We start from the raw sequence: 68354 nt of genomic DNA, 5'->3' as shown, positions 1-68354 counted from the left end.
TTCAACTCCTCCCAGGTCAGAATATTCATCCTCTTAGGTACAGAATGCAGTTATCTATACTCCAAATACTCCATCTTCTACACTGTGGTGGAGGTTCATCTTCTTTAACAACATCTCCATTTCCTCTTACCAGGGCTTCTTTGTTGCATTTATCTACTGTTTCTGCAACGGGGAGGTAATGTACTAAAGCTAATATTTAGTTGGAGTGAAAAACACTCAGATTTTCTTACTGTGGTAAAACGTAACCTTCTGTTTGTCTCCTTCCTCTTGTTCTCAGGTGCAGGCGGAGGTAAAGAAGGCGTGGCTGAGACGCAGCCTCGCTCAGGACCTCAAACAGAAAACGCGGATGACCAGCAGCGGCGGTGGAGGCAGCTGTTACTACGGCGGCATGATGTCACACACCACCACGCACAGTGTCAGCTTGTCTGCCGCCAATCCCAGAGCGCTTCCCTTCACAGGAGGTGCGGTGGGACCAGGTGGAGCTGCTGGTGGCGGGTCAGGGGTCAGGCCGCCACGCCACACCTCGCTGCAAACACAAACCACCCAACTTGGATTTGTTCCAGGTGACATCGAGACCTCGGGTGTCTTTGCCAGGCACGTCAGAACCAGCAAAGGGAACAATGACTCCAAAAGTCACACGGTACCCTCGATCCAATCATCTGGAGCTGAAGATCCAGAAAACTCTTTAACTCTGAAAGAGCTGGAGACGATCTTGTGATGTCTTCATATGAGTCAGATGAGCATAAAGGAAACGCTTGGACTCACGTATACCAATGGATTGCCTGGCTTCGTCTGAATTGAAAGGTCATCTGCAAAAAATCCTCCGTGTTGGTTTTCCTTTGCGAACACTTTAAGTGACTGCGTTTTTCAACATTTCACTGATTTCTCAGAAAAGTATTCATGGTTCCTCATAAACAATAATCTGGCATATTTAGGGAAGTGATATCTATGAGTGTGTGAAATTTGGTGCAGCTTGATTGAACGTAAGGCGACTGTAATGCTTTTAAACGATGTGGAAAAAACAAATGAATCTAAATAATGTGTGGGAATGTGATGCTGGGTGAGTTAAAGGACAGACCTGACAGACCTGGATGTTTAGACAATGAGATCTTTTTATTTCTCCGCCTCGACTTTCCTGTGTTGGATTTTCCATGCGAGACTGGCTGACCCTAATTCAAACTGCACTTGTGTGTGTGTGTGTGACAATCCTCCCTTTTTCCAAATATTGACCTCTAGGTTCCCGCCACACATTTATGAGCTTTCTAAATATCTGTCAAGTAGCGGTGACCCCAACAAGCCAACTGTGCCAGATTGATTATTTTGAACGTCTAGACAGACCGGGACCCTTTGCACCTTTTGTTGTTGTCCAATGTTGTCGACTCAGCTCCATGCATCAGTCTGTCAGGACCCTCAGGGCTGATGCACCAACCTTTTGCCCCTCACCAGCCAAACTCCCCCCACCGTGTAACCTCTGCCCCAAACGCCTTCACAACACCGTACAGAATTTCACACACTCCCCTCGGGCCCTCGGCTCGGAGCAGGAGGCACCTGAGCTGTTTGTGACGGACAAACTTGCAGCAGAGGAATTCACAAGATGAGCAGACCGGAAAGTGGGCCTGTCAATATTTTAGGAGAGTTTAGGTATCCACATTACTGTTCTGTGTTTGTATGGTATGTACAGTGTAAGATAATAATTTAATATTTAATCGGAGTTTGAATAAAGTGAATTGAATGACTGAGCAGAATGGACTTGATTTCCATTCGACTTCTCAACTCTGTGTTTAAAAAAAGCTTTGTTTGTTGTTTCTTATTTTCTAATATCAGATATTTTAAATAATATAACATACACTCAATCTCCCTGAAAGTCACTAATTCAAACTGCAAAACATGCATGAAACCATTAGGGCAGCTGCAACTTATTTTGATCTACTGCAGACTGACGCTGATAATAGATGATAATAGATGGAATAGATCACCAACATAAAGGAAAAGGCAAGAACAAGAAGTGCAAAGGGTTGACAATGACATAGAGTAGAAAGATATATCAGCTACAGTCCGGCTGCTGAAATATACATGATGTGAGTGCAGGTTTAGAGTAAAGCACACAAAGTGGTGAAGTAAATCAATGTTGACTGACACTGACTGTGATAATGGGACTTTCTGACTTTCTTGAGTTACTCGTGTTTCTGTGTCATATATTCAATCTGAGACTGAGAAACAATATTCTTTCAAGCGAGAACAGTGTAGAGCCGTGGACAAATGGTTATTGGTTAAATTATTTTCTGTTTAAATATATAATATGTAACAATTCTTCATTAAAATGTCGAAAAGCAACTACTACTATGTTGTATATGAAAAGAGCGTGGCCTCTCTTGACCTTCAGCGAACATGTAGTCACCTGTAAGGAATAAAAATGAGTGCACAGTTATTTTTATTTATTTTAGGGGGAATTTACATTCACAAAGCAAACCATCGTGATGCTGAAGAAGAGGTTAGTGGGAATCATCTGCTCATTTTCATTTCAGAGACAATGGTTGACAATTTCACAGGAAACATGAATATGAAGCACTGAAGCACTGACAGATATGCATGAGTGATTCCTCCTGCACAAGGACAAAAAGACCACGACCCCCAACCCCCCAAACACATGGTGGCCGACCAGCTGTCACCTCATTAGAGAGGAAAAGACCAGGGCGTCTCCACGAGCTTTGTAATGACACTTCAAAACTGATTGAGTTCAACTTCAATACACAACAACAACAACGTCTTCAGGCGGCGAGAGGAAGAGAAAGAAGAGAGGGAGGAGGAGGCTGGGAAATTACAGAAGGAGGAAATGATTTAATATGATGATGGTGTCGATGATATCATCCTTATTGTACTGAAAATACATTTACCCAGAAATGAAGGAAATTACAGGTACAAAACCTTCTTTCATGGACAGATACACCTGAAATATTTTTTGTATACAACATATAATTATACACCACATTACTGTAACTTATATTTGTATATACACTCAATAAATATAGATTAAAAAGGGTTGATGTGGACATTTGTGTATTTGTGTGTCTCATTGGCACAATAACTCAAGTCCTTGTACATCAGACACATATTAAAGCTGTGAAAGTTGCATGTCAGTAAAGCTGCTGAGATGATTTGTCATGATCACATTGCATGATGGGAGAGCATCCAGTGACGTCACGATGATGTAAGAGGAAAGAGGTGGAGAGAGGCTGGAAGAGAGAGAGGGAGGGAGAGAGAGGGAGGGAGAGAGAGAGAGAGAGAGAGAGAGAGAGAGAGAGAGAGAGAGAGAGAGAGAGAGAGAGAGAGAGAGAGAGAACAGATGTAAGTGGCTCGTCTGTGTATTTTAGAGGAATAATAATAAAAAAGCAGAACAACACTGTGCGGACGTGTGATGCATGAAGCTGTGTCCGCCTGTCTGCAGCTCTGATGCCGGCACATCGCATCCTCCTCTCCGGCTTCCAGAAGCAGTGAGTGTGGGGGGGGGGGGCGCCAACAGGGAGGGGTCCTTCCATACCCTTCCTCTTCCTCCTCCTCCTCCTCCTCCTCCTCCTCCAACTCCTCCTGCCACCCGGCGGTGTGCGGGCAGCGATGGCCACGGGAGATGTGTCGAAGAAAGCGTCGGTGAGGAACGTGGCGGTGGAGAGAAAGAACCTCATCACCGTGTGCAGGTCAGTTCCCCGTCAGAGAGGAGGATGCTGCTGCTGCTGCTGCTGCTGCTGCTGCTGAGCTTTGATTGGTCCAGATGTTTATTCTAAGTGGTCATGTGTGATGTGACTGGGATTAATAAGAAAAAAAACGTTGGATTTGGTGTTTAATTCTCACCACAGACAACATATATAAAGTCTATGTGACATATTCTGACATCCATGCCTATGTCATCCCTATAATAAGTCATTAGAATGAGCCCATGAAGCCACTATGTGCACCAAGGACCTTATTTGACAGCTGCTGGGTTTTCTTTACGTAAAATATGACGTTACGCAGACAGTGTTGGAGTTTAGCGTTGTCATCCTTGTCAGGGGTTGATGTGTTTCCTACCAGCTGATGGCGTGGTTGCTATGACGACAACCTTCCTGGGGCAAGGACTGGCTGGCACCCCAGGGACTCAGTGCAGGGAGGCAAGTGTGAGGCTTGTCAGGTCATTGGCTCAAACTAGGCTATTTACTTTAGCCTACATGAGTATATATACGCCTGTGAACTTCTCAGTGCACACGTAAAGATATTTTTCACTAAAGAGCAGCATGTGTTCATGTAGGGATCCAGCACACGTGCATTTATTCAGGCAGAGATGGAGGAGACCTTGAGAAAAGACAGCAGATGTTATTCTGTGGCTGAGGATGACCTCTGTTTCCAAATATAAACACCCACAGTCAGTTAGTAACAGTCCTACACATTATTGTCTAGTTTGGCGGAAATCAGTGTAGTAGTTTTTGTGTAATCCTGTTAACAAATAAACCAACAAACAGAAATAACTACCTAAAATTTCCCATCCACTAACATGGAGGAGGCAGGTTTTATGACTTATGCTGCTGCCAGCCAGCCAGCAGGGGGCGATCAAGGTGATTTGGCTTCACTTTCAGGGAGCTGTCACGTCGTCCATCAGATGGTTTATTGTGAAAAAATAACCTCACCTGACTCGGCAGTGCTCGGCATTATCTTCCTTCAGCTCATTGTTTTGGTTTTATTTTGATCTCACTGCTCTCATGGCCTTGTTTTCCACTTCCTGTTTCCTCTGAATGTTCAGCCATGACTCAAGCCATTGATTTAAAAAAAATACTAATAATAACTCAAGTTTGTTCCATGAGTCTGTTTTAAACACAGTTTGAAGCCCAAGTCGTATGAGTGCAAGGTCCAGTCACACCGTATGTTCCGATCCACTGTGTGTGTGTGTGTGTGTGTGTGTGTGTGTGTGTGTGTGTGTGTGTGTGTGTGTGTGTGTGTGTGTGTGTGTGTGTGTGTGTGTGTGTGTGTGTGTGTCACGTCTCAGTGCTGATACACTGAATACACAGGGGATTGTCTCTTGCTTTGAGGTCAGTCAGCCAATTATTGTCTTGTATCTGGCCTCAGTCGGAGCAGCTGAATGAGACATTGTGGCCTTTGGAACAATGGGCGTGACATCACTTGCCTCAGTGGCTTGTGTTAGGATAAGCATTGTCTTATTCACACACACACACACACACACCTCAAACTGACTGTGTGTACTGTGAAGTTCTCATATGTTTCACATGGAAATTGTCAAGAGCCAATTTTCTAAACATTTTCCAGAGTTATTGTCTGAAAAAGGCTATAAACAGACAATCTCTGACTAAAACATAACATCCTTGGCAGAGATAATGAATTGTCAGCATATCTGACATTATTCTTGTGCCGGCTTCAGGGTTGTGTCCGACTACTTGGAGTTATTTGCTCCATATGGCTCTTTTCAACTACACAGGATATCCAACAAATAACATTTGGCAGGTGTTCTTGCAGCAAACAGACTCGATGAATTATTCAGTCTCCAGGAAAATATTTAGGAGTGGTCATTTCAGGAGAAGGACGAGCTTTAGCCCGGAATAAACATAGAACTATCACAGAACATAAGGTTATGGTACGTGATGCATATATTACAGCATGAGGCCACTTCCTGTAAAGCTCATCTTCCTCACAGATGGATGACGTCTGGCTTGGCTGTAAAAATGGGACTGAGCAGGAAATGGATGGCTCAGTGTGAGGGCTCACATTAGAGTTACACAAAGGAATGACATTGATAAATACAATTAAGATTCACACTCAATAGATTTAATTATTGTTTTTTAATTAAATTAGACTTTAATTTATTCACCAAATGAGTTTATATAACAAAAAGTGTGATTATAGTTTTAAATCTTGTGAAGAAAGAAAAGCAATAATCTTTTAATCTGTTCCCTGACTAATGAATTCCCATCATGACTTTATTACAGGGAACCACACTCTTTGTTTAAAGCCTCTGTTTCTCTCTCTCTCTCCACCACACACAGATTCTCAGTAAAGACGCTGTTGGAGAAATACACAGCCGAGCCCATCGATGATTCATCCGAGGAGTTCATCAATTTCGCCGCCATCCTCGAGCACATCCTCAGCCACCGATTCAAAGGTGCTTATCCCGTAATGAAGAATAATAGACTGACATGTTAAGACAACTCGATATCAAAATCATTCTCAGAGAAAGTTTGTCAGTATCAAATCTGTTATAGCAAGAGATGATTCTTGATTCTCGTTATTTCTTAGTGGAATCAAATAAAATGGTTAATTGAAAATAAATTGGAACAATATTGCTGTTATGTCTGTTTGCTTGACATTTAAAATACTGTGCTCATGTTACATATTTTCTTCAGGCTCTGGCAACTGGTTCGATGGACAGAGGAGTTACTGGGACTACGTTCGCCTGGCATGTGCCAAAGTCCCCCACAGCTGCATCAGCAGCATCGAGAGCATGGAAAACATCAGCACCTCACGAGCCAAGGCAAGTCTCACATAGCGACATAACGGTAGTGACGATAGTATAAATGGTGACATTAATAAAGAAAAGCAAAGAGAGGGAGGAAGGAGGAAGAGTTTCAACACATATAGTAAAGCAATGATGCTCGAATCTCTTCATCAGACAATGATCATAAACTGTTCTAGCTAAATTAGTCTCTCTCTCTTTTCTAGACTCTACTTCAATGAGTTGTTTCAGTGCTACAGCAATTTAGTTTAATGTAGCAAATTTCATATTTTAATATTCGGTTCTGTACCTGCGTTCTGGCGACACCTAGTGGCTGGAGGCATTATGTTTTCAGGTTGTCCATTCTTCCGTCCCTTTCTTGTGAACACGATATCTCAATAGCGCCTTGATATATTTTTTTCAAATTTGGTACAGACATTAAGTTGGACTCAAGGAGGAACCGATTCAATTTTAGTGGTCAAAGGTCAAAGGTCAAGGTCATTGTGACCTACGATGTCCATTTTTTGCCACGTGAACGCATCATTTTAACCATACTTTGAGAGAATCCTTTCAAATTTTGCACAGATATTTACTTGTGGATTAAGATTAGATTAGGAAATCAAAGCTCATGTTGTCCTCACAAAACATAAGTATTTGGCCTCTTAAATATGATATCTGAATTCTGCCTTCAGACAATTTCCTCACATTTAGACCAATTGTCCCTTGGACTCAATATATTAAAAATAAATTATTATTTCTAGATATTTCGGTTTGTTTGTGAAGATGTTTTTCTTACACGTTGGTGACCTCTGCAGGGCCGAGCCTGGGTGAGAGTCGCCCTGATGGAGAAGAGACTGTCTGAATACATCGTTACTGCTCTGAGGGACAGCAGAACAACCAGGTAGGAGACACCTAACAACTACACAGCTGCATCACCACATCGTCACTAGAACCATGTTCCCACCAGCTCGTACCTGTTTCTTTTAGGAGGTTATACGCAGAAGGAGCCATCATGTTGAGGGAGGAAGCCACAGTTCTTACGGGGATGCTCATAGGTCTCGGAGCCATAGACTTCAGGTGACCTTGAAGTTGACCTTTAAACATTTACATTTGATTGTGTTGTTTGTCTTTAATTGTTATTCCCTCTGTTTGATTTCTCTTCCACAGTTTCTGTCTGAAGGGGGAGGCCTTGGACGGAAAATCTGCAGCAGTGATCGATTACACACCGTACTTGAAATTCACACAAAGGTATTTTCATTGACACTGTAGATAAATACTCATCTAGTAGTGTATATATTTAAAATAACACATTTTCAATTGCCAACAAATGTTTACACTCTATGTCACAATAACCACTCACAGGAATAACTCTCATAACAACCTCTACATACTAAGTCAACTAGATACTGGATGTTTTTGAAATAATTGTCCTCGTCTGTTGAAGCTACGACTACCAGAGTGATGATGACGATCAGCACAGTGTCGACAGCAGCACGAGCGATGACAGCGTCCCCGATCACCCCTACGTCCCCCTGGTCACTGACCAGGAGAGCTGGAGCACAAAGTGTCGCAAGATGGAGCAGAGGTTCAAGATTGTCAACGCTCAGAAGGTAGGCGGCCATCTTTTGATGTTTGAACTATAGAATCGATGTTTAAAGATGGACGACAGGGCTCCACTTCGTACTGGAATCTCGGATACAGATGTTGTCCATCTTTATATACAGTCTATGGTTTGAATATACTAATGAAAATATCTCTTAAAGGAACATTTCAATCATTTTAAAGTGATTAACAAGTTCTATCTTGTTTCATTTGTAAAACACAATCAAGTGTAAATGCATCAGCTGAGGGTGGATATTTCTTTTCACTCAGCGTGGATGTGTGTTGTCAGGGTTACCTGGAGGAGCTTGTGCGCCTGCGTGAGTCCCAGCTGAAGAACACGGAGTTGGAGAACAAGAGGCTGAAGATCCGGCTGGAGGAGATACAGAGCCAGAGCCATCTGGAAAAGAAGGAGCTGGAGGCCATCGTCCTGGAGCTTCAGGAGCAGCTGTGAGTGCAACGGACACTAACGGTCCCAATGAGATTTTGGAGAGCTGATTAGTTACAGTAAAACGTTTGAGGCATGGCTGATCCAGAAGTCTGGATATGATAAATTCTTTATAATATCTTCAACATGGCTGAGCTCTTCCTTCACGATCCCCAGGACAAGCTTGATTCCATGTGATTCCAATCATCTGGCCAAAAACCTCTCGATACCCCTGATCAACCAGTGGCCGGCACTCCAGCCGTACAACAACCAAGAGAACGTCAAGCTGTTCCGCAGGTTTGACTCCTGGTGTAACTTATCTCACATGCAACACATGGAGATCAGTTGTTTAGGGTTATGGAGGATTTCTGCTCCTTCGTGACAATAACAATAAATAAATTCATACACTACACACTAAGACAAAGATGTTGCATCAAGTATTGTTCATTTCTGCTTCTCCTGCAGGAGGAGCTTCCCCAGCACGGAGCTGCTGTCAGTGGAGCTCAGCCTGGATTCAGACTCTCAGAGGATGGGGAAACAGAACGGAGATTGGTGCACAGGTAACATTATACAAAGTGATATAGTGACTGTGCCACACTGTGTTTTTGTGAGTTAACCTGTGAGTAACTGACTTTATGTCCGTCCCACCCCTTCCAGAAAAGGACTACACCCCCTCCATGATGGGCCTGTGTGGGTCCTTGGCCTCGATCCCGAGCTGCAAGTCTCTAACAAGCCTCAAGTCCACTGAGTGCCTGGTTAACATCAGCACAGAAAACAGTCCTGCGCTCTCTCCCAGCTAGGGGGCGCCAAAGAAACACTGCCAACCACTCAACAAACAGACAATTCAAAAAACAAAAAGAGGACTTTTGGTAGGCGGACAAACGCGTTGTCTTTTCGCGACCCTCGAGTGCGTCCAGTTACCTTTTACGCTCCGAGCTCAGCACTCTCTCTAGCTTCACCTTTCAAGCGTTTGAGGAAGAGTGGCCTCCCCCGTCTGGGACTGTCCCAACAAAGACGCAGGGATCAGCTGCTGTGCTGCCCGACGGCCTCCCTCACTTTCACTGTCTCTCATTGTCTTGACATGATTAAGCCTCCTGGAATGCAAACAACTGGTTCATGTTTGACCTCTCTTGCATCACCACACTTGATTTTGTGCAATGGCGGTAATGCATCTGTACTGGTCGCGCTCATCCAAACTCACTGTAGGGGCTGTTCTGTATGTACCTGTCTGTTTGTCAGTGTCTTATCAGTCTGTCAGTGTGTCTGCTGCAAAATACAGGCAGGTCTGTTGAGCTGTTTTAGGAAACAGAAAGAATGTTTTGCCATATTACAAGAGATAAAAAAAAAAGGAGGTTGTTGATGTGCCGAACCAAACATGTGGCTACAGGTTGTATGAATTTGTATAAAAATTAACAGACGTAGCTTTATGATGTTAGGATGAATGCCAGTATAGACCTTATTCAATCATACAGTAGGTTAGATACAGGTTTTGGGGATGTGACACAAATGATCTGTGAGGTTACCAAGGTTTGCAGGGGCACTACAATTTGAACATAAAAAAAATAAAGATGTAATATCTATTGCATACAAATGCAAAATGCATTGTGACTATGCAGCGTGAATGTTTTCATTGTCTTTTTCTACAAACCTGGCTCGATAGAATAGTTTGAGAGAAATGGTGAATGTGTAACGTGCGTGTGTGTCATCAGGTTTTTGTTTTAATTTGTGTCTCCTTGTGATCGTTTCTTTTTTGTGTTGTAATTCATTTTATGTCACGGAGTACTTACCAATATACTTTAGCATCATGTAAATTGCAATCTCATGCGGTTTTGGTGAGAGTTGGGTTATGTTGTGTTATTTAAATCTGCAATAAAACTGCCTTTTTTTGAAACATTAAATACTGGCAGGAATTGGATGTGTATTCTTGTTAGCATTGATGCTACTGATGCTTCACTGATGCTACTAACACCTCTTTTACACCAATAGTAGTGAGTCTATGTGGGAATTTTAAAACCGCTGAAAAGGAGCAATGCTCGAAATCACAAACGCCCCGAGAACTGAGGCGCTCTTTCACCTCTACATATATTATTTGTAGATGATATACAATGTAGAGCACAGGTCAACAACATATTTATAGACATGTAGGAAGCTGGTTAAGTATAAGATAATTATGAATCAATGACTTATGGAGAAGGGGTAAGTTTGTAATTCTCGCTCCTTTTCAAATATGTAGATTAAATCATTAGGTGTTTTTTTTCTTATCACTGTTTGTAAATAATACTTTTTTCTGTTTATTTATTATACAATTTCTCTTATTTTTCTTGACACAAGTTTAAAAAATGAATAAATTAACTGTAGGTCCAAGAGCACATGACCTTTGCCCCTGTGCCTCGGTCACTTTTTGTCCTCATGCCTCCTCTTTGTTGCTACACTTTGAGAAGAACGACGTTGTGTCTCTTCAAATGGGTTTAAAATGGCCTACGTGGGGTCATAGGTCAGGATCATTCATTCATTAAAACAGACAAATGCACAGAGCTGAACAAACAGCGGCTGAAGCTCCTTTGGAAAAGCTTTATGCAGGAGACACATTCCACATCGACATACTGTCCAATTAACTGCCCGGCTGTAAATGAATGGACACTGAGGGGTTGAAAAAGGTTTGGTTTCGTTACTGGGTTTTATCTTTGGCTGCTGTGTGACGGTGACATCAGTTGCCGGGTGCAGTTGCACGAGATAGATGAGCAGGCCACTGGACACATGGTTCAGCACTTCACCCTTTCGTGATAAAGCACTTTCACTCCCATTCAGCTGCGCCAGACACACAAGCATGTCATCTGAGCGTGGGCTGCATGGGGTAACTCTGGGCCAGTTCAGCTTGTGAGTGGACACTGGGAGCCCACAGATCTGTTTGTAAAAGGACGTGTCATGTTATCTTTGGCCCCATCTCCTGTCCCACCATTGGCACTCCCTTTTTACGCAGAATCTGGACATTTATCTCTTTAAATGCACACTGTCTCGCACACCACCCATAACCACTTCACAGTCCACCCAGACGCTGCATACACACCCAGCTGGGGTCATTTAATAGGCCTCAGGATATCATGATGAAGTTATTAAGAGGACCATACCGGTGGTTTTTGTGTGTTTCAATTATATATTTAAAAATATTACAAGTTAATAAATGATGACATGTTTTTGTAAACAAAAATTGTATATCGTTAAACTAGCCCTAACTTTAGTGATGCTCACACATTAAAACAAAATAACAATAATACAGTTGGACATTCATACATTAGCACTTTTACTTGTATATAATGGTAATAGATTTGCATTGTTTTGAATACATGTGTTTCTATACTGTGGTATTGTTAGTTATATTTGAATATGTTTGTGTTCCACCACATATAATATGTAGTTTTAATACATGTGCAGGATCAAGATCACTTAAAATTACCTTAAATCTGAATCAGGTTTAATTGCCAGGCAGGTTTACACATACAAGGAATTTGCTGTGGTGTATTTGTGAAAGTGTAAATATAAAAAAATATAAACACAGTAAAGTACAATGAATGGTAAATTCGGTAGCTTCATCAGCTTTCAGTAGTGTTAAATGAATTTGAGAAACTTTTAATTGTGTTGTTTAACAGTTAGTTTGAAGAATCTGAAGTTTGAAGTTTAAGTTTTAGAGAGTAAAAGATGTGACCTGTGGGCGGTGACAGCAAAGTTTCTCTAACCAGAGGCCTGACGGATTGACGGCGGACTGTCCAATAGGATCAAAGCTGGGGTCTCCGCCAACCAATGGGAAGTGAGATCGGCCGCTGGGGGACCCCGCCTCCCCCCTGATTAAACCCGCAGCAGCGTGGAAGTGGAGGAGAAGAGTTTGTGGACACGAGCGCACGGAGAGTCACCGTGGGCCCAGAGACACGCGAACCTGCGGGGGCCACACCAGACGAACACCACGTCCGTACAATGAAAAGACACGCGGGGGCTTGCGTGGAAGACGTGGGAGTTGACGTGAAAGTGAGTTTTTGAGAGCGGCGCCGCTTCCTCGTTCGAGAAACCGAGTGGAAACGTCCGAACATCCTCACAAAGAAAGTTCGCCTGCTAGGCTGCTAACCGAGCTCCGGTGTGTGGGGGGGCCGGGGGGGGGGTAGAACCGTGAGCACCCCGGGGGGAGACCGCACCACCAGCGGCCTGGGAACGTGTCATCTGTCGAGCGGAGTCTTCCTGGTGCTTTTAACTCGGCAGGAAATGGAGTTTTAAATTAGTTAAAGCCTGAGTTTTAAAACGGTTTTTTTTTTTTGAGTCGTCATCATCATCATCAGGAGAAGAGGAGGAGGAGGAGGAGGAGGAGGAAGAGTTGCAGCTGGTAACTCGACCACCAAAGTTTCCACAGAGCGCCCCCCACCCCACCCCCCCACTCTTCACCCTCAGGGCCGGACCACGACCCCCACCCCCCCACACACACACACACACACCGCCGCAGAGACTCCCAGCTCCGACCCGGTCCGACCTGAGACATGTCCGGCCGAAGCGGGGCTCCACAGCCCCCGGGGGCAGCTGTGCGCCCGCAGCCCCTCAAGGCCACCGTCCCCTACCAGCTGACCGGCAAACCCCGGTCCCACCACCGGGACGGCAAGTCCGGTAAGAGCCCGACACCTGTCACACAAGTCCGGTCCCCTGGATTCATGCGTATTGGTTTTAAATAACAATGATGATCAACTTTATTTAAGTTGCACCCTTTAAAAAAATAAAAAAAACTCACTGACAAGTTGGTTTAAAAGTTAAGAAGTGAAGGCAAACAAGCATAAATAGTTAAAAAGCAAATAATAAATGTGCTGCCACTATAATAAAAAAGGTATTTCAGAATAAATGCAGCCTCACATGCTCGGACAGCAGCTACATCCTTATCAGTTTGCTTGTTAAATACTTGTAAAGTCATTGGTGAGTAGAAAAAGTTAAAATAAAAAAGTAAAATTAACATTATTGAGCCAAATCTTGCTCCAAACTTACAATAACAATCATATAATTGGCGTTAAAAGATAAGAATAAAACCTCACTCGGCCACCAGTCTGGTTCTTGAGGTTTCTCTGTCATTTTGTAACTTCTTAACCACAAGTTTTTCAACTGAACATCACTAATCGAATATTCATTGTTTAGTGATTTTATCATTTATTTATTGATCAACTTATCATTGTTAAATGTGTTGTATTGTTTTCTGTGAATATCTTTATCTCTATATATTAAAGTGTTTTGTTTTCCTGTCGTACTGTCATTGGATTTCGAGTAAGGAAATGTTCAAGACACTTTATACAACAATGCTTTAGAAATAAAGTAATACAGATAATACAAACTAGCAGTTATTACTCTATTCATATGATTATAGATGAAACAAATCGATTTTTATAAAGGTCACACATTGTCAATATATCAGAATCATTTGGTTGATTAAACATCAGACAATACTGCAAAATGGCTGTGAAAAGTTTCCAGAGGTGACGGCTGCAGATTCTTTGCTATAAAAAAAATAAATAGGAAAAGTACCCAAACCCAAACTGAGGATTTCTTAACTATTAATCTATTTTCAAAATGGCTGCAAAATATTATATTTTAAACAATTAACATATCATTTTAGCGGTGAATGTTGTTCATGGATGTAAAGTAGGTCAAAACTTTTGTAATGTAACTACTTTAAACCCTTGTGTTTAGTTAATAACTTTTATTATATTATTCATGTGTTTTCTGATATCTGAAATAAGTTAAAGCTACGCTAGGCTCAAAATTTGAAAACGAAGAAATTACAGCTGATATGAATCTGTTGTGACGTGTATAATGTAAAGTTGTTTCTGACACTGACAGCTGGAAACACCAAACTGCACCAGCTGAGCTCTGGCATGAGGCGGACCATGTCCCTGGACGCCATCATCGGGCCGTACCTGCAGGGACACTGGCCCAAAGAACCAGAGGGACAGAGCAGCCTCTCGGTCAAAGACAAATCCACTCAGGTCAGCCCCCAGATGAAAAAGTGTGAATTTAATAATGATGCTGGCAAGCTTGACTTAAAGCATGCATACGTTTGTTTTGACCTTTTCAAGTGAGTAATGTCAGGATATGGTGGAAGATTAGTTTGCATGTTTTGCAGAGAACAGAGTTGCAATGAGAAACTGTGAGGGAGGGAGGTGTCCGGTGCTTGCACAGCTATTGCAGACTTGAGAACCACAGCCATGAGAACAGTCCCTGAAGTCAGCTGACGAGGCCGTTTTGGCTGCACCCATCCTCTCTGCTCTGCGTACGCACTCGCCACTGCTCTTCGGTTGCCCACATCCTCCCCCCACTTTGTTTTTCAGTTTCTCCTGCTGTTTCTTACGTATAAGTGTGAACAGAGAGTCTGTGGGTGTGGATGATGTGATGTGGCTGCAGATCAGCTTGTGAGCATGAAAAGCTGATCTGTACTTGGTGTGAAACGTCCGTACAATATGTTTGAAGTCTTGTTTTAATGTGACAACAGTGTCACAGTTTCAGCCTCACACAAAGCATTAATATACATGCTCATGTGTCAGTGACATTCCGCAGAACTTTGAGGGTATTTGTTTTCATAGCAGCTGACCATGTTGTGCTTTCTTTCACCTCCAGACACCAGACTCATGGTCGGATGGCTCTCAGAGCCGGAGAGGCAGCAGCAGCGGCAGCAGCCACAAGCGATCAGCATCATGGAGCAGTGATGAACATCTGCGGGAGGTCAGCATCAGCCGTCTCTGGTCAACATGTGTTTTTTGTAACACTCAGGACAATGTTGTATTTTTGAATCAAAGAGGACAAGCTGCCGAACGAAGCCCTGACTCGGTTACTGTGGCAGCATTGAGCAAGAGGAGATCAAATGACCTCATCTCAAAGAAACTTCCCTTTTTTCCACTAGAGCTCAACTCCTTGTGACATCTTTTTTTATCCCAACACCACGATCAGATTATCACAACAAGCCACTGAAGTGATCTTGCAGAGAGTGTGTGTGTGTGTGACATGTTTAAAGGACTTATTGACTGACTGTTGCGCTCTGTTCCTTGCAGATTGCTAAACTAAAACAACAGCTGCAGCAGCGCAACAGACCTGCGCTCTCAGGGGGACATGACAAAAACTCACAGCGAGGGTATCCTCAGAGGAGCTGTAGCCTAGGAACTACCCAGGTAACTCAACACACACAAACACACCGTCCTACTTACTTCATGTATGTGTTTTTCTTTAAGTTTAGTTATAAAAAAAAAAATCTTTTACCAGTGTGACCTGTCTCCAACTTATCACTGCTGACATTCATCAAAGTGAATAAGGAAATGGTGCAGCTCATTGCAGGAAGTGAATGAAAAAAAGAAAAAACATTGAAGCAACAGGAAGACGACATCATGCTGCATCTGTTCAGAGTGAAATTTCTTCTTTTCAGCACATCTGCTCTGTTTCGTTGCTTGTTACCACTCATGCCTGGTCTCAGGTGGTTTGAGACCAACGTGTGAAGACTTAGCAAACTGATATACAAAGGTTAAAGCATTTATAAGGACGTGCACGCCTGCCAGTTGTAATTATCATTGTGGAATTCTGTGAATTCAGCCGTTATCTCCAGCACACATAGCTTTGATACCGGGCTCATGAAGTCTGAGCTTTGGACACTGCACAGGAAGGCTTCAGGATGTGATTTAGTAATAACAGTAACAACCTATTTATTGCACTTTTCAAATGATGTAACACACGATGCTTTAGAATAAGAGGAAATAAGAAAAGCTGACAAGACAGCTGTGAAAAACGGCGTCCGATGTGTTGAAAGTTGCTCCTCAACCGTGATGCAGCCTAAACTCTATTCAACTCATGTGTCCTCAGACTCAGTCAATTCCCATCCCCCTCGCTCCCTTGTCTACGCTGGTCCCTCGACTGCGCTGCAGCGTGGAGGGCCTCAACCAGGAGCTGGAGGGCATGTTCATCTGCCAGCCTCTGCATCCCCAGCACAGGGTAACTACCACTCCCCATCCGCACATGGAAACCCCCAGGAACTGTTTTACACTCAAAGAAAGGAACAATATGTAAAAACACTTCAAATATAATATAGATAATGTTAATAACTCTGGTTGTTTCCTGTTTTTCAGCTCCTTGAGGTTCCTGATGGTCACCGGGCTCCGGTCCCTCCCCTGAGCTGCAGCAGTGGTTCCCAGAGTGACCCCACCACCACAACCCTATCCTCATCCTCCCCCTCCCCCTGCTCCTCTCCCAGCTACATCTCCTCCTCCCCACCCAACTCTGAAGAGGCCCCGGTGGACCTGCACCAAGGTCAGTCTTTTAGCACAGGGGGCCATCTTAAGGTCAGTACTGATGGGACAGTACACTGTGTGGGTTAGGGGAGGAGCTGAATAAAGCATAATAGGGTTTGAACTTTCAAGTGGTATTAAATATGTCTTAAGTTTTTTAATTCAGCTGTAGACACCCTGCTACAATGAAAACATGAAATTGAGAGACATAAAAACCAGAGAACTCCTACAAGTTTGAATAATGTGTCTGATTAATTTTTATATTTGAAATAAACTTGGCCCCTAATGGAAGAAATATTAGATACTTAAATAAACAAACTTCATGATCTTCATGCTCTTGAACTCTTGAAATATTATTACTTATATTTCGATGACATGAACATTAGAAAATGTCTTTAATAAGATGCCTCCGATCTTGTTGTTAACGTGTACTTCCCTCTTGGTTTCAGGTTCCACAGACAGCGCAGAGATGTGCCTCCTGTCTCCGTTCTCCTCCCAGAACGAGGCGGACCTCTCCCTGCCGCTGCTGATCTCCTCGTCTCCAGGACCCAACAAAAGTTTCTGCTTCCAGCGAGAACCTCCTGAAGGCTGCGAAAAGGTCCTAGTCTGGGAGGAGACCAGGTACGTTTTTTATTTATTCTTGTTTGAATACTCGTTACATTAGTTGAGAAAGGTCTCTACTGTATCGTCTCTCTGTCAGTGCGATGATGACCTCTGGTGGTGACTATAGTTTGTTCCGTGTCCTATTCACCTTTTGATTTATACCACTCTCTCAGTACATACTTGATTCTTATTAAAAGTAGAATAAATTAGAATTTGATTTGATGTGAGTTTATACACTAATAGTCCCATTCTTCAGTACGGTTTAAGTAAATCTTTTTATGTCCTCCTTTTGGACAGGTTTTGATTTCTGTCATGTGATAATATCCTCATTGTTATGATATTTAGTTTTTCTTGTTATTTTTATATCCTGGTGAGTTTGTAGCTTGTTTCGATCTTGAGTAGAATAAAGTTTGGCACACTTGTGAATAATTGGTGATAAAGATATGGGGCAACTCCTCTTTATTTTCTAGTATATGTATCTGAAGTATAGTTATTGTGACGTTGAACATGTGCACATATATAATCACAAATTTCCACCACTTACACTTTGATGGATATAAGTTCGGTCTCATGTCGACTCTCCTCTCATTCTGTAGCACTCGGAGCCAATCAAAGCACACCCTCATCTCCTCCTGCCCGGACCCCAACAAGGTCAACTTCACCCCCCACGGGGGCTCGGCCTTCTGCCCCGTCAGCCTCCTGAAGCCCCTGCTCCCCTCCATGGACCTGTTGTTCCGCAGCCTGGCCATCTCCCCGGCAGGCATCTGCTCAAACCAGGGTACGATTTCCTGTCAGGCGGGGTCCTCTGACAACCCTTCTGCTGCTTTAGATCCTCCTGCTGCTGCCACTGCCACCGTGGGAGAGAGCTCTGGTCAGGGCCTCGCTTTCTGATCAATGCTGCAGATTGTTTTCTGAAGAGTTTGTATAATGCAAATCTTTGAGTCTTCTGGGACAGATTTATCCCAGTTGCTTTATTTTAGCAAGGTCCCATTGCTTTTCTACACAGGTATAAAAAAAAAAAGAACTTATGTTAAAAAAAATAATATAGAAAGAAATTGAATATGATACTCGTGCATGATCCAAAGCTTTGCTTTATAAGTTACTTGTGTTGGGTTTCCAGGCATCCTGACATCTCTAAATTAAGAGCTTTTTAGTTGAGACATTTCATTATCCAAAGATTTAGTTTTGGCCAAAGTCCAGTGAAAGGACGGCTCATTTGTTCTTCTCTTACAGGATCTGAGATGTGATTCGTTGACTGATTTGCTTCACAGATTGTTCCGTTTCCCCAAAGAAGCCATGATGTAAACTTTTTATTTGATGCTGGTTTTAAAACCCTTGACTGTGGTGTACCTCTCGGTCCAAAATGTTGGGAGTCTGGGTCCAGTAAGAAAAACACATTGGGAATACGTTTGTTTTTAAGCATTTAAAGATATTTATCTGCGATTCTCCTTAGATTTGTTTTCACCTAACTCGACCCTTCAGCTGTTGCTGGTGTACAAAGCATGACAAATCAGTTTGGTACTTTTTTTTTTTTTTACCTGATTTAAAAATGAACTTTTTGATAGCTGTAGACTGAAGGGAGTATTCCAGTTGTCTGACTTGGGTACCATCAGTACCTAAAGGCTTCATGCATTCCTGCTTTAAAGGTTGCTCCGATGTTATTTTTGTTGTTGTATCTCGTTTACTTGCAAAAAAAAGTAACTTGTACACATGTTAAAGGATGAAAACCTGCTATTCCTCGATGTTCTAGATGTGTGCTTGACTGTATGTTTATAGTTTGGAGGTTTCACAGCCTAGTTGACTACCTAACCAGTTTTAGTGGTGTAGATTTGTCATCAAGTGTTTTTCTTTGACGATGTTCTTTTTTTCATCTGCCATGCTGACAAGCTGATGTTCAGATAGAGGTTTATTTCTGGTAGACATGTTTGCACAAATTGAACTGCTACGTTTGAGTCGCAATTCTTAGTTTTATATCCACTTTTTGTACTTCATTGTAAATTTAAGAGTAGTAATGTGTATTTTCTACACCTTTTTTTCCAATTACCTGCAACATAAGCTATAAAACAGTTACTTTTAGTTTCATTCTGTCAGTATAAGTGAGGCAGGTGTTACATGAGATGTTGTATCAGGTGGATTTTTATGCACTTCCAGGAGAGGCTTTTTTATTTGGAGGAAACGCTTGTGAATCCTGGGTTTATTGTGTCTGACAGGAGTTTTGTTAATGGGGGTGTGTGTGTGTGTATATATGTGTGTGTGTGTGTGTGTGTGCACGTTGATGGGAAGTTAACTAGTCTGATTGTTCGACTAACTTCTGCTAGTTTTAGTGTCCTGGTGAAACGTTGATGCATTTAAACATTGTCTTTTTCCAAATAGGCCTCAATGTCAATGTTTATTGAGTCTGCAAAGAAGCCGGGGACGTGCTGTTATCTCAGGTTCTGTGTTCTGTCCACATAAATATATGATTGATAATTTGCTGTCTCCGTGTGAATTTCTACTCTTTGGTCATGACTGTTGATGCAATGGTTTTGAATTTCCAGCGTCTGAATTGATCTAATATGCAAGTTGTGCAGGTTTTTTTGTAACATTTCCTGGTCACAGTGCCACAGGAACAGAGCTCGGGAGGTTACACCACGACATGTGAGACAACACAGTTTGTCTTTAAGAACTTAACCTTTTGTCATCTCAGTTTTAAAAAACACCTCAGATCTGTTATTTCTCAGTAGGAATTCAAGGGTTGAATTAGATTTTGAATGTCATGTTTAAAACCAAAGTGCTGAACAATCTGTTTCCAGTTTGCTGAACATGAGCATTTGCTGCTCGTGCTGTTTATGAATAGATAAAATAACACAACCTGGGGCTATGTGAAATTGGGATTTTTCACGGTTGTCTAGCACAGAGTTATTAATTAAGCATAAGACCCAATCTGCAGACTAATAACAATAATGGAAGTTTCCTCCTCCAGCCTTGTTCCTCTAATTCAATTTGCCTGTTTTTTGAATCTTCTAACATTCCCAATGAATCATTTCTGGAGTGTAAATGAATGTCAAGGAGGAGGATTTATCCTCCATCACCTGCTGACTCATGTGTATATGTCCATGTCACATGACGCAGCCCAGTACAGATGTGCAGCTGTCGTGTCGTCTCGTGGTGTGATTGGCTGAGGCTGTAAGGAGGTGGTGTTCACTTCACTGTACGTGCCGGCCTGTAGGAAACCGTGGAGCGGTCCTCCTTCTCTCCTCCAGCCGCAAATCCTCAGCTCTTCTACGGACTCGGCCGGAGAGAGGTCCCGCTGCCATGTCTGTGTTCAGCCTCGTCGCCAAACAGCTCCGGAGCCACCCGGCTGTAAGTGTGTTTTTATTCTAACGCGTGAACGACCCGGTGACATTGAAGGGAGCCGGGGAGGACGCGCGCAGTGTGGGTGCGTGCCTGGAGCGCGCTCCCGTTTTTTCCATTCTCTTCTTAATTATAATTGGTAATAATTAAAATGCACCGCAATGACATTTGCACCAAATACACCCAATGCGTAAAGGCACAGATTTACACATTTGGTGATTAGGACGAGAGAGAAAAATGCGACTATTACAATATGTTCATCTGATGATTCCTCTACAGCCACAGATTTGTGATTAAATTAACGATAATATTTCAGTCATATAATTTAAACGCATCTTTCATTCTAAACCCACTCTTTATTCTCTCATCCATTTATTTGTGGTGTTTCCCCTCCTCACGCATGTAGATTGTGCTGTGCCACCCTCTCAGTGACATTTTGGCAGCTTTAAAAAACGAATCACCTGCAGTGAAGAGGCAGAAAACATCCTCACGATATTCACTTGTGATAATGATGATCTGAAGGGAAAGATCAGGTGAAACCAGGCGCCTCCATGCCAGCACTGTGCGTTCCAGCCATGTATGAAGGTCGCTGCAGCACGTACTGTACTGTACTGTACTGTATGGATTCCATGCTGGAATGACTCAAGGCCATAAGAGCATGCGGAGACTTTACTGTTTATCAGAGGGCGACAGAGTCAAGCTGTTATTAATAGATCACTGAATAGAGACTGAGTGTGTCTGTCTCCTGGTACAAACCGTGAACTGTGCTCCAGGTGAGACATTGTGTCTCTAAACATTTATTATAATCATAATCTGTTTTATATGTGATTATAATCACATTTTAATCAGTTAACTTGGTAGAGATTGGCTCAATATGGAAATCCTGTGTATTTTATGGTATGGATCTTATAATATTAATATATAATATAACAGACTCAAACACAGTTACAAGTCGCTTTACAAATTAGAACTGAATCGAGGGCAACTATAGAAAACAATATAAAACAATGACAGCATCAGACAACAGAAGAGCACAAAGATAAGAAGGTGAAACATATTAGCCTTATAATACTACCACTACTACTGCTACTATTACCACTACTACTTATAATAATACTAATATAGTATCGGATAAATACGGTAAGTTTTAGTTTGATTCAAATTAAATAAATAGAAGTAAAATAAGAAGGTGAATTCAGACCTCAACTCATGACAGGTGCCAACAGTAAACTTGCACCTCTGACATCTTGATGCTTGAATGGAATAGACACAAAGATTTTGTTCTGTTCCCACCAGCTGATCCCCCTCTTCATCTTCATCGGCGGTGGCGTAGCCATGAGTGCCACCTACCTGGCTCGGCTGGCTCTGAAAAACCCAGATGTCACGTATGTACTCGTTATATCACAGACAGCAAAGAGACATTCCTGTTGTGGATCTATTGTTTTGTATCCAGCACATATTGTAAATGATTATGAAACCTTAGTGTATTTTTAAGTATTACATGTATACATAATCAAGAAGTCAAATTCCAAAATGGTCCTCTGTTCTTGTCCACAGATGGGATCATAAGAACAACCCTGAGCCCTGGAACAATCTGGGGCCCAACCACCAGTACAAAGTAACAGCTTTCTGATAATAATAATCATGATAATAAAAATCTATATGGCTTATTTAGATTTTACACTTATGTGTGTGACAGCTTGGTTTGATTCAAAGTATGAACCTCCATCTGTAAAGGACATCCCATATCTTATCTCACCTCAAAGTCCATATTCCTTTATACTGATTGTGTATGTTTGTTTCTGTGTGTGTGTGTGTGTTTCCAGCTTTTCGCAGTTAACATGGACTACTCCAAGCTGAAGAAGGACAGGCCTGATTTCTAAGTCGCACGTCCGCCTCTGACGTCGTCTTCAGTGTGAAGAGCCTTTGCACTTTCATTTGTTTTGCCAAATATGAAATAAACCCGTGACGCTGAATAAAGGTTGCCGCACTCATTCAGCTCATTCTGGAGGACGGGATCAATCACTTTATCAGTGACTGTCTGAATTTATAAAGCAGGCAACCACCTGTTTTACTAATGTATGAATTTATTTTTGTTGTAAATCATTAAATCTATTTAAACCCCACCTCTCGTTCGTGTGTATCTCTTGTGGCTTGAGACTAAAACACCTGAGAAATTCCAGCTTCAGGGTTTCAGGAGCTGAAGTTCATGTCTGTACTTTTTGTTGAATGAACAAAGTTAGAGTGTGATAAATAAATCAGCTTTGATGTGATCAATCATAAAATGTTATTATTTATAATTTGACCGGAATGTTCAGCTTTTTAGGGAAATGGATCAAACCTCTTCTTCTTCACACATTAACATAAAGCAAAGATCATAAAAATATGTTTTGTATAATAATAATTAAGGAGATAAAAAAACACAAACAAAATAACATTAAACTAAATATATTTTCCCCACCATGTAAACTCCATGTTTTCCCTCGCTTCTCCACTTGATGGCGGTAACGAGCAGAATGTGCTGTGAACGAGAAGATGCAGTTATCGCGAGGTTTCACTTGAAAATAACGCGGGACGCAGTGCGACGGGAGCAGGACGAGTTGAACGTAAACAAACTCAAACATCGTTTAACGCGTTAGAATCTACGATAAATGACACGTGCTCGGGTTCAGCTGCGACCCGCGGACTCTGTGCTCTTGGATTAAATCGCCTGGTTTGTAAAAAAAAAAGTCGCGATTTAACGCGGTTAACGCTGCTTGTTGTACCGTTTGTTAGCTTGACAGCAGCTAGCAGCAGCTAGCAGCAGCTAGCAGCAGCTAACAGCAGCTAACAGCAGCTCCATGGATCTGACGGAGGATTTGTCTGCTCGGGTCCTGCTGAAGAACATCCTCAGCACCGAGACCCCCAGGACCCCCATCACCCGCAGGTCCTCATCCCTCCATCACTCACTCATTCACTCATTCATTCATTCATTCATTCATTCATCTATTCATCTATACCTTTATTTGTGTTCTTTGTTGTGGTCGAGAGTCAAATGATTCAAATCTGGACCCGTTTGAGTTGTTTGTGTATCTGCCAAGATTAAACTGACCTGACAAACATTATAGGAATTAAATAACAAGTCTGTATTAAGTTTGTCTTCTGTGACTGAGCACGAGCCATAAATCCTGATGATGTAAAACAACAAAAATCAAGCTAATGACTGTAGCAGATGATTGTTTTCCCTTATTCACTTAAACTGTTTTTAGTTAATTGATTAATTGATTTCTTGACTTTGAGACCCAGACCCTCTCTGGTGTTTTCCGACTTTAAAATGTAAAATTCCAAAGGAGCCTGAGCAATAAAACAATATCAATAGTTATTGCAGTACATTTTCATCATTAGCAATATAACACAATTCAAGATATATCAATATCTGACTGCTTATGCATTGTGCAGTACAATGAGCATATAACACATAACTGATCAATCTCAGATTTATAAAGTGTTTAGCTGTTTCTCAAGTGTTTGTAATATAGATTAAAACCACAGCCTTCATTGAGGAGCAAGAATCAGCCTTTAAACCCCAAAAAGAAATAATAATGTGACAATTATCATAAACATTATCGATACTGACTGAGCAGATGGGAGGAAACAAAGGTAACTGAGCAAATTCTGTATAAAAATAACAACTTTATGCCAATGAATAAGGCGGGGAGTTGTGGCCAAAAATGTATTCAAGATAAAACGTTTGTCTCAGCGACTTTGTATTGAACACATTTTAAACTGTCTTCTCTTAGTGCCTCCAAAGAATTGAGCCCCAGCAGGACCCGAAGCAGCAGTAGACTGAGCAGGAGAGATGCTGGAGCCCACACCCCACAGGACATCCTGAGGCGCAGCTTGAAACATAAAATGCGTGAGGTGAGGTGGAAGAGCAACTACTATGCTGATGATTGACATGTTGTCGAGTCTAATGAAACCAATTTATCCTGCTTCTTTTCAGAGTATAACCAGGAAGTCCTTGCCCACCACTACAAGGAGGACCGCCTCGGCCGGGCCCCGGAAGATGCAGACCCCCGCCCCAACCTCAATGCTGTTTGATGAGGGAGACACACCGAGACACATGCTCAGGAACATCCTGCTGACAGGTGCGTGGGCCGGACTTTCTTTCTGCACGCGTCATGATGCAGCTGTTTGTTTTTATTTTTAAAAGAGTCCTTTATCGTGTGATTCAGAGCCGGTGAGGTCCCCGGTGGTTCATGAAAAAGCTGCGTCAGAAGAGCCACAGCTGCCTTCAGCCGACTCCAGCATTAGCAGCAAGCGTCCCAGGTGAGCAGTGTGTGTAACAGGATGTCTCTCCATTATCGGGTGTTTGTATGCCACTGGCTGAATTAGGTTCTGTGTATATATATATATTATAACTTGATGTTTTCTTGTCTTTTCAGTATTGAGCTCTCAGGGCTGGATCTGCCTGATTTAACTTTTGGCAACGCGGCAAGCATCGCAAAGGGGCTGAGCAGAAAGAGGCCCCACCGAAGCCTTAACGTAACGGCTTTTGAAAAACGACTTAAAGGCGCAAGTGGTAAGGTTAAAGCAACTACTGATGGGATCCAATGATTGATTGTATAAGATCCTGTGAACATACATTTACTGGGATGTTTGTGTTTTGAATCATTTGAGCTGAATCAGAAAACTGTTTTATTGATTAGCTCAAAGATCCTTATGTTTACAGATGTTGGAGAAGAAAGTGACGTTTCGATAAGTGATCATTCATCACTTTCCTTAACGAGGTAAATTTTTACATGTAGAAAGTTCACTTCTGGTAATTAGGTATTCCTGTTCACCTTGAGTATCTAATTGACTGTATTGTCTCTTTACTCTGTTTGAAAAGCTCCACTTCTTTGGGTTTGAAAACCCCCTTCGTAGACATGCGGACTGAGAGAAGGGGTCTGCAGAGGAGAGTGGCCAACCGTAGAAAAATCACAGAAGAAGAATTCGGTGCTGGTGTAAATAAATGGCATATGGGAGACGATCATGGTGATTAAATAGCTTTTCTTGACCTAGAAAATTCTTCATTTTTGTTCCATTTCATATCGTATGTATAACAAGTTGAAGAGAGCACTGATTATTCATTTATTAGTGAATGTTTTGTATTTGCCATTTAGGTTAAATTGCTATTGATGAAAATGATGTGGCAACAGTTATTGATTTTGTTTTATCGCCTAGACCAACCACAGGATCTGAATATGACCACCTACTCTGAGGGCTTCCACCTGGGCCTTAGTGTTCTCAGTGAACCTGATATCTCAACAGATATCGTCAACTGTAACACAGCCCTCTACACAGAACCTAATTCCATGATGTCCAGCTCGTCCATCGGACAGGACAAAGGGGAGTCGAGAGACATGGAGCAGAATGAGCTAGAAAAAGAGAAGTCAGTGGATGTACTTCCAACCGAGGGAGGGGTTGCAGCAGAACCTCAGAGTGAAGAATGTGTTTCTGAGGATCAGTCAGAGAAAGTTGTGGATACAGCTGAAGAGGTGGAGATGAAGAGTACATCTGAAAGTCAACACTCTGAGGAAGAGGAGAACAGAGTTGAAGCTCAAACAGAGGAGGAAGGTGCAACTGATTCTCAGACTGAAGGGAATGCTGCAAGCAGGTCTCATTCTGAGGAAGAGGAGGTTGCACCTGACTCTCAAACTGAAGGAGAAGAAGATGTAGTGGATTCTCAGCCTGAAGAGGATGTTGCAGCCAGGTCTGAGGAAGAGGAAGAGGAGGTTGCACCTGACTCTCAAACTGAGGAAGAAAAAGATGTAGTGGATTCTCAGCCTGAAGAGGATGTTGCAGCCAGGTCTGAGGAAGAGGAAGAGGAGGTTGCACCTGACTCTCAAACTGAGGAAGAAAAAGATGTAGTGGATTCTCAGCCTGAAGAGGATGTTGCAGCCAGGTCTGAGGAAGAGGAGGTTGCACCCGACTCTCAAACTGAGGAAGAAGAAGATGTAGTGGATTCTCAGCCTGAAGAGGATGTTGCAGCCAGGTCTGAGTCTGAGGAAGAGGAGGTTGCACCTGAGTCTCAAACTGAGGAAGAAGAAGGGGCCGTTGATTCTCCGTCTGAGGAGGATGTTGAAGCCGGGTCTCAGTCGGAGGCAGCGGCTGATGAAGAGGAATATCAAAGTGACCAAGAAGATCCTGCAGCCAATTCTCAATCTGAGGAAGACAAGTCTGTGGTTGAAGATGAGCAAGAGGAGGAGGAGGAAGAAGAAGAAGAAGGTGAGCAGGCCTCAGAACTGCTGGAGCACATCAGTCGAAGGGTTCAGCGCTCGCAGGGCGGCCTCATTATGCCGGTTGCAGGAGCAGGGGGAGATTTGCCAGATGCAACAGAAGAAGGTAAAGTCAAAACTGTAGATAATAAGGATTTTACCAAGAACGTCATGTCTAGTTTATATTAAATATGTTTCAATGCAATCAATCAATGCAAGTTATAGGTGTTTCCCAGTTTTCTTATTTAAGTGTTGTTGCTTGCATGTAGGATGGAGTGAGGGCAAAGCGCACGCTGCTATAGAGCCGAGCGAGAGCAGCCACCCTCATTCTGAGATGCCTGACGTGGGTGAGTCTTCAACCCGAGGACAGAATGACGATTCTGAGTCAGAGACGGAGTCTGATGCTGGTAAAGAAAACCCTCCTCTTCCTCTGGAGCTGACGAATGATATTGTAGATGGCGACCACCTGAGTGATGCTGCATCTGAAGAAGAGGCCGCTGCTATGGACCCTGCTGAACCGGAAGAAGAGTGGGAGGATGAAGATGGAGAAGAGAACGAGGGTCAGTGTCTGTGTCTCTGTCATTGTGTCCACACTTGAAGCTGATTTATGGGTCTGTGGTTAAAGTTGGTGCCAGCTTGATGTTGAGTTAGTCTCCAGGAAATGAATGCAAGTCTATGGAGTCTCTCTTCTACACTAACGTGTGTGTGTGAGTTTTTATTTTAAACAAATGAGTAACATGTTGTTTTACCATCTTCTAACCTCTCAGACTTCAGGTGCGAGACCCCAGCCTTTGTGAAAGAGAAAAGGAACTTTTTCCACCTGGACCCTCAGGCCTCGCCTTCTGTTCTGAAGAATATTCAAACCAGGTAAGTTGCATTTCCATTATAATAACACATGTTAAAATTAGCTTGTGTGTTTCTCTGGAAGTTCACAGTACAGTCAGTTTAAATGTGCTGATTATATTCCTCATGTTTTATGTTAATGACCTGTTCTTCTCTCTGCAGTTCCACCAGTGGTACAAGTGAAGCTTTACCAGCAGCTAAACCAAAGCAGGTGCAGCGGAGGAAGAGAGCCCCAGCCAAGAAAAACACAACCCTTCCTAAGAGCTACCTGATGAACGCGTTCAGACACTTTGCTAAAGCAAAGGTCTCTGCAGATGTGTACCCTGTCCTCGATGAAGTGTAAGTAACTGTGACTACAGGACCAGTGTTGGAACAAATTAAGCAACAAGTGAATGTAAATGTTCTGAAATCATTTGTAAGTCAGTTGGAATCTTTTGTTTTTTAATTTGGTGAATATGTCGCTGGTGAGATAACTGAGAAAACTTGTCTTTTTGACAGAATGGATAAATTCTTTGAGCGGCTGGCGGACGACCTGGAGACGTATGCAGGTCATGCAAAGAGAAAAACCATAGAGGTCGAGGATGTTGTGCTGCTGCTGAAAAGGTCAGTGTGTTGTGGGATTAAACGAATCAGCTCTTTCTAAAGGTTTTTTTGATCGAGAACTTTTGAAAAAATGCCAGAGTTCATCCCTTAAAAGTAGTTTAACACATTTACATACAAAAACTAAGATAAAAGGTGTTTAAAAAAACATTGTAACATCATTATTTCATATTTTATTATTAGTTTGACTTCCAGCTCCAACTTTCCATTTAGGCTTAGATGCAATTAATGAACAAATTACACCCAACTACACACAGGGCAACATTGGCCTTAATTCATACTACAATGTGATAAATGTAAATTCAATATTTCATGTTCTTTTGGCTCCTAACAAAAATATGTGGTTCTTTAGTGGCTAAATGCTTCCTGATCTGGGACAACACTGCCCCCTGCTGGAATTCACAGTTTACTACAAATGAGTTCTGAGTTCCACAGTTTTAAGACATTAAGCAAATATCACATGAATTGACAGTGAAGAAAAGCAATAGTCATCGAGATGGTTGCAATGCTGCTAGACATAAAGTATGAAGAATTAAAGTTTGTAGCAGAACAGGACAAAAGAGAATTAACAACTCTGCCACACAAAGATTATAGTAACCACTAGATGGTAACCTTGAGGGACATGAATTGTGAAGAAGGAAACCTTTACTCTGAAATCTCCCTCTGATACACAACACTAATCTATGGGAGCATTATTTTTTTTTTACCATTTAACTTGACTGGTGTGTGTTTTGTGTCGCTCTGCAGGCAGGGTCATGTGAATGACAAGGTGCCGGTGGAAGTGCTCATTGAGAAATATCTTCGGATGGAGCAGCGCAAGCTCTTGATCCCCATCGCGACGAGTGGAAATGTTGTCATCCCTAAAAAACAGATTTGAATGTGTCATGTACAGCCTCCTGCTTTTTATTTGGTTTCATCTCTGGCATCTTCACATTTTACACTGCATTTATTTGCAATGCTGTTATTTTAAATGTTAAGTTTTGTATAAATTTGTAAATATTTGTTAATATATTCAACACCGACAATTACATTTTGTTTGTGATGTTTATGAATCTTTCTGTCTGGTCTTTCTCTGTGATTACATAATGTGAGTGTTGATTATTTTGGTGGAATCAGTGATAAGCACATCACTTTAAGCAATCACTTAAGCAATCACTTTTCTTCATGTATCTCTTTATGCACATGATTTCTTGTCTGACAGCATAAAAGGAAAAGAGGTAACAATGTCTTTGAAAATGAATAAATATTGAAATAAAGTTCCCTGTTCTCTGTGCTTAATTTGTAGCCATTAAGAACTAACACCTCTTTGACATTAGAAGTTTACTATCACAATTCATCAGCAGAGAACCCAGTGACTGCAAAGACGTTAGTATGTGAACATGAGGACAGAGATGTATTAGAGACACATTCAAGCTGAGCTGATGAATCCAGAGATTAATGCCGTTCACATCTTAATTAAATTCAACCTTCAACAGTCAATATCCCTTAATCTTGGTGTTAATCTTGGCGTACGGCAATAGCTCATCTACCCTGCTGATTAAATTAAGATAAATTAGCCGTCAGTGATGGTGAAAATTAAACCGAGGCAGTGCATCCATGGGAATGACCGGTAGAGACTTTTTGACTAATGTGCAAAAATATATAAATAAAGACCAAACCCAATTAGATAGCAAGAAATATTTGTAAATACACTGTGGTTTAATTTGGGAAAGTAGCAGCTCGTGGGTTAAATCATGTGACATGAATATTCAACCTCAAGAAAAGCATCAAAACACTAAAATAATTGTTCCCAAGTTTCCTGTAGGTAACATCAGACTCTATGTACAGGTTTTGATTAAACTTAATATAACCAATATAATTTGCATCCCAAATGCAAATAGCTTGCAAGTAAAACGGTATTTTCTAATACATTAATCTAAATTTACAACACTTTCATTCAGTCAGTGTTGAAGCGTCTTTTATTTATTAGTATTAAATAACCTGTTGTGGCTCTGTAAGATAATTTCTGACCCTTGATTCAGAATATAAATCATAAAACTCCATAACATTATTATTTCCCATTCATCTCTTTTTATTTCCCACTATTCCCTGGAAATGAAACCCCTCCCGTGCAGCAGGGGGCGCTGGTCGTGAGATGACCCTGCCCATGTCTGCCCCTCATGAAGACAGCTAGCCTGCTAGCTAACAACAACACAAGATCCCGGACGACCACCGTTATAATTAAACCCAACACAAAGGTGAGTGTGGCGCTAAATACACAACCAGGTGGCGACGTGGCGACACAACACGTGAACACGCGGCACGTGTGTTACCGCGTTGCTCACTGACGCGCGGTGTCTGTGGTTCTTTCCACGACCTTTTTTTTTTGTTTGGCTCAGATTAGCTGCTACAGGAACCGGGCTAACTGGACAGCTAGCTCGGGGGTGGGGTGGGGGGGAGTTAGCCATCGAGCTAACATCGGTTCGTGTGGTTTATTTGACTGAAGAACCAGGCGCTGGTGTCCACGTGTGTTTCCGCTCTGGACGCACGGTTTGTGTTGACGTGCAGCTGAAGCAAGGAGCCAAGTTAAAAGTAAAAGAAAACACTTCTTTATCTGTGTTGCTAGCAGGTTGACTACCTGCTACTGTCACCGCCTCCACCCACTGTCTGACTCTGTGTCCCCAACAACAGCCTCCTCCAAGTAAACACGTATCTTAACAGAAGGGTTCACGCGTTTCAGACTTTGGGTTAAAAGCATGATGTACGTGTTGTGTTTCCTCAGTAGGGTTCAGGAGTGAGAGGACACACGTCCTGGGCCTTCATCACATGTTTTCTTAAAGTTAAACTTTATGGCTAATTCGAGGCTGCAGGTTGGTTGGTTCAGTGATTATGATGTAATGATTTATGTTATTTATTCTTGTTTTTATTGCCCATGCATCCGTGCAGGAGGTGAGAGTATAATCTAATGTAATCCAGCACGATATCTTTAGAAAATGTCCATTATGAAGATTGTAATATTCATCTGTGCAACCAAGAACTTTAAAACAAATGGCTTCACCACAGTTTGTGCTTTGGTGGAAACTATTAGACAATCAGTGTTTTTTGTAAAGTCTGTGACTAAGTTGTCTGTTGTCGGAGTCAGGATGGTGTGAATGAATGAATGAATACATGTATAATTTAATATGATGTATAATAAGTGCAAGGTCGTGAGTTAATTTAAACATGAGGCACACGGTGAGGTTTATGGTGATGTAATTGTGTGGCTGGAAAAGCAAACTGGTTCCTAAAAGGTTCGCAAAACCAGTTTCAAACCAGCACTGTCACTTGGTTCGGTTTGATGGAAGAGGGGTGTTTGTCTAAGGGAACGTTTACGTGCTTTCATCCAAGACTTCTTACTTACTTACTGTTCATGCATTTCAAATGATCAATATACGATAAAAGACGTACAAGCAAATGTCACATTCTTTTAGTTGTTACCCATTTTAAAAGGCTACATCGTTTTGAAATGGCTTTTTAATTGAAGTTTTTCCAGAGTTCATCTGTTTTCATACTCTGAGTAAACATTACTCAATTTAGCTGAAAAAAATCCAATTAATTTGTGTTTACTATTTTCAGGTAAAAAAATAAATGTAATGGGGAAGATTACAGGTCAGTGTCATGTAATAGCATTTTGTGTATTTTAACAGAAATATATTTTTCCATCCCTAATTATTAAAACATTGGTAGCTCAATATATCAGTATCACAGTATTATATATCACACCTAAGTAAATTAATGTCAAGTCATATAATTACAGGCCTTCGTAACAATGATCTGTGCTAATTACTATCAGTTAAAATGCGTGGCTCTGTTTTTCAGCCCTCACAATGGCATGAACAGTATCAAGGGGAACTCTGGTGATCACGTGCGAAAACGTTCCTTTGTTTGCATCATTAAAATACTGTCGTTGATTTATGGAAACTTTTTTTTAAATGAACGTTGAGGTCGAGCCTCATTTCAGCCTGAAACATCTGTTACCGTCTTGGCAAATGTGGATTTTAGGTCATTGTTGTTTCAGAGGGAGATGCATTCAATCCAATTGCATTCCTGCTGAACAACATACGCATGTCAGTGGCAAAGACTAATCCACCTTTTGATTGGAACATCGCTCAAGTGAAATGTTTCAGTGAAGTAAAAGTAAGTTTGCCAAGAGCCTGTCAGTGTTACACATCAGGACATTGTTGTGAACTAGTGCAGTGCACATTCTAAACATGCCTGGTGTTTGCTTGGCCTGTGCTCATGACTGTTCCTGTTTTCCCTCTTGAGACGGTAACAGTGATTGAGCCGAGGCAAGTAAAGACTCAGTCCCTCAGAACCCTGAAGCTGCACAAAGAGCTGTTCACCTGTTTATTCACAGTTCAGTGAAGCTCCACTCAGTATGTAGAGCCCCGAACTGAAGAAACAAATGTTGTCGTGAGCGACAACGTCACTTAAGCTTCGACACAAATTCCACACTGCACTTAACAACACAAGTAACAAGTGTGAAGCCGATAAGATGAACTGTTCTCGAGATATGACTAGGACACACAGACAGAGGTTCCTGGAATTAGAAGAGAGATAGACACCTGGGGACTTCAGGCAAACCAGATTACTCTCTAAAATTGTAAACTATGAACTTTCCAGGGGAAATCACATTCTAATTTTGTGAGAGTATAGTTCCTCTGCTCTGGTGTGAAGCTAAATCCCCTTTTGAAGTTTTAATATCACTTTGAGTGTTACTTACAGCCTGCAGGGGTGTCTGGTCTTGCAGGCCAACATGTCAAGTGTTAGTGTTGTAATGGTATGACGCAGGTGACTGGAGACATTAGATATGCATTGAGTTCCCTCCTCCCTTTAACCTCCCATGCCTCGTGAAGTGAGGGGGGGGGGTTAGTGAAGCAGTGCAGGCAGCACGGTGAAGCCTGGGTGCTAATGCTTTTCTTGCCCCGTCAAATCCCCTTCAGTGTAATTGTGAGTCTGCACAAAGTCAAGGATGCGAGCGAGGCAAGCTGATCGCTGCAGCAAAATCAATAGTTCATACCTTTCTGAGATTGAGTTTTTAGGAAAGGAAGAGCACCATGACCAAGGGCAGAATATGAAATCACTCCCATAGAGGCCCAGCACGCGCTGTGCAATTGATCCCCAGTCCCTGTACCAATTATAGTTTTAAGGTTTGTCTGTGGCTTACTGCAGTCCTCCAAGACCAAAGCTTTGGAAATAGACATTGTGTTCACTGACACTTCGACAAGGGGTTGCAATTTTTTCATCCCCCTTGGAAATTGCCGTCTGAAATGGCTCCACACCTCCTGTCTTTAATTTGGAGCAGAGATTGATTTCTCCTCCTTTTTTTTGATCTGCGGAGTGAAATGTCAGGAGAAAAAAGGCATTGTGGTCATAACTGCCACCTTATGTATTATATTCTCACAGATAAACATTCGGGAATTTCAGATGGAGTTTCAGAGATATGGAGGAATTCCTTTTTATTTTTATCTTCCTGAAAATGTAGCTCACAACAGTTGAATTAGTGCTGATTTCCGAGGCATATCAATGAAGTCTGCACATACAATGTGACGTCTCAGTGGATTAGAGGAGATTTGCATCATGTGGTTGTGCTTTTAGTAACTGGGTTAGTGCAGCTACAACCGTGAGATCTAGTCTGTCTGGTTTCCCAGGGTCAATGTAGAAAAGAAAAAACAAAAGTATCAGATTGAAGGATTCATAGAATAGAGTTCTTGTTTGTTGAATATTTTTGCCATCTACTGTGAATGGATTTTACTTGTAGCCCTTGTAATTTTACAAACCTTGCCAGGTATAACTTTTTTATTATTATTGGACACACAGATAATCAATGTACTGTGTATTGGTGATAAGTGTGTAGATCGTCTGGTTAAAGTTCAGCTGGCAACTATAAAAACGTATTCGCCTTTAGCCTTTGACCTCTTCTAGTGGTAGCTTGTGTTCTTGGAGACTGATGGGTTCTTGTGACGTTGGTGTAGGTTGATACTGATTTTATTCACGATCATCGTGTTGGAGGGCGTCAATGGAAACTGCTCATTCACTGTGAATGTGGTTACGTGAAAATACTGCAGAAAATGACCACGTTTTGCTTTTGAGGTGCATTTTTGGTGAGTGATCACAGTGGAAAATGTTCAGTTAGCAGTTCCTCAATTCTGCTCTGACACAAAGTGAAGAGAGCGATCAGGTAACAGTGACGCTGACATCAGCGTGCGGTGATCTCGTGTGTGTGGGTAGCGTGGGAACGGTGGACTTTGCCTCTACTAATAAAACTAAACTATAGATTATGTAATACACTGAATGGCTATTTGTAAAAAAAAAAAAAAAACTGTATGAAAAATGAGGTTTATTTACTGAATGCTGCTACAACTTTAAGTTATTGTGATATTTCACTGTTAATGAACTCGCTGTCTTTAATGCAGTGTGCGTCTTCATCAGCCCAATACTCAGGCTTTTATTCCTTTCTCATACCCCTGTTTGATTTTTCCTTTCTCTCCATCTAACCTCTGTTTGTGGCAATTTATCTCCTCGCATTGGTCCTGCAGACGGTGGCCAATCTTTCATTCGCCACCTGTTTTTCCATTTGGCTTCTCTATCACTTTACTTTTCATTTTCTTCCCCTGTGCCACCTTCCTCTATCTTCATCGTCTCACTCCATCTTACCGGTGGCCAGTGTTGAGGAATGGAAAAGATTGGTTGGTTCTTCATTCATTGAATTTTGTAAAGACAGACTTGGAACCGGGCAGAACCAGTCATCTGTCGTGGGTCGTTTTCTGTTGTTTAGACTCAGTGGCCTTTTTTATACAGGCATGAATGTTGCATTATTATCCCCCCCCCCTCACTGTCCTGTGTGGTAGAAACATGCTGTGGGGACAAAAAGCTGGCAGCAGTTTGTCACACAAGCAAACAATTCACAGGATAAATGTGAAAGCCTTGTAAAAAGCCTTTTTAGCTCAAGAATAGTTAACTGACCCTTTGAGAGATGGACACAAAACTCAGTCTTCCAAGGATTAAATATTTTGTAGCATCAAATAGTCTTAGCTGACCAGATTTTCATTTCTTTCCTTTATGACTTGAAGGTTATTTGGGAACCTTGGATTGAACGAGTGCCTGCGACCCCCACCAAAGTCCTGTGAGACGACTTGTTTATTTACAGTTGATTTTTGAGACTTAATTGCAATTGTAGAGGTTATTGATCTTAAAAGAGACACGAGCCATCGATCTGCTGCTGTCCCCCGATGGGTCAGGGACCATTCTCCTCTCCTCATCACCACAAACCCAAGCAGCAGACCATGGGGCCACATGAATTAAAAGAAACTGGATTAATGGAAGGTGCTGTGTTTGTGTGTCGCATCACAATAAGTTGTGCTTTGTGTTAAGGCATGGTTTTCTGGGATTGCTTGCCTGTGTTCGAGGTTCAAAGGCTTTGATGTTGTTGCAGAAATAAACAAGTTAAGGAGTTTGTGTTTGAAGAATGAGTTTCAGGCTTGGCCAGACTTTCCTAGGAACTTCAAGGAGGTGGGATTAATTCCTCGTCTCATCAGTTAATCACAGCCGCATTGTCTGTTTCTAGGGGGCAAACTGCTTCCATCTGGCGTGTGCTGATGCAGATGGACGTCAGGACAGCACGTTGACGAGTGGAAGTGACGGATTCATCCCCCTCACCCTCTTGCCCCCACACCTTCTGTCACGCTGGCAATGTCAAGAGTCCCGAGTCCCCCTCCCCCTGCGGAAATGTCCAGCGGGCCAGTGGCCGAGAGCTGGTGCTACACACAGGTAAAAGTGACCCCACAGAGCACGCTCTTGTCACCACTTATGTTTTGCTGACTTTATGCGTGTATTTTGTGCGTCTACCCACCAGATCAAAGTGGTGAAGTTCTCTTACATGTGGACCATAAACAACTTCAGCTTCTGTCGTGAGGAGATGGGTGAGGTCATCAAGAGCTCCACCTTCTCTTCAGGGGCCAATGACAAGCTGAAATGGTAAGTGGGAAAGATGCTGCCTGGTTTCATCTTATTCAAATGTCCAGTATTTTAGTCTAAGAAACATCTAGAAAGTCCAACATGTTTTTTATTACTGGCTTTCTGTCCTTTTCTTATGTCTACACCCAATTTTAAAGTTGCAAAGCAGAACCTTGTGACTTCTCAGATCGTTTTGATCAAATGATTAATGCATTACTAACTCTATCCCCTTTACTAGAGATCTTAATTTCTGAAACTTTCACCACGATCAGGTGTTTGCGAGTGAATCCCAAGGGCCTAGATGAGGAGAGTAAAGACTACCTGTCTCTCTACCTGCTGCTGGTCAGCTGTCCGAAGGCCGAGGTGCGCGCCAAGTTCAAGTTCTCCATCCTCAACGCCAAGGGAGAGGAGACCAAAGCTATGGGTGAGTCAGCTGCTTACAACAAACGTTTAGCTGTGACAGAGGCCATTAAAGAGTCGCATGGACTTGTACTTTTTTAAGATTACTTTGACTTATGTCTTTGACTTCTGTGTCCCGGCTGTCTGCAGAAAGCCAGAGAGCATATCGCTTCGTCCAGGGGAAGGACTGGGGCTTTAAAAAGTTCATCCGGAGAGACTTCCTCCTAGATGAGGCCAACGGTCTTCTACCTGATGACAAGCTCACACTCTTCTGTGAGGTAGATGCCTCTTCTTGTTCAACTTTTGTTGTTTTAAAGCACGCAGAGAGTTCTGTCTTGCATCTCATTGAATCTCTCTCTCTCCTCCAGGTGAGTGTAGTGCAAGACTCAGTCAACATATCTGGTCAGAACACCATGAACATGGTGAAGGTGCCTGACTGCCGGCTAGCAGACGAGCTGGGGGGGCTGTGGGAGAACTCGCGTTTCACAGACTGTTCCCTTTGTGTGGCCGGTCAGGAGTTTCAGGCCCACAAAGCCATCCTGGCAGGTACAAACATGAGTCACCTCTATTGTCTTTGCTCTTACGTTGCCCTCTGACCGACGTTTAATCCCACAATTACTCCCACATTAATGTTTTATGCTGTTGTGCTAATCCTTCTCCACAACACTGCTTTCAGCCCGCTCCCCTGTATTCAGCGCCATGTTTGAGCACGAGATGGAGGAGAGCAAAAAGGTGAGCCCAATGTCCTAGAGCTTTTTTACTCTTAGAAATAAATTTGTTTTGTTCCAGCTCAGACTTCCACTGCTGTGTTGAAGGGTTAAAGTGAGTAAAGGATCGTGTGCTGTCAAATGGCCGCAGCACAAAGCTGTTTGGTGAAACTGAATGATAGCACCCACCTGAAATGAAATTGTCCTGCTGTACACGAGGGTCAGGATTCATCCTTCACTGACAAAGCCGCAGAAGCAGAGAATTGCTTTTTTTCCTATTTGTGCACGTGACTGCAAGAAATGAAATTGCAGGAGAAGCCGCTCTGATGTTTTTTGAAAACAAGGCCGTCTGAAGGAATCAAACATTTCAAAATGTGGAGTTTTTTTATTTTCCTGAGAAGCAATGGATAGAACACAAGGCAAACATGTATTTCCAATTATGTTTTGAATGTCCAGCAAATAGAACCAAATTGTCTGGTATTATTTCCAATCAATTACTCATTGAATTATCATGAAAAACAATTTAAATTAATAATAATAATGCAATAATAATTCAGATAAATGGCTTAAGTGATACAAGATGGATTTACATTTCTTTCTTTGCTGTAAGATTACTTTTTCCTGTTTGTACCTTCTCCATCACAGCAGCTGAAGCTTGTGTCACGGTGAATTGTTTTGGTCTAACTCTGCTTCGTTCTTTGTCTGTTGTCAGAACCGTGTGGAGATCAACGACGTGGAGCCTGAGGTGTTTAAAGAGATGATGTGCTTCATCTACACAGACAAGGCTCCCAACCTGGACAAGATGGCTGACGACTTGCTGGCAGCAGCTGACAAGGTAATTCATTTCTACCTTCATATATTTGTCCAAGAAGAGTTAATTTGATGGTAACTGGACTCGGTTGTAGATTGTTGAAGTGGTTTCATGTCTCATCATTCATTTATGTCAAATAGACAATCTGCTTCCTCCTACACCGGCAATAACCTGGCCAGTGTATGTGGCTGGTCATGTGATGTACTGTGATATGATTTTCAATTCTGTCAGTTTGGATCGAGATCATTTCTGATACAGAACTGAAAAGCTTGTCTGGACGAAGATTCATCTTAAAATGATTGATCGTCTTAAAATGTCGTTTTAGAGTCGATGACTCATCTGGAATTCAACATTACTCAGTGTTTCCATGTTAGAAATATGATTTAGTTTATTGACATGTTTGATGGATTTATACATCAGGTCCTGCCTCTTGAATGCTCTTCCTGTCTAAAAGCTGTAGAGAAAAACCCTGCACTGACACACACCACATGAGGAGATTTGACTTCTCAGAGGCACTCGCACCATTTGACCAATCAGATGAAGCCGCAGCTCGCCATCAGCGACCCTCAGTTATCCGGGTCAGCTGGTTGGTGACTGTAAGGTTTCCTACCACAAGGACAGAAGAATACAAAGGAGCTCTCATACACACTTTGTTTATCGTAAGTCACATCATTACAATATTGAACAAAGTTATCACACATTGCAGATTCTCCTCATATGTTGCAGGCTTACAGCGAACACTGAGATTTCCAATATTTCCTACAAGGTAATAAGATAGTAGCAGTGCACAAACCCTGTCGCAGCAAACCATCAGGATTCCAAGAGACAGTTGGATGATTTCACGCTGATCTCACTCCTCGGACTGTGAAACCAAATGGGAGAATTACTTCTAGGCTCAGTTTCCTTCAGAGGTGGAGCATTGAAATGTTTATTCTTTAGTCCTGCATCTTAAAAACGAAATACATATTTGAGGTTTCACTGTCATTTTGAACTCAAAGATCATTTCTGTGAATAACTGAATAGCAATGAAGAAGGGAAGTGTGTTAACCTTCTCTCCTCTCTCTGTTAGTATGCTCTGGAGAGACTGAAGGTCATGTGCGAGGACGCTCTGTGCACCAGTCTGTCTGTGGAAAACGCTGCTGAGATCCTCATCCTGGCCGACCTGCACAGCGCCGACCAGCTCAAAACACAGGCCGTCGACTTCATCAACTAGTGAGTTCACACGCAGGAAGGAGCTTTTCACCACTTCTAATTGAGTTTCAAGCAGCGTTTCACAAACTCTCATCCAGCGTCCGCTGCACATTTTGTCTCTGTCGATTTGTTATATCTCTCTCCTCTTTATCTCCGCATCATTACCGACTGTGGCAGGACCCAGTCTCATCCTCTCCACTCATGTCTTGGTGTCACAGTTAATCTAATTTCACATGTCCCTTCCTCAAGTAGTCTGTCGGATATTATTAAATCCTGTAGAGGCTTTCTGAGGGATCAGGGCAACCTGACTCCTCACTCGGTCGGCCGTCCCCTCCTCTGTTGACTCAGACGAACGTGTGATAGAACGTACCTTAGGAAATGTGTCAGCACGAATGTTCATCTCACACAAATCTCTTCAGATTGCTTCTCTCCCCTCGCTACACATGGTTCAGGATTTATATTCACAGAACTGAAACAACCAGTAGATTAGTGGATTGACAGAGAAAATAACCCTAACCCTTTATAAATTGATTAATCATCTAAGTAATTTGCCAATGAAAAATATTAACCAAATTTAAATCTAAATGTTTAACTTCTAGACTTCTGACACCTGCAGTTCTGTGTCACAAATAAACTTTTTCAAAGATTTTCAATTCCAATTTCTCTGAGATGCTGCTAATCCAAGGAGAAAAGAGTCCTAATAATTAAATAATACACGTAAAAGTGAAACCAGAGATATTACAATTAAAACATGATGTTGATCTGATTAGTGGGGTTTGTCAATCTACCACAGACTCTCACACTCGACTGTCAGGCTCTGGAAACTCGCTAAATGATTTTCTTCAGACTTTTGTCTTCTCTCACATCAGCTGTGACAGCGATGAATCTTGGCTGCTTGACTCATGACTTCAGTTCAGTCTGGTTGTGCAATAAAGACGACGGCAAACGCTTTCATCATTTCCTGTGCAGCAGGAAACCACATTACACGAGTCTCCAGTGTAGCTCCCAGCTAAACAACTGTGAGAGACTTAACTGGACTAGTACCTTTAAAAAAAAAAAAAAAAAAATATGATCTTGCGTTTGTATAATCAAGAAAATAATCATCAAATAAATCGATGATGAACTTAGTCTTTAGATGCAGCACTGTATTTATTTACACAAATTGATTTCCCCTGACTGTTGTCTCTCTGTCTCTCTTCCTCGTCCTCCAGCCACGCCGCCGAGGTGATGGAGACCGCCGGTTGGAAGTCCATGGTCGCGTCTCATCCTCACCTGGTGGCCGAGGCTTACCGCTCCCTGGCGTCCGCTCAGTGCCCTTTCCTCGGACCCCCACGCAAGCGCCTCAAACAATCCTAACAGCCTCACAGCAAGGCGTCAACATACTCATACGCACCTACACACATACACAGAGACCCCCCCTCTCAAACACACAGGGACAAACCTTCCCCTCGCTGTTACCTACTACACTACCTACAGCCTCCCCCAAATCTCCCCCTTCTGCCCCATGCAAACCTGCTGTATTTAGTCTCTTCTAAAGATGGAGGGAAGAAGAAGAAGAGGGAGGAGGAGGAGGAGGAGGAAGAGAGGGACAGGTGGGCTTGTGAAGTGGATGTTTGTCGTTTACAAAAGAATCACAACAACCTTCCCTTTTTCTCCTCGGCTCTGGCGTAGTGAGATCTGACGTTGTGCTCTTTTCCGCGTGTGAAAATGAAATCCTTCGACATCCTGCTAGTTCCTACTTTGGAATCCGATCAGAAGGAAGAACTGAACACGAGAACCCAGCGAAGAGACGAGTGTCTGGACATTTCAAAGGCTCAAAGGAAAAGTGCAGATAAATTAAGTCTAAACTGTCGACTTTAATCATAAGGCTTCTTTTCGCGCAGTTCTTAGAGCTTGGAGTTGAGCAGGTGGAGAAGCCCCTGATCTTAAGGACATATGGGTCCATGAGGGACAGAAAAAGAAGTCGTGGGCCTGTTGGTTACAAACTAGAAGCCCACACCCCCCGAGAAAGACAACCAAGGGCTAGTCACAAAAAAGCAGAAAATGGGACAAAATCAAAATCGTTTTCCTAAATGACGTTGGGAAAACATTGCACTAAAGTCACAGGTTACACCTTGTCAACCCTTACCAGCAGTAATGCAGAAATACTGTAGGCAAGCACACATTGAAGCAAGCTTCATGGACTAAAGACGCAGCTGGACCACCAAGAACAAGTTCCCTTTAAGAAGATTTATCAGCAAGTGACAAAAACAACACAGACACTCCCATACAGAGCTCTCCAAGCTTCATCTGCGTCCGTTTTCATTTTTTTTAAAAAGCCAGTGTTGAGAGGATACAGGAAAACAGCAACGCACAACTGGACGTCATTCTTGGGGAAACAGTATTGTGTGTGTGGATCTGTCTTTGTAGCCCTTGAGAGAAAATGCAATCCAAGGTGTCACCAGACAAACAAGTGGAGGAGAAATGAAATGTCCAGAAATAGTTCCGAAATAACAGATTCAGTCGGGCATGTTAATGTTCTTTAATGACAAATTCCTTATTTGTTCTTTTTCCCCTCAGAACTGTCATTTCTATTTTTTTCATAGGAATTTGTACAGACACTAGTGTTTTTTGAAGCTGTGTAAAACAAAAAGCATTTTTGAACATGAAATTGAGCGAGAAAGAAGTGGACAAGTGTTTTCTTTGCAGGCATGAAGACTGAGGGGGGAAGTGAAATTGAAATGAACACGTTTTAATGTTCAGAAAAGACAGAATGTGAAACAATGGAGAACCACATGAAATACATTTGAAGTTATCATTTGAAACCTGGTGGGAAATGGTAAATCGAAAGAAGGAACCATCGTTGTTTCTTTCCTGTAGATATCGCTGGTCATGAGAAGTGACACTTAGTTGTTGCCATTTTTTGTTCCCAAAAAAAATAAACCACAACTATTTTGTATTGAATGCAATGCAAACATTTGTCCGGGTATTTTTGTGTAAACTAATGTGATGAATTTTTTTACCTTTAGTTGTCATTAAAAAACCCCCCCGCAGAAGTTTCACTTGGAATTTATCATGAAGCCAAAATATCCAGAATACAAACGATGTCATCTTGTGCATTTGGGGCCAGAGTCGCCATGGAGCCGCCCATACATGCACTCGACCAATCGTGAGTCAGTCTCAGCTGTCAATCATGATGACTCGCCCTGTTTTTACAGCATCAAATAACTAATTGAAAACACCAGTTACGTGAACAAACATCAGTATGAGAGGAACTACCTAAAATGACAGAAACCATTTTTGAGAATTTCTTTTTTATTTATTTAAGTCCACTAACATGGAGGAGGTTGGGTCTATGACCAATACGACAGCCAGCCACAAGGGGACAATCAAGACGCATTGGCTTCACTTTTGGGGAGCAGTCATGTCGTCCATCTTTATTTACAGTCTATGCTCAACAGCTACCATCTAATACCTACAGTTGTGTTTTATTGTAAACATTTAACTCGTGTATGTGTGTAAACCTTCAGGTTTACGATGGTCCTGAGTTAACTGAAGCTCAGACCTTTGGCTGATTTGTAGTTTAGTTGTCGCCGTTGAAGCAAAAGCCACAACTGACATCAGCAAATCTGTAAAACACCCAATTTATTCCAGGACCCCTGCTGAACTCTGGTCCCCCTGAAACCTTCACCTCAGTCAAGCCTTGAACGCAGCATCTTACCTACGTCACAGTTTCCCAAAGGGGACGGTGACATTTTAAAATTTCTTGTTTTGTTCAATCACAAGTCAAAAACCAAAAGATATACAATTTTCAAACAGATAAGGTTCAGTTTTTCATGAGCAGCTGGACACAAGTAACGTGGTTGTTTTTCTAAAACCTTTTCATGAAAAATGACTAAAATGATCAAATGTCATAAGTTTTTAATCATTCTTTTTATCCAATCAATTAATCAACTAATCATGTTGACCAACACAGTGAGAAGAATTCTAAATTACAGCACTAGTTTTATGCATGTCTTTAAAAAAGCAGGCCAATACAACTCTTATAGTCTACAACAAGAAATATATTGTGCTCAAGCATGTAAATCACAGTATTTAGTCAAATGCAAGACATGAAAATATATCGAGAGAAATGCTACATCAAAAACATCCACCACAGTGTCAGAACAGCTGGAAACTGGATCTACTGAGACATCAACCTCCTGTGGGCAGGAGGGCTCCTGGATTGTGGTCGCTGTAGTCGGGACAGACTTTCTGAACCAGCCTGTAGTCCGTGCTGTAGAAAGACACGTAGATGCAGATGACCTGAAAGGGTTTGGAGCACATCCAGGTGACGTGGCTCTGGGTCTGCTCCTGGTCGCACGTCTTCGACGGGTCGTAGTTACACAGCATCACCTTCTTGTTGCGTTCGGTCTTCTCGTAGTCCACCCTGCAGCTGAACGTCTTGGAGTCTTTGGGGTTGACCACACTTTGGCGCTCCAAGTCGAACTCCACCTCTTTCATGGGAGGCACGAGGCTGATGGAGACGTTGCCCACACCTGTGGAGTTGTGGCGGAAGTACACTCCGAGAGAGCCGTTCCCGTGGTCCACGATCTTCCCCATTATCAGCAAGTTCAGTTTGACCGTCTTGATGTTTGAGTAAAAGTCTCCCCAACTAAACTTCCTGGAGAATTTAGAAGTTCCATGAACCTTCGTTATCGGCCGCAGCTTGATTTTTAAGGACGAGTTGGAGTGGGACTGGGAGTTTCCTCCAAGTATTTCCCAAAGTCCCTGTTTTGAAAGAGGGATGAAGGGGCTGTTGGGGAGTTTGGTGTTTTGAATCAGTCTCCGAGTTTGAGGCTCCTGGTTCTTCTGTGAAGAATCCTCCTGGTCTCTCTTGAGCTCAGCTGATGCTCTGTGGTCCAAGGTAAAGACGCCATGATGACGTTGCCCAAGGACCAACTACAGACGTAAGGGAGGAATTAGACATCAGGTACAACTGGAAGTAAATTTAAAACAAGAAAAAGAAATAGAAAGGCTAAACATGGCATTCCAATTCACAAAAAAATATAGATTTTACAAAAACTTGTCATGTGTAACTAAGAAAGAAGGAAAACTTACATCAGAAACACCAGGATGGAAAATAATTAAAGACGTACGGTCATAAATAATGTTCTTAAAAATCTAAAATCAACAGGTCTGTAAGAATATTGTAGGTGATTTTCCTATACACATGGATGAAATTATAAAAATGCAACACAATTTAAATAGTTTATCAGGAATTTTCGCATGTGAAACTGGAAAATAATAATTTAGAGTCCTATAATGAAAAAATGCAAAATATAGCTGGAAACAATTGCATAAAGAAATCAATTTAAATGTCTGTATCCAGTGAATACACACAGTGAATAATACTTTCCCTACATCTAATTTGTGTTTAGTGTCTCCGGCTTTTCTTTACTCACCAAACAAAAGACTCCTCTCTGAAGGATCCACGTGAAGCAGCGGCCGGCGAGCAGCTTCATATTGCATCAAATCTTACAAGAAGATCCATCCACTCTCACGTGAAGCTGGTTAAAGATACATCCACATGAAAGACCAGCAGGAGCCTGTGTGTGTGTGAGAGAGAGAGCTGCAGCCTCAGCATCACACACTCCAGATCTGGAGATTTTTAACACTTTTACTTTCTCTCTGCTTCACCCCTTTCTCACTCTCTCACTCTCTCTCTCTCTCTCTCTCTCACTCACACACACACACACACACACACACAATTCTTTAAGGATATGCAATGTTAACACTATCACACTGTAGCTCCTCCCCTTCCCTCTTTCCCCCCCCACTGAATGTCACCTTGCATTAATTTCTGTTTGATTGAAAAATATTCATTTTTCCCTTTCATGTTGTGTACAAGGCAAATGTAACACTGCCATCTTGTGGCCAGAAACAATAAGTGCTGCCACATTTGATGAGACTTTCCCGACATAAACTACAGTTCATGAGCCTCAGGAAAACAAAATGTCTTCTGTTAGAGACAAAATACAGGATCCAGAATAATCCTGATACTTCTTCACAGAGGAAGGTGTGGAGCTAATCATGTCGTATGCAGGACAGAAACTTTCAGCACAGGAAAGACTGGTGGCACTAGATTATACAACAGGCCCAGCCCTGAATATGAGAGTTTAGATTGCTCGCTATGAAAGGATTAGCTGAAATGTTGTTATTATATGTGATCAAGCTGTGGTGCCAAGTGGTCATGTTTCTTTTGGCCCTTACATAAAGCCACAGGCACATTTCACAGTGTGAAATGTGCCTGTGGCTTTATGTAAGGGCCAAAAGAAACATGACCGCTGCTTCAAATATCCAGCTCTAATTCTGTATTGTGTTGTTAATTATTTAATTATTTAATGATTCATTTATTAATTTTTACTTTGTAAAGTGTGCTTCAGTTTCAGTTTGTGTGTTGTTAACGTTCAAATAATAGGCCCAAAAATGTAAAGTAAAAAATACAGTTACAACCAGAACTTGGAAGGTTTAAAATCACATTTCTGAAATGACCAAATGGGCAGAAGTGAACTTTATTTGAGGCTGTGCTGCATTTTGTCCCACGTGTCAGTTGCATTTAAAAGAAAAGGCAAATTCTTGAGTGATAAAGTGATAACGAGATAAAATCCATCTGATTGTTGGAGTGATGCTTACAGATCTGGTAGTTTTCCAGTCTGAGCTTTATGAGGATAACGTCTCTCTCTGCGAGAGAAGCACGACACCTCCACCAGCTGAGAACACGTGTTCTGGATCTTTTTGTGAGATATGTTTTAAAAGAGAGTGTAAAAAATGCATGAACCCCAATAAAAGTGGGACTTATACCTTTTATTTCTTTGACCTCTTTTATTCTGCTCTATTTAACATCTTTTGTAATAATAATACAATTGATCTAAACTGTGGTTTCTGATCTTAAAGTGATTTATTTTAATTTTGTCTCTGTGTTGTTTTTAATGATCCTGTTCAGCACCTTGACTGAATGAAATGTGCTTTACAAATAAAAGTGCCTTGTCTTTGCTTCACTCAACTGACCTCCACTGACCTGCGACAGTTTCACTAGGAACCTCGTGTAATTTTGCTCTTATCATATGTTGAGGGACGACTGTCTCACGCAAATCTTACTGAATCAAAAGCAATGTTTACTTTCATTTCTAGTGACTGTGTTTTTAAAAACGAGTGTACTTAATTAACATGTACATTAAAACCTTATTTTGTGGTGGATAGAGTTAATTTGCCTTATTGAGATGAAGGTCAGGTGTCGGTCAAACAAACACGAATGTGCTCTTAGATTTAACAGGAACTTAATAAATGTTCCACCTCTCCTCCAGATTTTCTTTGCTCGTGGCTCAGGTCACAATGCAGAGTTTTGTTTGTCTCTAGGATTCGGTTTCTAAGCCCTGGTTTACGAAAAGGAAGAAGATTAATACACTATCAAATGTCGCTCATTCAAGGCCAGTGGCCAGTTTCCTTGTTCCAGACGGACCTATTAGAATGTGTTTCCTTAATCTGCAGTGCGTTGACTCTCTTGACTACCTTAGAGATAAACTTTAGAAAGTACACTAGCCATGGCCAACAAGTTGGGAGGTGGAAACAGCCAATAAAGTCAAGTTCATTTTCCCCTTAGCCAATCAGAAGCTTCAGCCCGCCTCTTCGCGGACAGGTGAGTCAGATGCTGAAGGTGAAAACACCATTTTTACCTGAACCCCCAATGGCAGCAAAGTTATCGTAGTGATAAGAAAGTCGGTTAGACCACGGAGAAACTAATTTTACGTTAATGTTGTGTTCACGTGTTTATTTTATCAGTATCACATCATAGAGTGGATTAAAAACAACAGCACTGAGGTCAGACGCCATTTTCCAAGCTCATGTGCTGATTCATTGCATAGTTGAGTTGAGTCAACTTCTAGCTTGTAGCTAACTGGGGGATGCTAATTTTCTCCATGTGAAACTCCATTGACTTGTGATTACAAGTGTTAGCGATAAACGTCCGCTAGCTTAAATGCTAACGGGTGCTATGTAAAATCACTGCGGTCACGTGGTGCATCGTTTGAAAACCCGGTCGCGCCAGCCGCACGTTGAAAGTCGATGCGCGTCTATTTGTGGTCTTACGGTAAAGGTCCTTGGAGCAGAAAAAAGGCGCAAGACAAAATGTAATGACATTAACCCTCGTGTTGTTCCTGTGTGTGTGTGTGTGTGTGTGTGTGTGTGTGTGTGTGTGTGTGTGTTCATACGCAAGCCCTGGCCGGTTAGGGTGACCCAAGGATTGTCATTATCCAATTCTCCTGGGGTAATTGAGACCAATGGATTGTCATGGGAGGGGTCATTTAGACCCCCAGAGAGGGCGCTGTGGTGCTCTGTGGGGTCATTTAGACCCACACCTGATTCCAATTGAAATCAAGGGGGTTACATTAGACCAACATATAAGTCTCAGTGTGCCACTCTCTCACGGACCATGGCACGATGTCGCGTCAGGAGCGTTTCACCAGAGAACAGGTTCTCCAACAGCTATTCTCCCAGCAACCATCCTCTGAACCCGAAGAGGACACGAAAGAGCCAGACCGAGAAGCGGACCGAGAAGCAGACAGAAAAGCAGACCGAGAAGAAGACGGAGACGACGACGGCGACGAAGACGACGACGGTGACTACGAAGACGGTGACGAAGACTACGACCCAGTGGGTGATGCTTCTGCAGATTTTTCATCCTTGGAAGAAGAAGAAGAAGAAGGACAAGACCACGGTGACACCACCACCACCGGACTCGTGGAAAGAGAGACCTTCCCGTCAAGAAACGGGGAAATAACATGATCCTCGAGGGCGTACGGCCGAGTGGAGGGCCACTGCTCCTCCTCCTCCTCTTCCTCCTCCTCTGCTGCGGCTCAAAGCGGGGTCCCCCGGGGCCCCACGATCCACGCGACGTCCCGCACCGGTGACCTAGCCTCGACGTTCCGCCTGTTCATCACACCGACGGTAGAGAACATCATCCTGGAGATGACGAATCGGGAGGGTCGTCGAAAATACGGCGACGAATGGAAAGGGATGGACGAGACCGACCTGCATGCCTACGTAGGGCTGCTGATCTTAGCGGGCGTGTACAGGTCCCGGGGCGAGGCCGCCGCCAGCCTGTGGGACGCCGAGAGTGGCCGGGCGATATTTCGTGCCACGATGCCCCTAAAACTCTTCCACACGTACTCCAGACTGCTGCGCTTCGACGACCGCGAGACAAGACGCACGAGACGAGCCACGGACAAATTGGCGGCCGTGCCATCTTCTTACGATGGGCTGAGACTCCAGAGGAGATCTCACAGCCAGAGATTCCAGAGAGAACCTTTCCAAGGGCTGGACGGTGAGCCCAGCAGAGATGACACCGATCCTGATGCCTGCAACAAGGAGGAAGTGAAGTAATGAACACACAAGTATCCACACTTCCATCAGGTCTGGCAGGGTTGAACTACACCTACTACCGCACATACAGATCTGAAGGCAGATAACATACAAACTCTTCTTCGTATCAGTCCCACGGTGGAGTGTGAGCGAGAAGTGTGACTCTTGCAGTCATTTCAAACAGACTCAGGTCATACAGTATGTTTTTCTTTGTCATATTTCTAATGGGGAATGTGAACACAGGTATAAATTGTAACTTGACCGTACCTGCGTATTATCTGTTTAGTGTTCAATCTAAGCAATAAAAGTTTACAACCATCCCAAACGGATCCCAAACAAAGACCCAAAACTCTCACTTTAACTGAGCTGCACAAAAGAAAAAACACCAGTTCGCAGCTGGTAGAAGTTACTTGCATTAGTGAATTCCTCTAATACACCTGCCTCTAAAAGGTGCCACCTTTGTTTTCCTAATTGCAACCATGGATCTGAGAGTCTGCGTTTCAAAACAGCATCTTATGAGATGTTAAACATGCAGGTGCAGAAGCAGCAGGGTTTCATTTATAATAAATCAGAAAGGCGAAGCGTGCTTTCTTTGGCACTAACCCACATTACATTACATTACATTGGTTATATGTAATTGAACCGGTTCATATTATCAGCATCAAGTCGTGTCAGAGTGAAAGATTTGCTTCTGTTGCATGTGTGTTTGAACGCAAATGAAAACATGATGTCGATGTAGACAAAAGTCTTCAAGCAATCGAGAGATACCACCGTCGACATCTGTCAAACAATACCCCAAAAGTCTGTATGAACCTGGCACATCTTGAGAAGTTTTCATCTTGTCGGCTTCTCACTTAGCATTTGTACTGTTAAGGGCCCAAGAACGTGACCAGCGATCTGTAGCAGCAGCAGCTGGGACTCATCGATATCAGTGACATTGATCACTACAACAGCGCGTTGCCACAACAGCATGTTTGTGACAATGGCAACAACAATAACCACCGGTTCAGTGGAAAGAATCGAGCTCCACCTAACACAGGTGCACAGCTCTTTGTTTAGCAGCGGTGGCCTCGGGTTTCTGTCGCCGGTCTTCACTCGCCACGGCTCATTGACTGCAGGTACATTTTACAGTTTCAGAAATAAAGCTACAACCATCATTAGCACAGGACAAGTTGACAGTCTACACCAACCAGGCAGAATCAATCAACAGGCACTGCACGAGATGCTGTTGATTTATCACACAGTCAAATGATTCCCGTCCATAATTAAACCTGAAGTAAAATTATTCCTGTCTTTTGCGCAACATCTAAATATTGAAAAAACGAATAGTGGCCATTGGGAACGTCAATTGATTATATACACAAGAAACAATTAAAAGCTTAGCGTGCGTTTCGGTTGATGTGTAATTATCCAGCTCCTATTTCAGTTGATATATTTTGACTTCCTTGTAGGTTTACTGTAAAACCCCTTCCACACTTAACACTGATTAAAACCTGAGACATCTACCCACACTGGTTTAACCTGCTTACAGTCAGTCAAGTAATTCAAACATCTTTCCGCGTTTCTTCCTACATCTGATAAAGATGAAGAGAGGGTTGTGTGCCTACACCATTCGTACATCACTTTCTCTTTTGTTCCACCCATCATCTCATTCTGCATCAACTGATTGTCAAGATTAGCTTTTAAGCAAATTTTTAAGAATGCTAAAACTAGAATCCCTGGACGATAGCTGTATGCCTCCATCAACCAGTGCACTTTCAGTCCTTCCAGGTGTTCCTGACCAGTGCTGGCAAAATTACTCCGGTAGAAGTACAGATACTTGTGTTAAAAACTACTCAACAATGAAATGTACTCAAAGTCTAACAATAAAAAGTCCACCTCTGAAAGCCATTTCTAACAGCTGTATCTGTGCAAAGCAAAGTCAGACTCAAAGTCTATTTAACTTCAACAACTCTTTTTTCAAATAAAATACACTAAAAACAGGAGTTAAAGCAACAAAATCTTTGGAAGCATGAAAAATAGTCCAGGAGGAAACGTTTACAATATTTCGAATTGAATGTTCTTCATTTAAATAAGGTCAGAGATGAGGAATGTTTTGTGTCTCTGCTTCAGCTTGGACATTGTAGACTTAATCAGGTTCTTCAGGTTCTGTCACTCCTTGTTTGAGCTTCCCTCTCGTCTGCTTCGTCTCGAAACATCTTTCCACCGTGTTTCGTATGTTGTGATGGACGAGGAAACGTTTCTGTGTTCTTGTCCATTTTTAAGCTCAAATATGTCTTGATGTTGTGTTGGATGATCCAAAATAAAATAAAGTTTTGAAAATGTAAAGAGTAGAAAGTACATATATTTTCATTATTAAAAATCTACTTCAGTACAGTAATGGAGTACTTATACTTCGTTGCATCCCACCTCTGTTCCTGACAAATTATATTTACTATAATGAGGTCACAATGACCTTTGCCCACTGAAATCTAATCAGTTAATCTTTGAGTCTCAGGGAACATTTGTGTAAAATTTGAAATAATTCTGTCAAGACGTTCTTGAGATATGTTCAAAAGAATTGGACGGACGGACGGACTATGAGAAAACAAAATATCCATCACTGGTGTTGATGTTAATCTTTTAAAATGTGAAGAGTAACTGCTGTTATATAGAAAGCTCAGGAAAAGTGTATAAAGTGTAAATTAATTTGATGTTCTGGTTGCAAAACTTGGACATAAGAGAATCAGCAAACCTTAACTGAGCTGCGTGACATTAAGATGTAACTTTTGGAGACGGGTCATGGGAGTAACTTAAGCTATTACAAAGTTATTTACCTTGAAGAAGCTGCCAAAATAAGTCACACCCCTACCTAACCTGCGTTACATGAATAGAATGGTATGCAAGTGGGTTTATGTGAGGATGCATTTATATTTTCTCGTAAGCCAAAGTTTCAAGCTTGTCAGCCCTCCTCCTTTTGATCAAATTCTTCGTGTTGTTTCCGTACAGTGGTAACTTCCTGGAATAATCAAATGAACAACAGCCTGAGGTTGCATGTCTCCGCCAACCACAGCGGTTTTGAGCTACTGTCAGACTGAACTCCACAGTTGCTCCGTATTTTCTCCAGAGGAGGTGCATGTGTGAGACGCTCTCCGCTCTTTCTATGGACTTTATCCACCTGACCTCTGGGTATAAAGTTCGTAGAAATCCAGGAGAAGTCGATGTGAGAACACAGCAGGGGTTCCCCCGCTGGATTCACGAGTGGGGGGGGGTTGATTCTAACACACGACAGACGCAAAATTAAAACAATTGTCTCCCAGTGAAAAAGCGGAGACACATGTAGAAGACACAGACGAACTGGGCGTTCCTGCTACATCACACTCATAGAACATGAGGTCAGCAGTCAGACCTTTAACTTTCCAAAATCTATTTAGTTCATCATTGGGTGAACATATGAACCAGATTTGGAGAAATTCCCTGAAGGCGTCCTACAAATATCCTAACGACAGACAAGCCGAAAACATAATGAAACATAATAAAATGTAATCTTGAACCCTAAAAAATGATCAAGTAGGAACACAGACCAGCCGTCTCACACCGACAGTAATAACTCATGAATCTTGTCTTTGTCGCCGTCTTGTTTTATTCATTTGTATTGTTTTGTTTCTTTTTTTTATTGTTTCTTTCAGTTTTGCGTCCATCGTGTGTTAGAAACATCATCAACACCCAAAAGAGGCCATGTGACAATAATTAAATTCTAAGTTTGAATAGTTTCACTTAGATCAAAGGTATTGGAACAGGAAGTTGTTGACCTTAAACACATCTTCAGATCTTGGGACGTAGGTTTGGTTTAATCTGACATTTTGTTGTCAGATGGCCAAAATGACAAGTCACACTTGTGACCTGTCATTCATATGCGCGCATGAGCGCACACACGCAATTGCAATGAGTTGCTGAACAAAGTTTACTTTGAAATGTTGATATAACTTAACAGAAACTGGCCCCTTTTTGTTGTTTGTTCTCAAACTCATCATCATCATGTCCAAATGAATCACCTGACATCTGTTGGACAGGTGATTGTTTTACTTTATAAAAAATGTTCACGTCTTTGTGAACAACATGTACTGAGAACTCTGCTCTTTATCCACCCATGGACAAGGAGAGGCAGACATTCCACAGTAAATATTTCAGCCGTACACTTTGGCTCTTTTTTTTTTACATGAAAGGACCTGATGTCTTAATTTCCTTAAATGCAACCACTGAAATTTAAAACATATCTCAACTGATGTTTTCTTTAAAGTAAAACATTTTTTACAATTCCATGACAACCATTAAACTGTAAAATACTTCAGGTTCGCCCCCGGTCATCATCAACACCACTCCTACTGCCGAGCTGCAGCTGCACCATAATGCATAATGCAGAGTGAAGTATTGACCACATCCCAACTTTCCATAAGTAGCAACTGTTTGTGGAAAACATATATACGGCAACTCCAAATTGCTGCATAGACTGGTAACACAAAATGAAAAAGGTTAATTTATTAAGGGCCATTTAGCAAAACTGCATCACTGGTAGAGACGTGTCCCGACCGTCCACACCCAGATCTGTGTCGCGAGCACTCAAACAATTCTAGTTTCAACAATCAAATCTTTGTGGTTAAAGTGGAGGAATGATCTTCAAAGTTAAAAGGATTTTCATGTTTCATGTCAAATTTATACACCCACATAAATACAACCTGTAAAAACTCTTCACGTTCTGCACATTATCCACAGTATTAAAGAATTAGATTCAGGAAAGTTGAAATTTCTTTTTTTTAAATTTTCGTTTTTCAAAAATAAATTACATTAATCTGCATCTCAAAAGATTAAACAAAAACAAAACTATCGTAATTAATTTTTTTATCTAAACACACCAAACCTTTACGAGATAATTATGAAGATAACAAAAGGGCATATTCTCAGATGTTAACACAGAGTTGCTGAACTCAAGTTCATGTTTTGCTTTTCGGTATTTTGTAATGACTTTGCACAGTTTGCCGTAAAAGTATGATAATAATTAAAAACTGAATTTTATAATAATTATATAAACTATAATTATATGGAACTTCCCCTCTCGGTTTCTGCAGTTTATCTGCATCAATCTCTGTTATGAGGAAGCAACGAGAATTTCCCTGCAAACAGGTCAAACCACAACTTCCTGGAGCTTTCACTGTATAAAGGCTGGACACTTCCAGCTGTGTGACATTGATGAGAGGTGACAGAACAGCAAACAGTGCACAGGTAATGCATTCATTTTGTAAGATTGAAACATTATTTCACAAGCGCGATGTTGCATGATGGTATTTTGCTTAAAACTGTATTTCCATCTGTAGACTTTTAACTGTAATGACAATAAATTTTATCTAATGAAACAATATTATGTTTATCATCTTCTAACATTGCCAGTTTATTGTTTAATACCATTATTACCTCAGTCACATAGGGGATCATTCCTGCTATAGCCAGTGAGCAGAATATAACAGAGACACTGTTTTTGCACTTCATAAATACAAATATACAGGATTTTGCATTCCTGTGGGGTTCTGTGCTTCCTGTGTGATTCCTAGTTTAGTTTTTAGTTTTTTTTTCCCTCCTTGAATTTTGACGCATCATTTTTGATCAGCAGGTTTGATTTCTGAACTTTCAAAAATGGCACGTCAAATCCTGTGGCCTCTGCTACTTTTGGGGATGATGAGTAAGTATTTTCTTTAAATAAAATTCCCCTTTATTTCTCTTGATGCATTTACATAAATTAATTGATTGATCTTTGTTGATTGACGTTAAAAGTCTCTGTATTTTTCTAATTATATCTATACGTTTTCTTTCATAGCTTCGGTGGAACTTACAAGTAAGTTGAAGTTTTAATAAGCTCTTTGTATTTGTTTGCCTTTGTAAACTTTTGGACCTGATTTATCCGAGGTCAAGGTGAATGAGATACACATTTGTTGTTGTATTTACTGTTGTTTTTCTCGATTGCTTAAGCACGATTTTTAAAACAGGGCCCGGTGTTTCAAAACACTACACACAATTAGCAGAACACCTCAGATCCTTTGCAAAATTAAACACTCTTGTAAAAACTATACACTAATTTATCAAAACCATATTTTGTTACCATATGAAACACACACGTTTCATATGACTTAATTCTGTTTGAACCAGTTACACACTGCTGTTGCTAACCTAAAACACTTTTAGCAATTCTACTTCTCAGTGATTAGAGTACTGTAAGTGAAGTACACAGAGAAAGTGCAAATATACAATAAATTCACCAAACACTACACAAGACCAATGCCGCAGACTGATGAAATTATAATTTATTTCTCTCCATATACCCAAATCAGTCAACATGTCAACATGGAGAGTTACAATGACAGATTTCACTGTATATCTGCTAAGATTTGGCTGAACTCTTAGTCCAGCCTCCCTCAGGTCAATCCGTGGTTCACGACATGGTCAACTAGTGTTGCGCGAATTTCATTTGATAAATTTGGTCCTCTTCTTCTTTGAGCACGTTCTCCTCCTGCTTCATGTCTTCCTCTTCCTCTTCCTCTTCCTTTTCCTCTACCTCTGGCACGGCCTCCGCCTCTTCCTCTTCCTCCTTCTCCTCCTCTGTGGATTCCCCCTTTCACCCTCACTCTTCTTCCTCTTCCTCCTTCTCCGTGGAATCCCCCTCTCACCCTCACTCTTCTTCCTCTTCTGACTCCTTCCATTTTGGTTGAAGACAGGTGAACTCACCTGCTGCATTTTTATAGTGCTTAAACCTGATTGGTGTGTTTACAATTAAGCAATCATGTGTTTGCGCACCTGATGGCTGTGTTGAACCAATTGGTTCATAGGGGGGGGTAATTTGACAGTCAGTGCTTCTGAATTGCAAGGAAGTGACATCATGATATACTTCTGTGTCTAATGTATACAAGTGTGTTTAGTGTTTTGCAAATCACTGTGTGTATTGTTTTGCAAAAAGTGTGAAGCTGACATTGTGCTTATAGTGGTGCATATCTGGGCCAATGTTTTGTTATAACACCAATATGGTTGTTCTATTTTTTAATGTCACTTCTTTCATTCTTTACACAGGACCCCTTTACCCAATTAATGGAAGAACAAGCTCTCGATCAGATGATGGAAGTTCACCTCGAATTCCCCTGCAACGAGCTTTTGTTTACTTTGGACAGTCACATAATCAGATCTATGTATGTAAAAAAATGTTTTTGTTGTATTTGATTTTCTTCTTGTATTCTATGCGGACAAATCCCATTTGCATCCACTGGTTAGACAATCCCTTCAAATTCAAGATCTTAGTTGTAAAGATAAAAAGACAAAATGGTTTGGAGAAGCAAATAGTATGTAGTGAAACATAAACATAAAACATAAATCATTTATGTTATAAATATGTTGATATTTGTACGGTTGTCTGTGATCAATCCCCACTAAATCTTTATTATTAAATACTGTTTTATGTGTTTCCAGGTGAACCACAATGGACACCTGACCTTTAATGCTTCATGGTATAGTTACTCACCTCAACGGTTTCCACTACGTGGATCCAGAGATTTTATCGCTCCATTCTGGACAGATTTGGATAACAGAGGAAATGGTCAGATCTACTACAACCAATATACCAGTGGCAGTGTCCTCCAACAAGCGACACGGGACATTAATACCTACTTCCCATCACTGCGCTTTAATGCCAACTGGGTCTTTGTTGCTACATGGTATGAGGTGGCCTACTATCCAAGAAGTGGCACAGTAAGTCAGCTGGTTTTTATTGGGGAAATACTTGATTTTGTTGTGAATGTGTGTTCTATCAATTACTATTTGTAAAAACAACTCATTTTTTACAGCGAACAACAGTGCAAGCAGTCTTGATCTCTGGTGGCAGTTACTCATTTGTGTTGATGAACTACGGTCAAATAGCAGCAGCAAGCCGCAGTGTACAGGTTAGTGCTTACAAATAAAAACAACTGCAAAACATGTTTTTAAGTTTCCATGCTGTTCTTGCAGTAATGGCAGTGAAGAAATAGAAAGAAAACAAACATTTCATTGTGTCTTTGCAACATGTGTTTCCAGGCTGGATATGACACGGCCCATTCTCCTCACCATCTCACCATCCCAGGATCATTCAGTGGAAATGCAAGAGTTTTCAGTCTGAGCAGCAACGTCAACGTACCCGGTCGCTGGGCTTTCCGGACAGACCATGGACGAAGTGGCTGCACTTTTAATGGTAAGACCAGAACCAGAGGGGGATACTTATTTAATGTAATGTGGATATGTGATCAACAAATAAGCCATTGATTAAGGTTTTATATGCTGCACAAAGCTGATGGCTATTACACGGGGAATGTGGTGATTTGTCAAGATGAATTTATGCGGACACTTAAGTATTTCTGTAAGTCAAATTGTTTTAGACCATGAACACGTGCAAACCATTCATCCTTTCTCATTCTTTTGTGTCACCACTCTACTGTTTGCTCTGAAATTAAAGGCAAAAATGCCCCCAAAAAGTTAAATGGTTAAATAGTAACAGAAGCCTCAGCCTTTCAAATAACATTTATTTTTATTTCTCTCAAAGGGAGTCCTGTGCAGGTTGGAGACTCATTCTGGAGTGACGGAACCTGCGCACAGAAGTGCACCTGCACCAGAGCAGGCCTGCAGTGTGTCAGGCAACCCTGCTCCTTTTCACAAATCTGTCGTCGTGCTTCATTTAAGTTCTCCTGCCAGACGGTGCAGAGAAGTACCTGCACCGTTAGTGGTGATCCACATTACCGCACCTTCGATGGCAGAGTGTTTCACTTTCAAGGTACCTGCACTTATGTTCTCTCAGAACAATGTGGTCGTGGGCTGCCGTACTATCGAGTAGAGGGCAAGAACGAGAACCGTGGCAGTACACGAGTCTCTTGGACACGACTGGTGAAAGTGTTCGTGAACAATGAAACTATCGAGCTCGTCAAAGGACATCGTGGTGAGGCTAAGGTAAGCATCAACCTCACAACAAGCCTACCGCCCCTTTTATATAGTATTTTTATGTATTCTGTATTGTTAACAATGACGTCTTTGCCTGTTTCTGTGCTTACAGGTCAATGGAAGTTATGCTGCTATTCCATTCTCCCTGAGCAATGGTTCTGTCCAGGTTTACCAGTCAGGTTTTTCTCTGGTCATCAGTACTAACTTTGGCTTGGTGGTTTCTTACGACGCATATCATTATGTCAGGATCAGCGTACCCCACACTTACCAAAATGCAACCTGTGGCTTATGTGGGAGCCTCAATAACAACCCCAGGGATGACTTTAAAACTCGCCAAGGTGCCATTGTGAGCTCTGATGTGGTATTCGCCCAGAGTTGGAAAGCACCAGGAGATGATGAGCGCGGATGTGGGATCCGATGCAGAGGCCTGGACTGTGCTGACTGTGCTGCACAGCAGACAGCTTTATACAACAATGCAGACCATTGTGGTATCCTCCAGAGACGGCCTGGACCTTTTGCCGCCTGCCATCAACGACTTCCCCCACAGACCTTTGTGGACAATTGTGTGTATGATCTCTGTGTAGGAGGAGGGTACCAGCCCATTCTGTGTCAAGCACTACATGTTTACGCAAGTCAGTGTCAGCAGAATGGTATCCAGCTGCCAAGCTGGAGGAGATCAGGATTCTGTGGTATGTCTGTCACTCATTTAACATTATGTTAAAACTTCATTTCAACATTTTCATGAGGTCAATGTCTATTTTATGTTTTTGTCTAGAAATCCCCTGCCCAGCCAACAGCCACTTTGAGTCCCAAGGCACAGGATGTCCAGCTACCTGTGTCAATCCCAATTCCACCCACAACTGCCCTCTCCCTGCCCAGGAGAGCTGCATCTGCAATTCAGGCTACATCCTCAGTGCTGGGGTCTGTGTCCCTCATGCTCAGTGTGGCTGCAGCTTTGAGGATCGTTACTACAGCTCTGGACAAACTGTGATAATTGACAATAACTGTGGAAGACGTTGTAGCTGCAGTTTTGGCCGCATGACTTGTCATTCACATAGTTGTAGTCCACTTGAGTCCTGCAGGGTGGAGGAGGGAGAAAGAGGGTGTAGACCTAACAGCTATGCAACATGCTCGACAAGGGGACCAGGGTCATATCAAACATTTGATGGACTGATGTACCAGTATCCTGGGGCGTGTCGCCTGACTCTGGCCAAAGTGATGGGATTGTCTGCTCACACCCACTTTGTGGTGACAGCAGAAAAAGTACCCAGAGGCCACCACGGATTTGCCAGGTTGCTAAAGTTTGAGGCAGAGGGAACACAAGTCTCCATTGAGATGGCCAACAGCAGCACGGTTCAGGTAAGATAATTAAGGATACTACAAAAACTGAAGACAAAAGAAACACGAAAGGACGAAGGTCCAAACAAATACATACATTTTGGATTTTTTGAATGAACGTCTTATTTCCAAGCATGTCTGACTCTGGCTGTTTAAATGGCTCTCTAGGTGGACGGTCAGCGGATCAGACTACCTTTCAGCTCAGCATCCAACCGAATCCAAATCTACCACAGCAGCATTCACAGTATCATCATTCGCACGTCCTTTGGTGTGACCGTGCAGACAGTCTGGCCTCACTTTGTGCGTGTCACTGCACCTGGTGTCTACAACGGTTCCCTGGGTGGACTCTGTGGTAACTACAATGGTCACTCACATGACGACTTCCGCACACCCAATGGCATTCCGGTCAACAGCTCTCAGGTCTTTGGAGACAGCTGGCGAGACGGCTCCCTCGCTGCACACTGTGTAGAAAGTGTAAATCGTAATTCTCCAACAAATTACAACTCCAGTGAGTACTGTGGAATCATTGGCTCAAGAGAGGGGCCGTTTACCCAGTGTTGGGCCATGGTAGACCCAAGGCCGCATGTGGAAGTGTGCATGGAGATCCTGGGAGGCTCTAGTGATCCAGCATCCACACTTTGTGAGGTCCTACGGGATTATGCACTGATTTGTCAGCAGAAGGGCGTTGCCTTGCCACACTGGAGGAATGCAACGGGCTGTGGTAAGCACTTTTCCTCCTGTTGTGTTAACTTTAAATATGGTATAAAACAATGTAATGACCTTTTCAACCTGTTTGTTATCCTCTAGATCAAACCTGCCCTCGAAACAGCCGCTATGAACTTTGTGAAACCGCTTGTCCTTCCACTTGCCCCAGCCTCTCTTTCCCATTCACCTGTGACACTGTGTGCCAGGAGGGTTGCCAGTGTGATGATGGTTTTGTCCTCAATGGCAACCAGTGTGTGCCACCAACATCCTGCGGATGCCATCACAATGGACGCTATCGGCAAGGTGGAGAACAGTTCTGGGACAGTGAAGAATGTCAGAGCTCGTGTTCCTGTAATGGCACAACTGGGTTAGTGCACTGTAGTCCCAGCTCCTGTGGTCCCCAGGAGTCCTGCCGTGTGGTGGGGGGCGAGTTTGGCTGCCATCCCAACCCTCATGGCACCTGCTCTGCCTCTGGAGACCCCCATTACCTCACATTTGATCGCAAGGCCTTTGACTTCCAGGGAACCTGCCGATATGTTCTTGCAACCCTCTGTAATGACACTGATGGAGTTCAATTTTCAGTGGAGGCTAAGAATGAGCCGTGGAATGGGAGGACAGTTTCAATCACAGCTGAGGTTTTTGTGAATGTATTGGGTTACCGACTGCGTGTGTCCAGGCACAACAGAGGTGTGGTAGAGGTGAGTTGAACAATGTTTGAAAGATTATTATCAGTTTTTGAGGCCCCAGAGTTTGGGCTCTGTCTTACTGCAAACACATTGGCATTTGCAAAGTTGTGTAACTGGTAACACATAATTGCAGTAGAAACATTTAAGATAATTTTGAGGTAATTCACAAATGTTGCCTTTACAGTAGTTTGATAACCATAGAATACTGGCAACTGAATCCAGGTCACAAATATCCAACTAATTTTAAGTAAAACAATATATATATTTAGCTTATTCTTGCAATTTTTTCCTCCAATGTTTTAGGTTAACGGAATAATTAACAATCTGCCAATTCTGTTGAGTGGAAATGTGTCGATCTTTGCAAGTGGATCACGCACATTTATCAATGCTGATTTTGGCCTCAGCGTCTCATACGATGGATGGAGCACAGTGTACATCTCGGTGCCATCACATTACAGGTATTTGTCATTCAGAGTTTAAATCACAAACAACTTTCACAGAAGTGTTTTAGTTGTAAATAGTTAAAGTATTTGTCTTTGTATTGCACTAACCTACTGTACATTAAAGGGGCAACACAAGTAATGTTTGATTGATTGATTGTACCGGGTTAATGGCACTGAATTTTCCCAATTAATTATCATCCTTATAGAGGAAAAACATGTGGACTTTGTGGAAACTTCAATGGAAATCACAGTGATGACTTCCGCACCCCATCTGGAGCAATAGTCCCCACTCCAGGTGAGTTTGGGACATCTTGGAAGGTGGCAGGAAACTACACCTGCAGCGATGGCTGTGGTTCCTCCTGCCCTCGGTGTGCCGATGAGCGCCCTGCTAGAGCTCAGTGTGAAGTGATTCAAGCAGCTGACGGCCCCTTCAGCTTCTGCCACGAGGAAGTGGACCCGGCGCCATATTTCAACGATTGTGTGTTTGACGTTTGTGTGTCGGGAAATGGTCAAGATCTTGTGTGCAGGGCCATTCAAGCTTATGTCAGTGCCTGTCAGTCTGCCAATGTTCGAATCTACCCTTGGAGACAGAACACCACCTGCAGTGAGTCAAGCCGTTCATGCATCACTAGCAAACTGACTGAACTACTGTATTTAGATTTTTTAAATCTACGATAACCATCTAATAGCCACCTTTTCTTTCCTGAATTATTAAGGACTTAGCTGTCCAGTCAACAGCCATTATGAGCTGTGTGGTACCGACTGTGGCCACACCTGTGCCAGCAGCGTTGATGCCACCTGTGAGCAGGTTTGCTCTGAGGGATGTTTCTGTGATGAGGGGTTCGTCAGGAGTGGGACGAGGTGTGTCCCAGTGGAAAACTGTGGCTGCCAATATGACGGCTTCTACTATGATGTAAGTCATACAAATGAACAATAAAACAAGATTTCTATCAATATGCTCGAAAATTGAACAGTAGAATATTGAATAGTTCCTATCAGATAAATTCCGCAAATATGTCAGTATTTGTACATATGGCCATTGACCATTGGTAAAGAGCTATTCAGCAGCTCTCTTAGATGTCAGAATCCTGATGTCCACTTCCTGCGTCTGTCACCCATCACTATGCTTATCAAAAAACTATCTTCATTTAATAAAAGTGAAGTTGCTTGGTCTGTCATCAGATTATTTAAACCAGGAATACATATTTGCTACATACATACATAATGAACATAAAGTCTTCATTCTATCAATCAAGATAAGTAACTAATGTGTGCTATATAACATTTTCCATTCTTCTCAGCACTGTTTTTTGTGTTTATTATTGTAGAAAATGCTAAATTTTGGAAGTTTTCATGTGTCTCCTCTCCTCCCATGTTGCAGGCGGGTGAGTCCTTCTGGACAGACGGCTGCTCCCGGAGATGTGAATGTCATGCTCCAAACGACCTGCGCTGCTCTGCTGCATCTTGCACGCCTGCACAACAGTGCACCATCAGAAATGGAAAGCTGGGCTGTTTCAGTGCAATGGCCATTTGCACCGTGTGGGGGGATCCACATTACTACACCTTTGATGGGGCACTGGCTCATTTCCAGGGCACTTGCTCTTACACCATCACTGAGAGTGTTGGCAACAGGACCAGTGGAACCCAATTTCTAGTAGCTGCCACCAATAATCACCGTGGCAACAACCGCGTGTCATATGTGTCAGCAGTGGATATATTCCTCTCAAACCAAACAGAGAGAGTGAATCTGAGGATTGGACCAAATAAGAGAGTAACGGTAAGCCTGTGATTACTCTAAGAAAGAACATGTCACTGTTTCTGTCTGGTGTGAACAAGTTCCTCTTCACCTTTTGTCTGTCTCTCTTCCCTCCAGGTAAATGGAAGTGTGGTTTCTCTTCCAACCCCCAGAGGAGCTCTAGCTCACATTGTGAGGCAGGGAAGCTACATAGTGGTCGTTGCCAATGACCTGATGGTCCATTTTGACGGCACCAGTACCTTAGTGGTCAGAATCGGCCAAAATCATCAAAACAAAGTCACTGGGATGTGTGGAAATTTCAACAATGATCCTGCAGATGACAAATTCTTGCCCAATGGCACGCTGGCACAAAATGACAATGAGTTTGGACACAGCTGGAAGGCACCGACAAGCCAATCAGGGTGAGCTGCTATGAAAAGAACTTATTTAGGATATTCCACCACCGAATTATCATTGTCAGTTAAAACACTTTCTCTACATAGAGTAGATAGTATCTTCCCCAGTTTCACCACTACACATTTAAAACATTGTTTACAAGTCTCATATAAGTGGATTGTTGAAATCTTACAGAGAAGAATGTTGTAGCAAAGGAAACAAAGTCAGTCTCTTCAAGAGTAAATATGTATGATGCCTTTTCTAGATGTGGATCAACTGATGAAAGGATCGATGATGGATTGAACAACTGCATCTATAGGGAAGAATACACTGAGCTGTGCAGCATCATCACCAACACCAGCGGCCCATTCAGCGACTGCCACTTACACTCTAACCCCCAACCATTCTTCACTTCCTGTGTCTATGATCTCTGCCTCTACACTCCAGCCAATGGCATGCTGTGCTCTGCCATCTCAGCCTATGAGAGAACCTGCACCGTTTTGGGGTTGAACATCTCTGAGTGGCGTCCGGCTTTGCAATGTGGTAAAGTTGAACTTAACTAATTGATAGCCAAGATGATAAATGAGACAATAACTCAATAGGTTAATAGAGCGAGCCGTTTGCACTACTTTGACTTATTCCATTTCGTAACTTTTCCTCTTGTCCTTTCCTCACTACTTCCACAGCCACATCCGACCCGTGTGAAGAGCTGAACTGCACAGAGTATGAGTGGTGTGGTCAGAAGGACGGGGTTTACGGCTGCTTCTGTGATGAACACCACCATCGGCGCAATAACGAGAGCTACGGTGAGGCCTCTTAAAACACTGTTGACAAAGGCATTCCTACTGACACTTACAGAACAGATACACATATTATAAAAGCTCATGTGGCCTAAAACGAGACGAAATTCTAAAAAACTAAAGAGACACATTTTTATTTCTAACTCTCTCTCTCTCATAGACTCGTCCATCTCTTGCGTCAGTAGTGCGGGCACCATGTCCGTGTCCCGCTGTCAGCTCTTTGAAGCTGGCTTCCACTCCGACGCCCTCCATCTCAAAGAGGAGTCCTGTAAAGGTGCTCTTCAGAATGGACGACTGGTGTTCGACTTCAACAACAACGAGCGTCACTGCGGCACGGTCCTCAAGGTGCAGTCACTCGTGATCAGTTCATACAGAATATAATTTCAGATCATTTATTTCCAAACCAACTAATACTGTTTTGTCATTTCAATTTGAAGAGCAATGGAACCCATTTCATCTATGAGAATACCATCCAGGGCGATGTGGACCCTCATGATGGACTAATCAGCCGCCAGAGGAACATCCATCTGCTCTTCTGCTGTGTCTACCCTCTGACTCAGGCCGTGTCTATGGATGTGGGCATTAATCCTGTAGAGAGGTAACCAGCCCATTTCCTCTATATGTTGTATTTGATCGATTTCATCACTTTGGTCCATCAAGGTCTGTCATGGTGTATAAGATGTTACTAGAGTGTCAATTGTTAAGTATTTCAAAAATAATTATATAAAACAGTGGAAGGAAACCTTGTGTAATTACTCACAATTACTCACTCATCACCCACCATTTAAATTCATAAATAGGTTAACTTTTAATGCATTTCCAATTAAGACTCTTGAGCTTCGAAGTCAACAAATACCTGTCAATGGATTCCTTCTAAAGTCAGTACGTGTTTTCTTCATAGCATTGTGAGGAAGAAGCTTCCAGCTGGCCAAGGGGAGTATCACATGAGGATGATCCCCTACCAGGATGCTGGCTTCCGCCACCCCTTCACCAGCAACAGGAATGTTGAAATGGAAATAGACCAGAGATTGTATGTGGCGGTGCGCACGGAAGGAGTCGATCAGCGGCAGATCTCCACTGTTTTGGACTCTTGTTGGGCCACGCCAGTCAACCAGGAGACCTACCCTGTTCGCTGGGATCTCATCAGTTCAGAGTAAAGGAACTATTGCAACTCTTTCATCTTAAGAGTGATTTCTCACTCTTGATTGCCAAATATGAAAAAGTACTTCTCTTCACTTGGTCTACCATTTCTCTCTTTCACAATGTTACCTTCCCTGTCTTCCAGGTGCCCTAATGAAGAGGATGGGACAGTAAAACTGATTGAGAACGGCAACTCCACTGTGGCTCGTTTCTCCTTCAGGATGTTCACATTTTCCAACTTTTCTTCCATTTACCTGCACTGCCGGGTTCACCTGTGTCTTCTGAGAAACAACAACTGCACAGCTGTGAGTTGTATTAAAAATATATGGTGGCTGGCTAAAGGATATGTCATAAACCCCTACTCAGCAATGTTAGGGGTCAGCTTTTCCTGATAAGTTTGGTTTTAATTAGCTAATTGATGCTATTTGATGCTATTTGATGCTCTTTGATGTTGCGCAAGATGGCAGCAATTGTCAACAGGTGAATTAGCATAAGCCTCTCATGTTCTTTTTTGCAGCACTGCTACCCGGGCCACCACAGGCGAGTTGAGAGGGATGTAAACTTCCATGACACTTCATACCTGTCAGTAGGACCCCTAAGCCTAATGGACAGAACAAGTGGTAAAGCTCTCTTATCTTTTCCATTCCAACTTTTACATTCTTGTAGATGACAAAGAGCTTGAGTGTGATTTCATTCATGTTTTGAAATTCTGATTCTTCTCTTGCAGGCATATCAAGGGAAACAAGCTCTGCCCCAGGCCTGTTGACTCCGCTGGTGACCCTGTTGCTCAGTTTGCTTACCGCCAAAATTCTGGTCTAGGGAGATCAGTGATGATCGGTATTTTAAAATTAATCAACATATTTGGATTATAACAACATTTTTTAAGTAATTTTGATTTACATCAGTAAATTAGGGTTAGGGGGCACTTACATACAGCATGATAAAGCTGAAACCACTTGTTTGGTGTACTAACAGATTATATTCGTTGATTCAATCCCATGCGTTTTTGAAGAAATTGCATTTTCTTGATTCTTGTTGTTCTGGGTTTGTACCTTCATGGTTGAATGCACTTATTGTAAGTTGCTTTGGATAAAAGTGTCAGCTAAATGATATGTAATGTAATAAAATGGCCGTGTCTAATCAAATGATCATGTATCGTAAAGGTTCCAAGTGTAATTAAAGAATTTTCATGTGTGGAGAACAGATCTAATTTGTTGCCTACGATTTTTTGAACACAAACCCAGTCCAGCAGGAACACTGAAGTACGTGATTGTTCATAGTGGAGGTTTCTCAAAGAAGTGCTTTACATTACAATACAAGGATTTCTATATGGGAAATCGATAAAATGTCAAATAAAAGAAAGAGATGCAATGTCAAAGACATTGATACAAATGATTTGATCCACCCTTTAGTTCGGGCCCAAATGTAATCGATCTTTGTTGGTTTCAATAAAATCCGTTCAGTAGTTTTTGCATAATCCTGCTCACAGACAAACAGAAATGCAGACATACTGTGACCTCCTTGGTGGAGTAACTCATTCATTAGTCAAAAAGGCTGATCCCAACTCTGAATTTAGCAATGATCGGTTGAATAAAATGCTTTGATTTGTGTTTTCTGACCGTGAACCATCTCTTTCCCAATTTACTGTTATTTGACCTTATTTAATTTTTGTGAGTAACAGAAGATTGGTTCTGACACGACAATCTCTTCTTTCTTTGAGGCCGTCAGGAAATGCATGGCGTACTCCAGGACAAGGCTTGGCTTTGGATGATAACCGCTTATAAAAGCTATTATATCTTTTATCTGCTCCTGTTCCTGCTGAATGATACAATTATTATTTGTTACTGGGAATCCAGGTTCAATCCAACCTGTTTCAATTGGCCCAGAGGAGGAAATAGGTTGTCTGCCAGACTTTACTACAATAAAAAGCTATAAATCATTGAAGGCAATAAAACAACAGAATGAAACAGAGTTGCATAACTATAATAAATAACTTTTACCCAAGATGCAGAGTGTATCAATGACCAAGTATCAGTGTATAATTCAATCCAAGTAAAGCCTAGTTCACGCATCAGAGTTTTTAGCCCGACTTTCAAGTCACTGACGAGTTTTGGAAGTCGCTGACAAACGCTCCAGATCAGAGCTAAATCTGCGTTCGATCACTGGACGCCAATCGCAAAGTGTGAACTCTTCAAAGATGCAACTCAAGGGGGGATAATGACATGATGCAGACTCTAGATGAGTCAGTGACAACACCAGGCAATCAGAGTGCAGGATGGGGCGACTGCACATGTCTGTAATGCAACAGCACAGGTTTGTGTATATCACAGGGCATGAGACGTGTTTTACTCGTAGAAAATAACTTTATTAAACTCGAATGCATAAACCAACAAAAACCAAAATGGAAACAAACAGAACACAAATTAACATGAAATAAAACACTTCAGACAAGATCAACACAGGGACAGGGCTGGGACTTACCACGGCGACGAGAACCAAAGGAAAAGGGGAAGGATTATTAAACTAACCACCCGTGACACTGCAAACCAACAAAGCGGGTTGTGAAGAAAACGCCACCACCAGGGATTGGGTCGCCGCCTCAGGCCCACAGCACCTGACCAACAACAAAAAGATAAATGTGTTAAATCAAATGCTGGTGAAAACAACACAACACAACAAATAAACCAAATACAAACCAATATAAACAACAATGTCATTGAATGTTACTAAAAGTTAGGCGTCCCCCCGAGGTGGTCACTCCACGCTTCACCTCAACTGCGCGTGGAGAGCCGCAGTGAAAGAGGGATAACGATTCTTTAAAAGCGGCGCGCTTCCTTCAGAGCTGTACCCTGTCAAGCCAAGGTACAGCCACAGCAACCCGGAGGGTGAGAGTCTCCACAGCCGTAGCTGAACCCAGCTGTAGCACAACATGCACAACAATCAGCTGGGATACAATAAGCGAGAGACGGGCAGACAACGTTACTTACCAAGCGGACCCGCAACTGCGCCCCGAAGGTCCCCGGCGGAGTGATCCCACGCCAGCGGTCGGTCGCACTGCGTCTAAGGGGGTTTGAGTGGTAGTGACGTGTCCTTCCGTGTCGAGGCTTCGAAGCGTGTGTCGAGTAATCCAGGAAGATTTTTGTGAAGCGCGTATCGAGGCTTGGGTTGATGACGTATGTGGACTTGGGACTTTATTGTGCGTTTGTTTGCAAAAAAAAAGAAACCGCCTGAAACCCAGCACTGTGTAATTTATTTTTATTTTTAAACAAAAATA

General features: G+C 42.2%; 8 protein-coding genes across 10 annotated transcripts in view; 7 read left to right on the top strand and 1 right to left on the bottom strand.

Moving 5' to 3' along the window:
* The window catches only part of pth3r (parathyroid hormone 3 receptor), a 6824-nt gene extending 6071 nt beyond the window's left edge, over positions 1–753 (top strand). The window contains exons 11-13 of the mRNA XM_034570324.1: positions 1–15; positions 134–175; positions 278–753. The exon at positions 1–15 is cut by the window's left edge and continues 127 nt beyond it. Of these exons, the coding sequence (XP_034426215.1) occupies positions 1–15; positions 134–175; positions 278–718 (498 nt within the window). The 3' untranslated portion in view covers positions 719–753. The remainder of the gene's footprint in view (positions 16–133; positions 176–277) is intronic.
* A 2527-nt stretch (positions 754–3280) lies between these two features.
* LOC117752727 (RUN domain-containing protein 3A-like) lies at positions 3281–10388 on the top strand. Its single transcript, XM_034570323.1, has 11 exons — positions 3281–3692; positions 6024–6139; positions 6381–6508; positions 7285–7370; positions 7457–7546; positions 7637–7717; positions 7914–8079; positions 8361–8518; positions 8673–8792; positions 8961–9055; positions 9153–10388. The coding sequence occupies exons 1-11, from the start codon at positions 3613–3615 to the stop codon at positions 9293–9295; spliced, it is 1263 nt and encodes a 420-aa protein (XP_034426214.1). The 5' UTR covers positions 3281–3612; the 3' UTR covers positions 9296–10388.
* A 1962-nt stretch (positions 10389–12350) lies between these two features.
* Positions 12351–19854, top strand: LOC117752726 (protein FAM117A-like). 2 transcript variants are annotated; one of them, XM_034570322.1, is made up of 8 exons: positions 12351–13134; positions 14350–14500; positions 15129–15233; positions 15560–15676; positions 16359–16487; positions 16622–16802; positions 17230–17401; positions 17980–19854. In XM_034570322.1, the coding sequence occupies exons 1-8, from the start codon at positions 13016–13018 to the stop codon at positions 18272–18274; spliced, it is 1269 nt and encodes a 422-aa protein (XP_034426213.1). In that variant the 5' UTR covers positions 12351–13015; the 3' UTR covers positions 18275–19854. The 2 variants fall into 2 exon arrangements, with proteins under 2 accessions (XP_034426213.1, XP_034426212.1); XM_034570321.1 differs by having other exon boundaries at positions 12366–13139; positions 14355–14500.
* Positions 19855–20520: 666 nt separating this feature from the next.
* On the top strand, positions 20521–22842 carry ndufa4 (NADH:ubiquinone oxidoreductase subunit A4). The gene is made up of 4 exons (XM_034570254.1): positions 20521–20725; positions 22013–22101; positions 22274–22334; positions 22543–22842. Exons 1-4 carry the CDS (start codon positions 20678–20680, stop codon positions 22597–22599), a joined length of 255 nt encoding a protein of 84 aa, XP_034426145.1. The 5' UTR covers positions 20521–20677; the 3' UTR covers positions 22600–22842.
* Positions 22843–23005: 163 nt separating this feature from the next.
* cenpt (centromere protein T) lies at positions 23006–29518 on the top strand. Its single transcript, XM_034570251.1, has 15 exons — positions 23006–23524; positions 23555–23642; positions 24496–24616; positions 24699–24843; positions 24931–25024; positions 25141–25277; positions 25428–25485; positions 25587–25732; positions 25922–26107; positions 26147–27082; positions 27225–27515; positions 27723–27822; positions 27961–28137; positions 28297–28401; positions 29146–29518. Exons 2-15 carry the CDS (start codon positions 23557–23559, stop codon positions 29273–29275), a joined length of 2712 nt encoding a protein of 903 aa, XP_034426142.1. The 5' UTR covers positions 23006–23524; positions 23555–23556; the 3' UTR covers positions 29276–29518.
* A 984-nt stretch (positions 29519–30502) lies between these two features.
* Positions 30503–41963, top strand: LOC117752691 (speckle-type POZ protein). Its single transcript, XM_034570253.1, has 10 exons — positions 30503–30635; positions 35984–36186; positions 36272–36393; positions 36645–36796; positions 36922–37049; positions 37140–37317; positions 37448–37503; positions 38191–38313; positions 39359–39501; positions 40692–41963. The coding sequence occupies exons 2-10, from the start codon at positions 36109–36111 to the stop codon at positions 40834–40836; spliced, it is 1125 nt and encodes a 374-aa protein (XP_034426144.1). The 5' UTR covers positions 30503–30635; positions 35984–36108; the 3' UTR covers positions 40837–41963.
* Positions 41964–43448: 1485 nt separating this feature from the next.
* Positions 43449–45002, bottom strand: LOC117752684 (neurexophilin-1-like). The gene is made up of 2 exons (XM_034570237.1): positions 44904–45002; positions 43449–44400 (listed from the first exon to the last, which is right to left on the bottom strand). Exons 1-2 carry the CDS (start codon positions 44961–44963, stop codon positions 43654–43656), a joined length of 807 nt encoding a protein of 268 aa, XP_034426128.1. The 5' UTR covers positions 44964–45002; the 3' UTR covers positions 43449–43653.
* Positions 45003–56349: 11347 nt separating this feature from the next.
* Positions 56350–66429, top strand: LOC117752484 (IgGFc-binding protein-like). Of its 2 annotated transcripts, none has more exons than XM_034569819.1 (22): positions 56350–56622; positions 56718–56813; positions 56944–57097; positions 57446–57846; positions 57950–58526; positions 58613–59196; positions 59344–59896; positions 59983–60578; positions 60870–61024; positions 61216–61613; positions 61726–61922; positions 62391–62786; positions 62883–63166; positions 63406–63683; positions 63827–63946; positions 64101–64285; positions 64378–64538; positions 64842–65093; positions 65226–65385; positions 65598–65700; positions 65808–65924; positions 65974–66429. In XM_034569819.1, the coding sequence occupies exons 2-21, from the start codon at positions 56772–56774 to the stop codon at positions 65897–65899; spliced, it is 5688 nt and encodes a 1895-aa protein (XP_034425710.1). In that variant the 5' UTR covers positions 56350–56622; positions 56718–56771; the 3' UTR covers positions 65900–65924; positions 65974–66429. The 2 variants fall into 2 exon arrangements, with proteins under 2 accessions (XP_034425710.1, XP_034425711.1); XM_034569820.1 differs by having other exon boundaries at positions 56490–56622; positions 56944–57101; positions 57450–57846; positions 65808–65919; positions 65969–66429.
* The last annotated feature ends 1925 nt before the right edge of the window (positions 66430–68354 follow it).

This window comes from Hippoglossus hippoglossus, chromosome 19 (assembly GCF_009819705.1).
Source record: "Hippoglossus hippoglossus isolate fHipHip1 chromosome 19, fHipHip1.pri, whole genome shotgun sequence".
Taxonomy (NCBI): Eukaryota; Metazoa; Chordata; class Actinopteri; order Pleuronectiformes; family Pleuronectidae; genus Hippoglossus; species Hippoglossus hippoglossus.
This window is presented reverse-complemented; position numbering and strand designations above follow the sequence as displayed.

What these genes read in the sequence shown, in the direction of transcription:
- LOC117752726 (XM_034570322.1), top strand. Translation starts at nt 13,016, where the DNA reads ATGTCCGGCCGAAGCGGGGCTCCACAGCCCCCGGGGGCAGCTGTGCGC. An exon ending in GTGATGAACATCTGCGGGAG is followed by an intron (nt 15,234 to 15,559) that starts GTCAGCATCAGC and finishes TGTTCCTTGCAG; the next exon opens with ATTGCTAAACTAAAACAACA. An exon ending in CTCTGCATCCCCAGCACAGG is followed by an intron (nt 16,488 to 16,621) that starts GTAACTACCACT and finishes CCTGTTTTTCAG; the next exon opens with CTCCTTGAGGTTCCTGATGG.
- ndufa4 (XM_034570254.1), top strand. Translation starts at nt 20,678, where the DNA reads ATGTCTGTGTTCAGCCTCGTCGCCAAACAGCTCCGGAGCCACCCGGCT. An exon ending in AGCTCCGGAGCCACCCGGCT is followed by an intron (nt 20,726 to 22,012) that starts GTAAGTGTGTTT and finishes TGTTCCCACCAG; the next exon opens with CTGATCCCCCTCTTCATCTT. An exon ending in CTGAAAAACCCAGATGTCAC is followed by an intron (nt 22,102 to 22,273) that starts GTATGTACTCGT and finishes TCTTGTCCACAG; the next exon opens with ATGGGATCATAAGAACAACC.
- LOC117752484 (XM_034569819.1), top strand. Translation starts at nt 56,772, where the DNA reads ATGAACTACGGTCAAATAGCAGCAGCAAGCCGCAGTGTACAG. An exon ending in GAGGAGATCAGGATTCTGTG is followed by an intron (nt 58,527 to 58,612) that starts GTATGTCTGTCA and finishes GTTTTTGTCTAG; the next exon opens with AAATCCCCTGCCCAGCCAAC. An exon ending in GAAACAACAACTGCACAGCT is followed by an intron (nt 65,386 to 65,597) that starts GTGAGTTGTATT and finishes TCTTTTTTGCAG; the next exon opens with CACTGCTACCCGGGCCACCA.
- LOC117752727 (XM_034570323.1), top strand. Translation starts at nt 3,613, where the DNA reads ATGGCCACGGGAGATGTGTCGAAGAAAGCGTCGGTGAGGAACGTGGCG. An exon ending in AGGGACAGCAGAACAACCAG is followed by an intron (nt 7,371 to 7,456) that starts GTAGGAGACACC and finishes TGTTTCTTTTAG; the next exon opens with GAGGTTATACGCAGAAGGAG. An exon ending in AACGTCAAGCTGTTCCGCAG is followed by an intron (nt 8,793 to 8,960) that starts GTTTGACTCCTG and finishes CTTCTCCTGCAG; the next exon opens with GAGGAGCTTCCCCAGCACGG.
- LOC117752684 (XM_034570237.1), bottom strand. Translation starts at nt 44,963, where the DNA reads ATGAAGCTGCTCGCCGGCCGCTGCTTCACGTGGATCCTTCAGAGAGGA. An exon ending in AGAGAGGAGTCTTTTGTTTG is followed by an intron (nt 44,401 to 44,903) that starts GTGAGTAAAGAA and finishes TTACGTCTGTAG; the next exon opens with TTGGTCCTTGGGCAACGTCA.
- cenpt (XM_034570251.1), top strand. Translation starts at nt 23,557, where the DNA reads ATGGATCTGACGGAGGATTTGTCTGCTCGGGTCCTGCTGAAGAACATC. An exon ending in ACGACTTAAAGGCGCAAGTG is followed by an intron (nt 25,278 to 25,427) that starts GTAAGGTTAAAG and finishes TTATGTTTACAG; the next exon opens with ATGTTGGAGAAGAAAGTGAC. An exon ending in TCATCACTTTCCTTAACGAG is followed by an intron (nt 25,486 to 25,586) that starts GTAAATTTTTAC and finishes CTGTTTGAAAAG; the next exon opens with CTCCACTTCTTTGGGTTTGA.
- LOC117752691 (XM_034570253.1), top strand. Translation starts at nt 36,109, where the DNA reads ATGTCAAGAGTCCCGAGTCCCCCTCCCCCTGCGGAAATGTCCAGCGGG. An exon ending in AGAGCTGGTGCTACACACAG is followed by an intron (nt 36,187 to 36,271) that starts GTAAAAGTGACC and finishes TCTACCCACCAG; the next exon opens with ATCAAAGTGGTGAAGTTCTC. An exon ending in AGAGGAGACCAAAGCTATGG is followed by an intron (nt 36,797 to 36,921) that starts GTGAGTCAGCTG and finishes GGCTGTCTGCAG; the next exon opens with AAAGCCAGAGAGCATATCGC.